Genomic DNA, 72,089 nt, shown 5'->3' with positions numbered 1-72,089 from the left:
CTTTCTGTCACTGCAGTTGTGACCCATTCCCTAAGGATGCTGTGCCCGGGGAGAACATATTACATTGGGGTTGGAAAAATTTGTTTAGACCATGGTCTTTAAATCATTTTAATTTACTACTAGTGGCCTTACCTGGTGTGTTGCTCAGGAGAATCATTAACCATGATTAAATAAATAACCTCTGTTTTTCCTTACCCGGAAGACACCTGACAGTTTCCCATGTGAGAAGCAGGTTTAAGCCCCAGTCAGTGCTTGGGATGCCAAGCACCTGCCCTTGTGAGTTTTGATATGTGGCTCATATTCAAAACTACTACTTGTTTTCTCTGTTCACAGGCCTGATTATATAGGGCACATCTCCCTTCTCTGCAAATTCACTGGCCTTTCATTGGCCCTCACTTGCAGTCACTCTGGAAGATGCCTGCCCCTCTCTCTTTGAAGTGAATTATTTTGGGCATGACATTTAATCTCTACAAACTCAGATAATGCTCTAAACTCTAAATATTTGCTCAACATTTATTCGACTATTTTCATGTGATGATAAAATTTTATTAATTTCTTACAGTTTAATTCATGATTATTTTACACATAGCAACATGGGCCGAGCCAGAAGCCCTGCCAACTCTCTATCCTTTCAAAATTAAAATGTGTCTCTTATTGATGAAAACATTACATATTCACCTTTTTTAAAAATTAATTTTTTTATTGGGGAGGGGGTATAGGACTTCACTGGGGGAACAGTGTGTACTTCCAGGACTTTTTTCCAAGTCAAGTTGTTGTCCTTTCAGTCTTAGTTGTGGAGGGTGCAGCTAAGCTCCAGGTCCAGTTGCCGTTGCTAGTTGCAGGGGGCGCTGCCCACCATCCCTTGCGGGACTGGAGGAATTGAACTGGTTGAGAGCCCACTGGCCCATATTCACCTTTTTAAAAAGTTAGAAGATACAGATAAGTAAAAAGAAGAAAATTTTTAAAAAATACACCAGTCCCATTCTCGCACTTAACCACTATTCACAACTTGATGTATATTCTTCCAAATCTTCTTTGTATGTACACATGAATGTGTATAAAAAGCACTCGCATTCCTATAAAACACAGGTAAAGCTATGTCCAGTTATCTCAATACCTGCATTATTCATTTCTAATATTTCTACTTGGTAAAACATTTGCCAGTTTTTATTTCATAACCCCCTATTCTTATTTATGATGTCTATTCATTCATTTAGTTCTCTGAAGTTTTATAAATACATTTTTATTTAAAATCGCCTTAAGATTGCCTACTATCTCTAATTCCTTACATGTACATTTTCTGGTTTGGAGGGCCTAAACACTGCCTTTAGATTTTGTAATTCCTTATAGATTTTGTAATTCTTGTCTATGAGCTCATCTTCCATGGAGTCATCTTTCTTGGGACTCCTTCCCCGTAGGCTAGTGGACCAGGACTGTTGATTTTATTTCCACCCATAGCTGGGCAGATGGCTTGAGTTCAGCCACCACCATTGGGCAACATGGTCCTGCCTCCTGGCCTGTGGCTCCCTACTGCATGTGAGGCTCATGACTTAATTGAAACCCCAACCTCAAGTCATACAGACTGAGTCCCTTGTGGATCTTGACGCTTCAGCTCCCATTTACATCTTTGTTCTGATTCTTTCCCTAGAGATTTCCCTTTCTTGTTTGGAGCTTGGAGATGTCATTTAAAAATATGTTTGTATATTTCATCAAGCTTTTCTATGTACTTGCAATAAGATGTGAGGGCAGTAGGGAAGTTTCTCCTGTGCTCATCATTTTCACCTGAAATTCAACACCAATTACCCTTATGTTGGATGATTTGTGTTTGTCCCCCATTACCAATATCTTCTTCATTGCTTTGTCATTTGCCCTCATGTTCACTGTAATTATCTCAACTTTTTCCTGTGAGCCAGAAAATTTGTTACTTTACTTGATGTTTCAAACTTATTTTTTTTTATAGGATTGCTGTGTTTTATTATTAATATTATTATTATTGGGGAAGGGGAACAGGACTTTATTGGGGAACAGTGTGTACTTCCAGGCCTTTTTTTTTTTTTTCCCCAAGTCAAGTTGTTGTCCTTTCAGTCTTAGTTGTGGAGGGCACAGCTCAGTTCCAGGTCCAGTTGCTGTTTTCTACTTGTAGGAGGCACAGCGCACCAACCCTTGCGGGAGTCGAGCCAGCAACCTTGTGGTTGAGAGGACGCATTCCAACCAACTGAGCCATCAGAGAGCTCAGCAGCCACTCAGCTCAAGGTGCCGTGTTCAATCCTAGTTGCAGGGGGCAGAGCCCACCATCCCTTGCGGGACTCTAGGAGTTGAACCGGCAACCTTGTGGTTGAGAGCCCATGTGGGAATCTAACTGTCAGCCTTCAGAGTTAGGAGCATGGAGCTCTAACCGCCTGAGCCACTGGGCCGGCCCTCAAATTTATCTAATAGTTCTGTAAATCTCTTGTTTTTATCCTTAATTTTTTCTCTTTACTCTGGATTTCCTTTTTGGTTTATTTAGTTGATTTCTCAACTCATTCTTGGGTTCTTTTATTAAATTTTATAAACGTATTAAATATGTTTAAATTAACTATGTACTGAATAGATACAATGTATTATATTTTATTTATTTGTTTATTTAATGATTTTTTAATTAGTTTCAGGTGTACAAAGCAACGTAATAAACATTCAAACCCCTCATAAAGTGATAACCCACCCTCCAAGCTACTACCCCTCTGACATCACATATAGCTGTTACAATACCATCGACAATTCCCCTTATGTTGTACTCCACATCCTGTGACTATATATACCTATATATTTACTTATAGTTGACATTCAATATTATTCTACTTCAGCTTCATGTATATAGTGCATTGGTCAGGCATCTACACAGTCTATGACGTGATCCCACTGGTAAGTATATTTTAAATTAATATAATTAACTATTAAATTGATGTAATTAATTAAATCTTAAATATTCTTATTGGTTCTTTTTTTTCCCTTATTGGTTCTATATTGTGAAGGACTCTTAGGAGTTTTCTTCTGTACTTGGGGCAGTGATTTCTTCCAGAATGGTTTTATCTTTTTCATGTGTTTCTTGCTTATTTTCCTTCTCTTCTTCTCCCCCCTCTGCCTTCTCTTTCTTGATCTTCTTTTTAAAATCTAATATGTTGGCTTAGCTTCCCTCCCATTTCTTTTAATTTTGCCTGGGTAACTCTGGCCAGACCATCCAATGCTCTGAAAGTGTGAGGGCAAGTTCTTCTTGACACCCTTTCTACCTACCTTTCATTCCCTTAATAACTAGAGTTTGGGGGTGGGTGTACTGCCTGCGTCACAGAGGACTGACTGTCACAGGATCAGGTGAAGGATAGATCTGGGCTCTGCTCTCTCTCCTGAAATCAATTAGACACCCCGCCCCAGGATCCTCTCCACCCAACAGGGGTGTGGCCTTCTCCTTTGGCTTTGACTTATTCCCCAAAGGCAGCACGGAGACCTACAAAAGCAAGTCCAGCTGCTCCTCCAGCCCCAGCCGGCCTCCTTGAGGGGGGTCCCGGGACTCCTCCCCATGATTTCTCCTTAATTTACCCAGGCTGCTTATTCAGCCTCTCAGCCCTCTCTGTGTCAAATTATGAGGTACTGGTGACACTGGTTGGGACCTTCTCTCATTCAGCTCCAGGTGTGTGTGTGGAGGGGAGAGACAACTAACATTCCATTCTCGGCTCCTCTGTTTCTTTCCTCTTGACACATTTTCAGTATTATGTTCTAAGATTGTACTATTTTCCATATTGGTTGTCTCTGGTTAACTTTTGGCGATTTAAAAAACAAACAACACTATTTTTTGATCACTTTAAGGTGTGTGGGATAGAAGGAAGCTGTATGATCTGGCCTCACTTATACCACCTTTACCTGAAGTCTAAGCAGATGCAACTGTCAAGAATTTCTCACAAGATCCCAGGGACTCCTGGGTTATTGCTACTGTCAGAGGCTAATGAGGGTGGTACATGCTCCTCCGATAGCAGACCCTCTCACAGTCTCTCTCTCTCTCTCTCTCTCTCTCTCTCCCTCTTTCCCTCCCACCCTCCCACCCTTGATTTCTTCATCTGTGAAATGAGTGTGCTGTATATGGCAGTAACCTATGTTGAAACTTCACAATTTCCAAAATGAAATTACACTTCCTTCCTACACCCAAACACAGAGCTCCACTCTCCAGGATTTCTGAGAGTTTCCGGAGCACAGCCTGCCATGAGCTCCAGTCTCTCCCACTTCAGCTTTCTCACCTTGCTGCCATGATTCTGCCTCTATAGCTCATGAGACTGGTGACTTGTAGACTCTGCCAGCCCACGCATGGGAAGAGGACACTGCCCTGCTCCAGCCCCCTCAGTCCATCTGAAGACAGGGTCCACTTAGCCAGGGGTAAAGAAAGCAGACTATAGAGGGTAATTTCCATGTGCTTCGGAAGAGAAGTGTCTGGTACCTACAGGCCTCCATGTGACAGGGGCACCTGAACCCCTACCACCAGCAATCTTTAGACCCACTTACTCCCCAGAGAGAAGAGGAAATCCTTTCCTCCCCCAGCCTAAGGCACTCTTCCTTGCCTGCCACAGGGTGACTGACAGTGAGAACCCCCTTCCTGTTAGGGACAACAGTCTCCCCGTCCTTATCCTTCTACCAAAAGGCGTGGCCTGACCCCTCGACTCAGACAAGATATAACAGTCTCCAGTCTTATTTTTTTTGTCTCAGAGCCACAGGCCAGTCTAACCAGCACTTTTCTATGCCCAGTGCATTGTCATAGCCTTTCCCCCAACCTGGGGTCAGAAGAGTGTCAGGTCTGCCATCATCTGGTCACCCCCATCTCTCATGAACAAATATTGGACAACCCAATATCCACATCTCCCAGGAACCAAAAATTATTTTCAGCCACAAGGAAGCCTCAAACCAAATGTAAGAAAAGGGAACCCCTAAAACATGTGTCTAACTTGTTTGGGGACAGTTCTGCCTGTATACCCAATTAATGTCCTCAAACAGGACCCATCACTTCTTGAATCAGAAGCATCATGTCTGGGCTTCTTCAAGAAAGATGCTGGCTGCGTCTCTCATACATATCTGATTGACTGCAAGTGCTGCTCACCATGGATTAAACTTGACAACACCGTGAGTGAACCCTAGTGTAAACTACAGACTTTTGGTAATTATGGTGAATCTATGCAGGTTTGCCAATTATAACAAATATGCCATTCTCGTGGGAGATATTGATAATTGGGGAGGCTGTACATAACTCGGGGCAGGAGGTGTATGAAAATTCTCTGTACTTTTTCATTTTTTCTGTGAATCTAAAACTGCTCTAAAAAATTTGTCTTAGATGAGGGTAAGGGGGATCGAATATATGGTGATGGAAGGAGAACTGACTCTGGGTGATGAACACACAATGGGATTTATAGATGATGTAATACAGAATTGTACACCTGAAATCTATGTAATTTTACTAACAATTATCACCCCAATAAATTTAATAAAATTAAATTTAAAATAAATAAATAAATAAATAAGAAAAAAAAATTGTCTTAATTTAAAGAAAAAAAAAATTTTGTTTGAGTGTCCTGGTGCCTGGTTTGACAGGAAAGGGTTTCATAGAATATGGCCAAGATAAGGCTGAGTTCTGGAGGCCTCTCTGCAGATAGGCACGAATCCCACCCAGCCTCACCCCTCCACTGGATAATAGGACTCAAGCTCCAGCACTCCCCTTCCCATCTTTTGTGAGCTGTGTCTGACTGGACGGCCACTTTTCTCACCTACCTGAAGTCTATGTCTGCAGAATATTCTAACCACTCAAGAAAGGCGGGAACAATGGGTGATTCAAGGCCAACTAAAGTTTCAACCCAGCTTCCTACCACCTTACCTGTTACCATATCTATAATTATCACCTGCTGGGACAGAGGTGGGCGGAAGGGGCTTGGCTAGGAGGATTATTTCCTGTTACTGCCTCAGAGAGGCTGCTATGGCTGTTGCTGACCGCTTTGCTTTGGGCAGAGAAGAAAGCCAAATATACGTGAGCCATGTATTAGTGAAATGACCCGGTGAGGATCTTCAGGCCACCTCGGGGCCCTGAGTTTGGAAACAAGAGGTACGCTTTGTGGAGTGAGGATTGGAAACTTCTTCATAGCCAGAAAAATTGCCACTCTAAAGGAAGACTGGAAATCACCTTTGGGCCTGAACCTCTCTTTGTTCCTGCCTTTCTTGAGGGGATGGAATGTTCTGCAGCACCGACCTCAGGTAGGTGAGAAAAGCGGCCATCTAGTCAGACACAGAGCTTGTGAAAGCCAGACAAGAAGGGGAGAACTGAAGCTCCTGAGTCTTATTATCCACCGAGGGATGGAGTGGGATTTGTGTCTACCTGCAGATTGTCCCTCCAAAAGTCAGCCTTATCTTAAGCATAGTCTCTGAAAACCCTTTCTGTGAACCAGACACCAGTGCACTCAACTTTCAACAAACATCATGACCTTTGCTTAATAAAGGCCCAGGGGAAAGCCAGGGCAAGTGTTCCCACTTTGAAGTACTTCATAAACGACGTGGCATGTTCCATACATGAGGGTGACATGAATAGCCCACTGTCACCTGAGTCATTTTTTCCAGGTGTGGTAAGGGGGAAAGCAGCCAGTTGGTGTCATGGAAAAAGCCCTGGATTTGAGTCTCGGTCAGGAGCTGGCTAACCACACCAACTGCCGCTGCTGGCAGCCCAACCTCCATGCATCACCGTTTCTCACCTGTGATGTGGGAGGAGAGGGGAGTGATCTATGCCTGGTATTTCTCACCCAGAATGCATGCACTCATAGATGTGAAAGCACTTGAAAAAACCACATGCGATTGATTTGACAGGAAGGCTGTATAGGAGTATATACACTGGACTTAGTGTTTAATAACTGAGGTTGGATCTGAGCTACTTCTTGGTCATGTAAATTTAGGCAAGTTACTTAATGTCTTAAGGCCTCAGTTTCCTCACCTGTGAAAATGGGTATGATCACTTGGACCTAACTACTCAAGAGGTGGATTAAATAAGATGGAAGTGCTGTTATTTGATACTGTCCAGAGTAAGGGCCTCTTATTTGGATTGATGGGTCAGGACACATCTTGGCCTCCATAAGCCCATCCTCTCTCAAGGCAAGAGAGCATCTGCTGGTTGCCCTGGAACTGGATCAACAGCTCACTTCCTACAGGGGCTTTTCTGCTTGTGAACAGTTTCAGTTTCCCCTCTCAAACTCACCCCAAGGCTGGAAGTGTGGGGGGAGTGCACAGCTTTCTCAAACAGGAGCCCTCTGGCATTGTTTGCCATACCTCTTCTTGTTTTGTGAAATAGAAAAGAGAGCCTGGTTACACAGCTCACTGATTTTTCTGCTTCCTTTCTATGACTCATTTTTGTGAGTATTTCAGTTGCCTGGGCTGTCTTCAGCCAGGACCTGAGGGGGTCTGGGCATCTCTGTAACAGTGGAATTCATTCACTGGGTGTCCTTCATGAAGAGTGGAGACCATCTGTCTCCCCTCTGCCTTTCCTTACAGGCAACTGGCACTGGCTGAAATTTCTCCACGGGTGATCTATGCCTCTGTATCTGGGTCCCATTTTCAATGCAAAAGACCTGGTTGTTGCCACAGTCTTCAGAAATAAAGTCAGGGACCAGCCTGGGAGGACTTTGTAACTTCCCAAGGATTGCTATTTTTACCATCCCATGTTTTCTGTAATCATTAACTATGAGACTCATAAAATAAAAATGGCCTGTGTATTTATCTATAGGGCAACCAAAACGGAGAAGTCTTGAACCCAATTCTCTCTATACATGCAGGTTTCCTTGAGAGATTGGTGGGGCAGCTAGTTGCCTGATGAGAAGGAGGTAGGCCTAGTCCTTGGGCGGCAAGGAAGCAGGAAGGCCTGGAGTCCTGATAGGGGACCAGGAGGGCCTCTAAGACTGACCAGTAGGGAAATATGTGGGTGAGTCCCTCACCTCTGCCAGTTAGGGACTTACAAAGAATAGGGAGCAACTACCATGCTTATGTAATTCTTGTAGGATTGGTCCCTAAGATTAGTTTGAGAGATTCTTTAGTGATCATAGAGCTATCAAAACTGATGCCTCACATTAAGTCTGGGAGGTGGTGCTGTTACATCATCCCTATTTGACAGGTAGGGAAACCAAGGATCAAGAACTTAGGTTAGGAATCTCAGATTCAGGTAACTTTTTTCTTTAATTGAAATGTAGTTGACATACAATATTATAAAACTTGCTGCATGCCAGGTGCCCTGCTAGGTGCTTTCCCAAGGACTGTCTCCTATAATTCTCACAAGATCTTGGTGGGGTAGGTTCTAGTATCTCCATTTCACAGATGAGGCTCATGAGGTCCTGTGATACTGTGATTTAGAATAAGAAATATGTATTTGATCTTAGTGTGGGTTTCTGGCACAGAGCTCCTAAATCCCTTGCAGTTTCCTGTGAACAGACCCATGCAGGTGTCTCTTGTTATGTTAAAAGGTGACTTTTGGACTGCCCTGAGGATGGGGGCTTGTTGCTATGAGAACCAAACAGGTGATTAGAGGGTTGGAAATTTCAGTCCCCTCCACCCCCCCAAACACAAACACACTTCTAGAAAAGGAAGAGGGGCTGGAGGTTGAATCAGTTGCCAAAATGGCCAATGATTTAATCAATTGTGCCTATGTAATGAAGCCATTTAAAAAAAAATTATGGGGTTCAGAGAGCTTCTGGGTTGGTGAACATGTGGAGCTTTGGGGAGAGTGGCATGTTTGGAGGGGCTCTCTGTGCCCTCTCTGTCCCCATACTTTGCCCTATGCATCTCTTCCATCTGGCTGTTCCTGAGTTATATTAGTATATAATAAACTGATGAACTAGTAAGTGAAATGTTTTTCAGAGTTCTGTGAGCCACTCTAGCAAATTAAACCCAATCTGGTGGGGGAGGGGAAGGGGAGTGATGTTGGAACCTCTAATCTATAGCCTGTTGGTGAGAAGCACAGGTTACAACCTGGATTTGCAGCTGGCATCTGAAGTGGGGGAAGGGTAAGTCTTGTGGGACCACCTGTGGGATACGACGCTATCTCCAGGTTGCTAATGTCAGAATTGAGTTGAATTGTAGGACATGGAGAATTGATGTTGATGTGGGGAAATCCCCCTCCTACGCACACTGGACTTGATGACCAGAATCATTTAGTTCCCTAGTGCCAGCCCAGGGGGTATGTGGCTAGTCTCAGCTGAAATGACATGCTTTCCTACCACTTCCTCTGGGAACTGCCAAGATCTTAGTGAAAAATAAACAGCATGGTGTAAGAACACTGGACAGGGAGTCAGAAGTCTTACTCCTCTCCCCCAACCCACAAAAAAAAGAAAAAAGAAAATAAAGATGTCTTTGAGTTCTGCCACTAAGCCTGTCACCTGAGATGAATCACTGAGCCACTCCAAGCCTCAGTTTCCTCACCTGTAAAATAAAGGTAAGAATCACGACCATCACACAGGGTTTTTTCAAGAGACCCAATGTGGTAATGTAATACAGAGCATTTTGTAAACTGTAAAGAATCATCATCATTCATTAAGCAAATTAGGCCTGGGAGTGGAATGAGGTGGTGGAAAATAGGACCCTATAGTCACTTGCAAATCTAATGTTTGGAGGCAAAATTTAGAGATAATAACAGTATCTCTCTGTTCTCCTGTCTCTTAACCACTCTGCTCCCCGCCCCCCCCAACCGTGGAACCTCAGTGTGTGGTATGGCTGCAGATGAAGGCTGCCCCTGTAGGCACAATACTCAGGGAGTCTCCTTCCTGATACCTTCTACCCTGGCTCAGTGGGCATGTGTGTTACAGGAAAGCCTTACTTATGTAAGATCAAATGGAAATGATTAAATACCTGGCAATTGTTTCTCTGCTGGCCCATCACTAATCCTTTAATTGAAAAGGAGGGGGTCCTTAATGAAATGGCTGTAATATCTTCTCAGTCTCTGCCATTGTGCTCAATGTAGATACTTCTTAGCTGATCTCTCTGGAAGAAGGGGGAGCTCCTCCCTCAAACAGGAGATGTGCTCCAGTCCTCAGGCCAAAGAAACACACCTTCCCTCTGCAGCTCCTCACCCCTATGGGGACTCCTAGATGGCAGGGCCCAAGGACTAAGGGATGTATAGCCAGGTTATCCCATGGAAGCTGTCTAGGGAAGCACTGGATCATGGATAGTTGGCACTACTGGCTGGTGAGTGATAGAGCACGTTTAAAATTGTGCTTACCTTTGATTAACTTCTTTTTGTGTCACTTGACCACTGATACATTTTTGTAACATGGCTTTCTCTTATCACAATTTATTAATTCATTGCAAAATTATATACATAAGAACATCTGTGAAAATATCTCTCAACCCGAGATATAAAATATTAATAACTTACATTTACCTATGTTTTTCCCCACCCCTTTACTTTCATTTTGTATTTACAATTTTCTTTCATTTTAAAATTAGTTTAATGCTATGCAGAATTACTGTTTAATTAATGTTAAATTATATTTAATGAATGTAATGTTTAATTAATATTTTAGCTGTTTTTAAACTTTATAAGAAAGGTACTAATTATATGTCTTTTATATCATTCAGCACATATAATAGAATTGTATTGTAGGAACTATGCTGCATGCAGTTGTAGTTCCTAGTTTTCATTACTGTGTAATCCCACTGTGTGAATATACCAGTTTATTTATCCATTTACTTGTCAGTGGGCATTTTGGATATTTTTGAATTTTTTAAAATCTATTTTTGTTATTATGTATGGAACTGCTAAGAATATTCTTCTATGTGTATCCTGATATACATGTCATATTATGAGAATGTGAACATATAATTTTATAATATAGTTAATATGGTCAAATTTATCAATCTTTCTTTCCTCTTTTTGGTTGGTGCTTCTTTGCACTGTAATAAAAAAACATTTTATTAAGGAAAAACCTTTCTCTAGTGCAAGAGAGATAGTCACCTATCTTTTCTACCAAATTAAACATAAGAGGACATGCTTTGATACTGTCCTTAATCCACTTAGAGTTGATTCATGTGTGTGGTGTTAGATCGGGATTCTGTTTCATTTTTACCCATATGTATGTTTTTCTAGCTCAGTTATTGAAAAGTTCCTCTTTTCCCCACTAATATAACATAGTTATTAATATTGTATTTCATGTTGTTTCAAAGGAGAAAAAAAATTTTCATTGTTTCAAAGGAGAAAAAAAATTTTCACTCATAGTATTAATAAAGCATTATGTTGACATATTACTGTTAAAACATTATGTCAGCATACTACCTTTAAAAAAAACTGTTGAAAAGTTATCACTTCTGGAAAATCGATTCCCTACTGGCTAGGCTTCCAATCCTATTCCTTCTCTGCTTCCCGCACAGCATTAGGCAAGCATCTGATTGGTCCATCAGAGGCTGGAGCCAGAGGGAGGTTCTGCTATTGGTCAGCAGGGGACTCACAGGTTCATCTAGACTAAAGTCAGAGATAACTTCAAGGGCCTGAGAGAACCAGGTCTGAGGATGCTAGTCTGGGGATGGGGTAGCTTAGAATCAATCTCAGCAAAAGGACACTGTTATGGGTTGAGTTGAATTGTGTTCCCCTAGCCTCTTAATCTGTGTATATGATCTTATTTGGAAATAGGGTCTTTGCAGATATAATCAAGTTAAGATGAGGTCATATTGGATTAAGGTGGGCCCTAATTCAATGTCTGATGTCCTTATAAGAAGAGGGAAATTTGAGCAAACACATAGGGGAGAAGGCCATGTGAAGATGAAGTTAGAGATTGGAGTGATGCATCTATATAAGAACTGCCAAAGATTGCTAGCAACCATGAAAATCTGGGAAGAGGTAAGAAAGGATCCTCCCCTAGAAGGTATGGCCCTGCTTCCTCCGTGATTTCTGACTTTTAGCCTCCAGAACTATGAGATAATACACTTCCGTTGTTATCATCATATAAAAACCTTATGCAACTAGAGAAGGACAGCAAACATTTTCAACCCCCAGAGCCCCTGGGGGAGGTAGAGAAACAGAATCTGGCTGCCTTTGGGGAACAAGGAGGAAACTTTTTTTCCCACTGCTGGAAATAAGCAAAGATCCATTGGTTCTGGGGTAGGAGTCAAAGTAAAATCCATCTTCCCCTGGGGAGGCAGGAGTAGGGGAACCTCTTGGGCTGAGGACCCTGCACCAATATACGGCAGAGGCCTGCTAAGCCTGAGAGAGGGGCTCTTTTATATCCAAATCTGTGTGGGGGAAGAAACTTTACCCCTCAATTTTCCCTCAGCTGGTCTAATAATTAAATCTACATGAAACAGATTAATAAGAGAAAATAACCAAATTTGATTGCATATGTACATGTGAGAACCGCACGTTAGCAAACCCAGGTTCAGTGCCACTTGCCACCCGAAGAGTCCAAAACATGAGAGTGACAAAGGTTGGTGAGGAGAAAAGGCATCTTTTATTCTCGATGGGATGCCAGCAGCTAGGGAAGGTGGCAGACTCTGTCTAAAAACCCACCTTCCCCGAGCCAAAATGATTAAGGAGTTTTATAGGTAGGTAAATGGGGAAGAACAAAGGACAGCAGCAGGCCTCAGGGCTGACAGCTGAGAAGTCTTCCCCTGGTGTCTTCTGAGGCCTCAGGTCTGTCTTAATGTTATGTTAAATCTTTCTGTCTACAGCACGTAAGATATCAGGACAAACTGCTGGGGAGTTGAGATCACAAGTCCTGATACCTGGGCCCTGAAGATTAGGATGTTAATTATTAAGGTATGGGTAGCCTTGAGAAAGGGAACAAACGGAGTTAATCAGTGAGGGGAGAAACAAAGAGAAAACAGCTGAATATCAGGATAAATCACACTGTAAACAAGCTAAGTTTAATTACATTGATCTACCGAGTTTCACCCTTACACATATACATGAGAAAGTCAGAGACATGAGTGGTTCAGAGACAGAAAGTTAAAACGAGGTATATGTGGCATTCTGAGCTAACAATGAGGCAAGTTACCTTAAGGCTTCAGATGGGATGGAAAGGCATTCACAGGACACTGAGAAGTGTAGATGTTCAGTAATTAGAAGTTTGGCCTGCCTTGTAGATAGGTCATAGAAAGTTATTTCTGGTGATAACTCTTATTATGGGCAAGGACCCTAATTTTTATATATATATATATAGTTTTATTTATTTATTTATTTATTTGTTTATTTTTAAAGATTTTATTGTGGAAGGGTAACAGGACTTTATTGGGGAACAGTGTGTACTTCTAGGACTTTTTTCCAAGTCAAGTTGTTGTCCTTTCAGTCTGAGTTGTGGAGGGTGCAGCACAGCTCCAGGTCCAGTTGCCGTTACTAGTTGCAGGGGGCACAGCCCACCATCCCACTATCCCTTGCGGGAGTTGAACCGGCAACCTTGTGGTTGAGAGGACGCGCTCAACCAACTGAGCCATCCGGGAGCTCAGTGGCATCTCAGCTCAAGGTGCCATGTTCAGTTTTAGTTGCAGGGGGCGCTGCCCACCATCCCTTGTGGGACTCGAGGAATTGAACCGGCAACCTTGTGGTTGAGAGCCCACTGGCCCATGTGGGAATCGAACCAGCAGCTTTCGGAGTTAGGAGCATGGAGCTCTAACTGCCTGAGCCACTGAGCCGGCCCCCTAATTTAAATTCTTTAAGAAAGATGTAAAAGTTTCTTGTGAGCTCACAGGGTCTTGATTGCCTGTAGCTCAGGATAATTCACATACAAAACAGCACATCTTTGGGAGGCCTAGACTCCTTCACCTGCGCAGATAAAAGGCAGAGTTTGGCTGCCATGGGGATGGGGGAAAGGAAGAAACTCTGAGAAGGCCTCACTCCCAAGGCTCAGGCTCACAGGTTCTGACTAAGACTGAGGCTGGACCAGAGGAACCAAGAATGCCCTCAGACTCTACCATGAGCCTAACATTGAGTAACAGAACAACAGCAGTTTACATCGGGGCAAAAGGCAAGAGCATGGAGAGAGACCCCCTCTATCAAGCAGGTGTTCAAAGCTTAGGAACACTGAGAAAGCATTTTAACACCTCCAGCACCTCAGCTCCCACACTAAGCACAAAATAATAGCAGCTTACCACTGAACGAATCAAAACCTGTGGCGCACTGAAGAAATAATAGCAATAGCAAGCTCTTTTCCATTGGAGGCCTACACTCCAGCCCTGGGGCTGCTGCCATGTCTGTAGTGATTCCTGAGAAGTTCCAGAACATTTTGTGAGTATTCAACACCAATATTGATGGGCGGCAGAAAATAGCCTTTGTCATCACTGCAATTAAGGGTGTGGGGAAAAGATATGCTCATGTGGTGTTGAGGAAAGCAGACATCACCCTCACCAAGAGGGCAGGAAAGCAGACATCGCCCTCACCAAGTGAACAAGAGGTGGAGCGTGTGATCACCATTACGCAGAATCCACGCCAGCACAAGATCCCAGACTGGTTCTTGAGCAGACAGAAAGACGTGAAGGGTGGAAAATATAACCACGTCCTGGTCAGTGGTCTGGACAACAAACTCCATGAAGACCTGGAGCAACTGAAGAAAAGTTGGGCCCACAGAGGGATGTGCCTTTTCTGGGGACTTTGTGTTGGGGCCAGCACACCAAGACCACCAACCACCAAGGCTGCAATGTGGGTATGTCCAAGGAGAAATAAATCTGTAGGTCTTGTCTGTTCATAATTAGTTTATACACCTTAAAAAATAAAAAATAAAAAAGAACGAATAGCAACAGCAAAACCTCAACTCAGAACACTCTGACCAGATTGATTTTTACCTCCCTTCTGGTCTCCCCCCAATAATGGCTTGACAGAAGAAAAGATGTACCTATTTCTGGGATTAAGTTATACTTACTATTGTTCTACACATGGTCTTCTGCATTCAATCAAAACTTAGAAGACATTAAAAAAAAAAAAGACGAAAGAAAAGAAGATCCATTGTCAAGAGATAATCAACAGAACAAAACTCAGTTATGGCCTAGATATTGGAACTGTCAGTACCTACAGTAAAATAAATTAAGATTAATATTTTCAAAGATCTAGTGGAAAGGTGGGCAACATATATAAACATGAGGCTTTTAGCAACGAAATGGAAAATATCAAAAAGAATCAAAAAGAAATGCTACAAATAAAACAGTATCAGAGATAATGAATTCCTTTGACAGGTTTATCAGTAGACCGGAGGCATCTGAGGACAAAATAGTGATCTTGAAGATAGATTAAATTATCCGCAATGAAACACAAAGAGAATAAAGAGTGAAAAAAACAGCATCATAGAGTTGCAGGACCATATCAAGCAGTTTAGTATATGCAAATTATTGGAATCCAGAGGAAAACAGATCATGGTTCCAGACTTTGTGAGTGGTTCTGGGAGACCTACTGTCCTCAGTCCTCAGGAGGTTTAATGGGAGAGCTGATTTCTTCTTACCTGTGAGGCTAGGAGAACACTAGCCTTTGTATTTGAAAAGAACAGGGATATAAAATCTATTTCTTAGTGCCCGCACCTGGTGCCTGGACGGAGGACACAACTTGCTGATGGGTATATTACTAAGCTTATGGGGAAGAGACTGTGGGTCTGTCACCACCTAAAGAAATTTAGCCAGCTGGACCTAAGGCCTAAAGGTGACTAGAGCCATGTAAACAAATGAAAGTATGACACATAGAGAGACCCAGCAATCAGGCAGAATGAAAACTAGAAGAACACTCTGAGTGAAGCATAACTGCTGGAGAATACATGTAATAATTTGAACAAAAATTAATATTAGCTATATTAGTAGGCTTTTGCTGTAATAACAACAATCCCAGTAGAATTTCAACGGCTTATGAAAACAAAGGTTTATGCTTCAATCATATTAGGTCTCCTTCATGAGTTGGCTTTGGCTCTGCTCCATGCCTTTTCCATTTTGAACTCAAGCTAAAAGAACAGCCCCCTATTTGGAATGTTTCAGCTCATGGAAGGGAAAAAAAAAAATGACAGAACCACATGAAGACTCTTAAAACGACTTTTCAGAAGTGACCTATGTGGCTTCTACTCACATTTCACTGGCTAAAGCAACTCACCTTCCAAGCACGATGTCAGTGGGGTAGAAATGTACAAGTATTCGGCAGAGAGGAGCAGTTAATAATTGGGAACAGTGATACAGTCTACCCCAAGAGCATTTAAGAAGACTTAACTTCATCATTAAAATGTTCTTTCTGGAACTAAACACATAATTTTCTAATTAAAAGCTCAGTAGATTAATTCAAAGAGTGCATGGGCAAAATGAAAAAATGAATTAACAGCTTGGAAGATCACGTTAAAGAAACTCTCAAACCTTGGCATAGTACTACAAAGAGATGAGGGAAAACAAAAACTGTGTTTCTATCAAAGTTTACATATATTAACATACTTAATTCTTACTAAAACCTGTATGTTAGCTACTATTATTTTCTAACTCATATTGCAGCTGAAGAAACTGAGGCCCAGGAAGGTTAAGGAAATATTCCAAGGTCACACAGCTATGGCAGAGCTGATATTCAGTCCCAGGTTGTCTGGTTTCAGTGGCTGTGCTGTTAAGTACTGTTTTTAACCACATTTTCTGCTTCTTAATGGACATGCTATTCTGCCACAATAAAAGATCCAGGACACCTAACCTGAAAAATAGGAATTCAAGAAGGAGAAAAGAAATTGTTGGAGGAGATGTAGGAATTAAATAAATGATAAAAGAAAATGCCTCTGAGTTTAAGAAAGACTTGCAATTTAAAAGAGCTCACTGAGGGAGATGGCTGGTAAGCTCAGTTGGTTAGAGCATGGTGCTAATAACACCAAGATTGCCAGTTCGATCCCCACCTGGGCCACTGTGAAAAAATATATAAACAAATAAAAGGGCTCACTGAATTTCAGGTTGGGATTGAGAAAAAAAGCACACTAGATTGTAATATCCTGTAAAATCCTTTAATTCCCAGGACAAAGAGAAATTTCTACAAGCTTCCAGACAAAAAGAACAAATAACTTATAAAGGCTGTCATCAGGCTTTTCATGTGCAGCACTGGAAGCTAGAAGACTGTGAATAACATCTAATGACAACTGAAGAAAAGGAACTTGACCTAAGAATTTTACAGCCCTGCCTGACAAGTCTTACCCATCATGTTACCCACGTACTGTGTTTTCCGGAAAATAAGACCTAACTGGGAAATAAACCCTAGCATGATTTTTCAGGATGACATCCCCTGAACATAAGCCCTAATGCATCTTTTGGAGCAAAACTTAATATAAGACCCGGTCTTATTTTCAGGAAACATGGTACTCTATTTGAGGAATTTATTCAGGAGAAGAGCCTCTTCCCAAGCAACAAATGAATCAAAGCAAAAATCTCAGGACAGGGGAAGACGGAGAATGGCGGAAAGAGTAATGGTAAGAAATAAGCCTAGTATACATTTATTTACCTAAATCTAATTGAATAATGATAGAGCAACTAAGAATTTATCCTGTAAGTTTGGATTTACAATTACGGTGGGAGATTCAAAAACACTCCTTTATAATCAGACAGATCTAGCAGGGGAAAAAAAAAAGTAAACTTCTAGAGGAATGGACTATTTCATTAACAAACTCAATTACAGTAATGTAATTGGGTACCCTATGAATAAAGAAAGTGAATGAGAATAGGACCAGTTCTTTGTGGGTAGAATGGGACCCCCACCATTTCAGGGACACCAAATGCCTCTGTCTGAAAACATTCTTCTCCTGTCTGCTCATTGACCTTTAAATCAAGATGAGAAACATCCTATGCAATATATCAAAGTTGAATTATGGTACCAGATAAAATTATAGATGGAAATGAAGCTTGTGTACCATTCATTATCATGTGTAATCAACAAATGATTTAATATCCTCTTGCAAAAAAAAAAAAAGCTAAGAAATTAGTCCTTTGTTTTGAAGCTTTGTTCTCTGCTCAAAGATCTCTTAGGTCTTAAAAACGTCTTTATTTTAAACCATGGCAATCACTTCTCCTCAGCAGAAGGTTGCTTATTAGATTCTATCATGAGAAGAGCTTTGATAAGGAATACATAGGGCAGAGCATGAATTCAAGGAAAGGGTGCAGGAGGGGTAAGAGATGTGGGAAAAGACCCAGAAGATATTCAGGGGTTATTTTTCACCTCAAGCCTGTCTGGTCTGCTTCACAGGGTGGGGTACCAACTTGCAGCCTTCTCTCCCCCTCCTCTTTTCCTGTTCTTTCCCCTCATCTCTCTACACCTACATTTAAATTATAGTATCATGGATGATGGGACAAAGCATTCGTTTTTTTTTTTCAGCCTAATTCCTGAGACAAGCAGCTACTACTCATGGAATTTCTCAAGCTCAGAGCATAGTGAAGTGGGACTTTTAGTCCTGAAAAAAAATCTGAGTTTTAATTGAGGAGCTCCCCCGGCAAGCAATCTCCTTGACTTTTGAAAATATGACCCTTATCTGGAGCAGCTCTTGGGAGACCTTGTTGAACTTGAGTCATTTCAGAACCCACTGTAGGGTTATTTCTCTTTTCTGTTTTTCAATTACACAGCAGAAGATTAATTTAGAATATAAGAGCTTTTATCCATTAGAGAACGCATTCGTTAAATGTAAGTGGCTATATTTTACAGAGAAAACCAAATATGGCATTGGTTTTCTTATGTTAGTTTCCTCTTGTTATTATTGATATGCAAGGAACATAAGCCTGAGGCCTCAGAGTTCTCTCAGGTGTCTCAAACCTCTGGCTCCAAATTTATCTTGTCCCATGGCTCCTCTGCTCTGCCGTAACATTAAATAGCTTCAGTTTTCAGGCAGCTATACCTATTTCTAGCTTCTTCCCCTACCACATTTGTATGTATTACAAGAATGACCTCACTATGGGTGTCAGAATTTTTCCATTATAAAAATTGCTCAATTTGGGTATGTCTACACACATACCTTTTTTTTCCAGATATCTACTATAAAATATAAAACCATTTTGTTAGGCATTTTGTATGCATTTTCTCTAGTCTTACATAACCATGTACAAATGAACTCAAAAAGAGTCTGAAGGCTTTGTCTAAAAATAAATGATAAATATTTGTTCAAGAATCTTAGGGTTTTCAAGCCAGAAACACAACTAGGCAATACTCAGAGTGTTCTGAAGAAGAGAAGCTAAGTAAAAAGATGTTCTTAAGAAGAATCAGTCCTATATTCTTAGTCCTAGGATTGGTCCAGGACGGTTATCAGTCAGATGTCAGGTGGTCTGGAGGATGCGAGCAAGGAGGCCTGGTCACACCCAGTGGCCTGGATAATGGATGTCAGGTGGATTTTAGATAGTCTGGGTATGTGAGTCCTTCAGGGATAATTAGAGGGTTATCTAGAGGGCTGGTATTCGTCTGGGTATTGATGCATAATGAACTGGGGTATATCTAGGCATTCACGCAGGACCGGAAAGTTAAAAAATTTAAGTTCCTAGTTAGAACAAGAATAGAATGATTTCCTCATGCCTCAACCTTCATAATGTTAATAATTTTAGTAGCTTGTTAAAGTGACTCCATTTTATATTTTCTCTATTTTCACTCTTTCCTCACACAGTATAAGCTTGGTTTTATTATTCCCATTTCTCAGATGACATTCTGGTTAGCTATAAAAATCACCCCACAAACTTTGGTGGATTAAAACAACTATTTATAATTATACGCTTAGACTTCTGTTGATTTGCTGGGTTCAGCTGGGTGGTTCTCCCTTGGACTCTCACACATGGTTGTGATCAGATGGCAACTAGGGCTGGAGTTATCAAGACTAGACCTCTAAGGTGGCTTCTTTATTCACCTATCTCATCAGATATCTCGGCTGAGGTGATAGGAACAGCTGGAGGCTGGCTGAACATCTCTATCTCCGCACAGTCTCTCCCAGTTGGGTTTCCTTCTGGCATCATAGTATCAGGGTTGTTGGAATACTTGGACTTCTTACATGACTACTGGCTTCCCCAGAGCTAGTGTTCCAAGAGACCAAAGCTGCTTATGACCCAGCATCACTTCTGCTTCATCCTGTTGGTCATTATACTCAGCTCAGTTCAATGTGGGAGGGAACTACAGAAAAATGTGAACACTGTGAGACAAGGTTCATTGTGGGGTAAAGGGCATCTCTGCAGACGAGCTACTGTAGGTGAAGAAATTGAGGCTCTGATGGGTTATGTAATATGTCCAAGATTATACTGCCAGTAAGTGGCTAAATTTGAAACTAAATTAGATTTGAAACTAAGAGGTCTGTCTGATCCCAAAACCTTTCTTCTGTATCATTCTCTTTCTTGTGATTGGTTATTTTGGTTCTCTAGTATAGCATCTCAAATACTGTCTCTAGGATGGCCTCTTTTAACTTTTACCAGATTGCTGACTGCATCAAGGGTGTTTTAGCTGAGTTTACAGGGAAGAAATCAGGTAAGATGAATAGTGCAACTACCCAAACTCCTTTTGGGGCTGTATTTGTAGGATGAAACCACCTATGTTCTTCAAAGCAAAGGATGTTTCATTAATAGCTGGTCAATTCTGCTGCCATCCCCAGAGGAGTCCAAAATGTCTCCTTTTTAGGAGTTACACCCTGGAGACTATGGCAGACAGCCTCTTGACCATTCCTACAGCCGAGCATTAGGACATTGAGGAGCAATCATCCATTTCCAGGGGTGTCCAAACTGCGGCCTGCGGGCCAACTGCGGCCCACAATCCATTTTTTATTGGCCCGCAGCAAATTCCAAAAATATATTTAGTTTACTTAAATAAACCAGGTGAGGCAATACGTACTTCACCTCGAGTGAGTGGCCCGGCTGTTTGTGTGTTTTACCTCATATGGCCCTTGGTGAAAAACGTTGGAAAAAGTTTGGACACCCCTGATTTAGACGAATATACATTGTCCCAATGTGAAGATTTTGGCAGCGTCAGGAAAAGCTGCAGAGGGAGTACAAATAGTTATCACAATGATCCCTTATATTTATAAGTGTCCTATAGTTTTTAAAGCATATCCATGTATTTTATCAGCCAGAAGAGAGATTGGGTTATGCTGCAAAAAAGAAAAACGACTCCCAGTACCTAAAAACAACAAAGGTTCATTTCTCACTCATAGTACATGTTCCTTACAGATGCAGTAAGTACTCTGTTCCCATGCCTTTGCTTGCTCACTGTGAGACCCAGGAGATTATTCAGAACATTGCTGGTGACCATGGCAATATCTTGGTAGGTCCCACTCAGAAATTAAGCATTTGGCCCCAAAATGACATGTATCACTTCTCAAAATTCATTAGCCAAAGAAAATCATTGGCTGAAACTGATCACATGGCTCTACCCAACCCCAAGGACACCAAGTATAATCCTAACATGTGCCTAGAAAGGGATAAAACTGAAATGATTATATGGCAAAAGCAGTAATGATTACCACATATAAATTATTTTCTAGGTTTTCTTAGCAATCCCATGATGAGGAGTTGTGGAATTATTTTCATTTTCCGTAAGTACAAAAGAGGCAGCAATAGCAGAAGGGTTTGTTATATAGTATGAATTATGTCTCTGTATAGCTGTTATAAAAAATAAAGATGGATGAAAGATGGGGGGTATATGACTATAGGGAAAACAAGCCCTCTCTTTCACAAGGCTCATTAATATATAGGCAGCCTAGGGTTCCTACCTCATTTATAGCCCTGCACTTGAGAGAGGCACAGTATAATGCAGGAGCTCTTAATTTGGGCTCCACAGAGTAGGATGGTTCAAAACTCACTCCAAAATTGTAAGCAGAATAATTGTGTGTCGATGTTCATTCTAGGAGAAGGAGGATCCATAGTTTGTATTAGCTTCCCAAGGAAGTCTATGACCCCTAAAGGTTAATGGACAGGATAATGGACCAGGAGTCAAGAAACCGAGTTCTAACTCAGCTCTAATTAGCTGAGTAAATGTGGACAAGACACTTTTCTTCATTTATAAAATGAGCAGCAGGACTCATTGATCTCCAAGCTCCCTTGCTGCTAGGTGTACAAGATGCACGATACTTCATGGCCGGACAGAACTGAGTTTACGTCCTGGTTCTACCTCTTACTAATGGCATGACTTATGCAGGTTCTAGAACCTGTGCACACCTCTGTGAATGGTGAATATCAATGCAGTGTTCTTGGGAAGGTTAGTAACCATGAGTGGAGAATACCTGGAGGCTGTTATTATCAAATGGTGATTCCTATGAGTCTACGTCTGATTTCAGTTCTGCTTAGCATTAAATATCTTCAGTGAATGGGCATGGTCTGCTGGGAACTCAAGGGGAGTTGTGTCAAATCCAGATGTCAGCAAGGCTTTGCCCTCGAGCAATTCCTACTCTAGAAAGGAAGTCTGGATGGAAGCCTTGGCAAGTCTCATCTGGGTACACAACCGTGCCTGACTCATACCCTGCCTGGGCTCCCCAGCAGAGCCAGCTCCTGTCACCGCTTGCTCCGCCGGCAGCCCTGGGGCTTGCTGAGTCATGATGAGCTGATGGCCTCCTCAAGAGGCTGAACCCACTAAAAGCACCAGTACTGATAGAATCACAAAACCATTCCCTCAGCCTCCCCAGCTTTCTTCACTGGCAGTTTCCCGGGTTATGGTTGCTACAGCAGTCATATTGGCTCACTGCTTCCTGCTATAGCTAGGGCAGGAATGATTGCTCCTCCTTGAGTCTCAAGGTGTCTGAAGCCCAGAAGTATCAGGTAACCTAACGTGGAGATACAGTGAGCTGGTGGCAACATTGAGTTGTGCCTCCTCTCCTGGTCCCTTGTCACTTCCTTGCACAATGTCATTGTATTAGTTTTCTATTGCTGCTATAACAAATTACCATAAATTTAATGGCTTTAAACAACACAAATTAATTAAAACAACAAGTTAAACAATGAGATACCACTACAAACCTATGAGAATGGCCAAAATCCGGCACACTGACAATACCAAATGCTGACAAGGATATGGAGCATTCATTGCTTGTGGAAATGCAAAATGTTATAGCCACTTTGGGAGATAGTTTGGCAGTTTCTTACAAGACTAAATGTACTCTTACCATTCAAACCAGTAATTGTGCTCCTTGGTACTTACCCAAAGGAGTTGAAAACTCATGTCCACACAAAAACTTGCACACAACCTTGGAAGCCCAACCTTGGAAGCAACCAAGATGCCCTTCAATAGATGAATGGATAAGTAAGCTGCGGTACATCTAGTCAATGGAATGTTATTCAGCACTAAAAAGAAATGAGCTTTCAAGCCATGAAAATTAACAAATGGACCTTAAATACATATTGCTAAGTGAAAAGAAGCCAATCAGAAAAGGTTCCATACTGTATGATTCCAGCTATATGATATTCTGAAAAAGGCAAAACTACGGAGACAGTAAAAAGATCAGTGGTTGCCAGGGGCTTGGGTGGGGGTGAATAAAAGGAGCACAGAGGATTTTTTTTTTTTTTTAAAGATTTTATTGGGGAAGGGGAACAGGACTTTATTGGGGAACAGTGTGCACTTTCAGGACTTTTCTCCAAGTCAAGTTGTCCTTTCAATCTTAGTTGTGGAGGGTTCTATTCAGCTTCAAGTTGTTGTTCTTTCAGTCTTAGTTGTGGAGGGCGCAGCTCAGCTCCAGGTCCAGTTGCCGTTGCTAGTTGTAGGGGGCACAGCCCATCATCCCTTGCGGGAGTCGAACTGGCAACCTTGTGGTTGAGAGGACATGCTCCAACCAACTGAGCCATCTGGGAGCTCAGTGGCAGCTCAGCTCAAGGTGCCGTGTTCAATTTTAGTTGCAGGGGGCGCTGCCCACCATCCCTTGCGGGAGTCGAGGAATTGAACTGGCAACCTTGTGATTGAGAGCCCGCGCTCCAACCAATAACTGAGCCATCCGGGAGGCAGCTCAGCTCAAGGTGCCGTGTTCAATCTTAGTTGCAGGGGGCAGAGCCCACCATCCCTTGCGGGACTCAAGGAATTGAACTGGCAACCTTGTGGTTGAGAGCCCACTGGCCCATGTGGGAATCGAACCGGCAGCCTTCGGAGTTAGGAGCACGGAGCTCTAACCACCCGAGCCACCAGGCCGGCCCCACAGAGGATTTTTAAGGCAGTGAAAGTACTCTGTATGATACTATAATGATGGACACAGGTCATGTTGTGTATTGGTTTGTTACAATTTCAAATCCACTTGTTTATGACTTAGGTGAAGTTCTGTGTTTCCCCGAAAATAAGACCTGGTTGGACCATCAGCTCTAATGCGTCTTTTGGAGCAAAAATTAGTATAAGACCCGGTCTTTTTTTACTATAATACAAGACCAGGTCTTATATAATATAAGATCAGTCTTATTTTACTATAAGACCGGGTCTTATATAATATATGATATAATATGATATAATAATACCAGATATAATATAATATAATATAATAATATAATATAATATAATATAATATAATATAATATAATATAATATAATATAATACTGGATATAATGTAATATAACATAAGACCAGGTCTTATATTAATTTTTGCTCCAAAAGACACATTAGAGCTGATGGTCCAACCAGGTCTTATTTTCTGGGAAACATGTTTGTTCTGGTCTAAGGGTGAATTTGTTTACATTGAGGGAGTAGTGCCAGGATGTTATCATCCACACTTGTTGTCAGTAAGCATTCAGTAGCTCAGCTGTTGACGGGCACTGTTGGGGACTTATTGATAAAAACACATAGAAAAGTGACTATGACATAATGGACATTTAACTTTAAGTACCAAGAGCCAGTGAGGATTTCCCGCGAGTGTTTGGTCTGGGGAAGGCAACGTTTTGCTGATCTAAATACGCTCGTAGCTCTCGGAAGACCTTGAGATGCTTGTTCCTGCCTGGGGCAGGCCACTCTTGGTTAGCAGTGGCGTTATACCGTGCAGCAGTCTCAGGAAGAGAAGGGACATCTGTTCCTGCCTTGACAAGGCTACTCCTCATAGGCAGTGATAAGCCGTGTGATGGACCCTGCAATAATAATCTTTAGATCCAGCCACCTTGCCCGCTAGCTACACGCCCCGGCAGCAAAGGACCTACGCTGGCAGCTGATACCCAGCTTTTAAGTGGAAGGATTGACTCCACCGAGAACCAACTTGTAGAAATATACAGCTCAACTAAATCTGGACTTGATTTCATCTCCCCTTTGCCTGGAACAATAGTGTAATTAATCTATCATTGGTTTTAAGTATGTTATTTCTTTATTGGCTTAAGAGACACTATTCTGTATGCTACTGTCTTGTGAAATATTGTGATTATAAATTATAATTATTGGCAAAGACAATCTCAGTCTCTAAGCATAATTTTGCCATGAGTGAAACATGTCATTATACATTTGTCCAAACGCATTGAAGCTTCAACACCAAGAGTGAACCCTAATGTAAACTGTGGACTTTGGGTGATTATGATGTTGTCAGTATAGGTTCATCAGTTGTAACAAATGTACCACTCTGATGGGAGTTGTTGATTATGAGGGAGACTATTTCTGTGTGAGAGCAGAGGGTGTATGGGAAATGTTTGTACCTTCCTGTGAGTTTTGCTGTGAACCTAAAACTGCTCTAAAAAAAGAAAAGTCTTAAAAAAACAAAACGAATTTATTATCTAACAGTTCCGGAGGTCAGAACCTCACTGGACTAAAATCAAAGTGTCAGCAGGGAGGCATTCCTTTCTGGAAGCTCCAGGGAAACTACATTCTCTTGCCTTTTACAGCTTCTAGTGGCTGCCTGCATTCTTTGGCTCGCGGCCACCTTCTGTCTTCAGAGTTAGCAATGCCTGGTTGAGTTTTTTTCATATCACATCACTTTGAGACTCACTCTTCTGCCACTCTCTTCCACGTTTAAAGACTCTTGTGATTGCTTGGGTTTAGCTGGATAATCCAGGATAATCTCCCTATTTTAAGATCATCAGATAAGCAGCCCCCCTCCCCCTTTTTTAAGGCATACACCACCCTAAACATAACCCAGCCCCAGCTGGGCCCACTTATCCCAGTGGCCCCAGCTCCACAGAAAGGAAGACAGTCCGTTGTTTTCTTTAGAGAGAACAGCTTGAACTGGCCTTCTGCCCACACTCTCCCTTCATTCTCCCACTCCCTGGCATCCTCTCCTCCCTCCATTTTGCGTGCTTCTTCCCTGGATAATGCTTGCTCTTCCATTCACCACGAGCCTGGTTGTTTTTGTTTTTGTTTTCAATTGGAAAAATGAGTGCTTTTTCTTGATCTTAAGGAAAACAATTTTCCCAGCATTGTATGTTTTTTTTTAATCTCTCTCTCTCTATATTTCTATTCCCATCCCTCCAAATCCTCACTTTTGGCAACCATCAGCTTATTCTTTATATCTATGGGTCTGTTTCTGTTTTGTTTTGTTTAATTATTTGTTTATTTATTTATTTATTTATTTAGATTCCACATATAAGTGAGATCGTAGTGTTTGTCTTTCTCTGTCTGACTTATTTCATTAAGCATTATACCCTCTGGGTCCATTTATGTTGTTGCAAATGGCAAAATTTCATTCTTTTTTTTATTGCTGAATAATATTTCATTGCCTATGTATACCACGTCTTTATCCATTCATCTACTGATGGATATCTAACTTACTTCATATCATGGCTATTACTAGTAATGCTACAATGAACATAGGGGCGCATATATCTTTTCAAATTACTGTTTCTGTTTTCTTTGGATAAATACCCAGAAGTGGAATTGCTGGATTGTATGACAGCTCTTTTTTCAATCTTTTGAGGTATCTCCATATTGTTTCCCATGGTGACTGTGCCAATTTACAATCCTACCAAAAGTGTATGAGGGTTCCCTTTTTTCTCATCTTCACTAACACTTGTTTGTTGATTTATTGATGATGGCCATTCTGACAGGTGTGCGGTGATATCTCATTGTGGTTTTAATTTGCATTTCTCTGATGATTAGTGATATTGAACATCTTTTTATGTCTGTTGATCATCTCTATGTTCTCTTGGGAGAAATGTCTGTTCAGGTCCTCTACCCATGTTTTAAATTGGATTACTTCCTCTTTTTTGGTGTTAAATTGTGTGAGTTCTTTATATATATGGATATTAACCCCTTAGCAGATGTATGTGAATATCTCCTCCCATCCAGTAGGCTCTTTTCATTTTCTTGATGGTTTCCTTCACTACATAAAAACTTTTTAGTTTGATATATTCCCGTTTATGTTTTCTTTTGTTTTCCTTGCTTGAGGAGATACATCCAAAAATATATTGCTAAGAATGATGTCAAAGAGTATACTGCCTGTGTTTTCTTCTAGTTTTATAGTTTAGTTACCAGAGAGCAGACCCTTCTCAGCCCGGTGTCCAGGCTCTTGGCATCTCCAGCATAGAATTGAACAAGACACAGAAATATACTGGTGAATGAGCAGTTTATTAGAAGGGAAAGTACACGCCAAAGAGATAGGAGCAGGCCTGAACAACAAAGTGGCTCAAAAGGCACTGATTGGCGAGGACTTGGAGTTTTTATTTCCTTCTCTTCTAGAATGGGCTACTCCTCTCTAATTGTGGGGCTGTTTGATTGATACCTGTGATTAATCATGCCTAATGGTTATGGTAAACAAGGGCAAGTTCAGGCGGAGAGGGGAGGTCTTTTGGGTGGTTATTTCCTGTAGAATGTGTGGGACGTGCAGGAATGTTACCTGATGTATCTAGGCCTCTCGGAAACCCAATTCCTGTCTCTAACTGCCTGCCTTATGTCCCCCTTGAGAGACGTGACCCCCATGAATCTCTATGAGGGACAGGAAATCTCTTCTGTATCTGCTTCCTGCTGAATGTGGCCATTGTCCCTACCTATTGGGGATTCATGGGACTCTCGCCCTATTTGATCTTAGATGAGGGGACGGGGTCTCGAGATCTGCCGGAGGGACCATGTTGACCTCTGTGGTCGGGATGTACTGGAAGTCTTACTGGGGTATCACTTGTATCCCCACAGCCCCTAGATGAGGAGAGATAGAGTTTAGTTAATAAAGTTAAAAGTTTTGGCCCAAGAAGCAGGATTCAAAGCGACTGACACAGGGTGACTGTATGATGAAAAATTATTCAGCTTCATGGAGCCTGGTCTTTCTTCTGGTTTAACCGGTCATTCAGTTATTGTTCACCTGGGACCTAGGCCTGGAAAGAACTCGGTGCTACCATGACTATAATCAACAAGCATAAATCACAAGCTTTAGGGTAGTTATCTAAAGCAGGGGGTAGGAGAATTCTATGATTAAGCTTAAAAACAATCTATTATTTATGATTAGAAAACTGATTTGAAACACGATTATAACCAGGGGCTACAGAGCCAAAACACTAGGGAAAAGAAAACTTAGATTTTCTATAGTGAGAAGTCCTTTTGTTTGGCCTGTATCAGTTTCAAGTCTAAAATTTAAGTCTTTAATCCATTTTGTGTTTATTTTTGTATATTGTAGGAAAGTAGTCCAATGTCATTTTTTTTGCATGTGTTTGTCCAGTTTTGCCAATACCATTTATTAAAAAGACTGTTTTTAACTCCATTGTATATCGTTGCCTTCTTTGTCATAGATTAATTGACCATTAATTGAGGATTTATTTCTGGTGGGCTCTCTATTCTATTACATTGGCCTATGTATCTGTTTTTATGTCAGAATTGAAGCAGGGTCCAGTTGGGACCCCTGTAATAGAGGTCTTGCAATGTCCTGGTCTCACCTTTCCTTGACCTATACCTTAGGATAGATCATCCATCCCCCTGCGGCTTGAGCTCATAAGGTCCCCTGTCCCATCCAGTTCCCTGTTTTAGAAAATTACCCTAAAACTTATGATTAATACCCTTAGGCTTAATGATCACAATCTCAATGGTCTAGCATTCCTTCCAGGCTACTCCCATCATTGTTCCTGGGTTGCTGACTCCACCAGAGAATCACATTGCCAGAGGGAGGGCTCCATGCAGACTTCTGAACCATCACATAGCCTCTAGAGAAATGCCCAGATTTTCCCTTAAGTACCCCAAGCCAGTCTGAGAATGTTAAGGCAGTTTTTTGGCAATGTTAACCTGCTGCCTTCTCAGTCCACTGGTGCTCTGATAATAAACGCGTATTCTATAGCCCAAGTCCTGTGTCGGTCTATTGGCTGAGCGGCGCAGGCAGCACTGTTGCAGAAAAACGGCAAGGACCGGGAAACTCAAACGGCACGCAGAGATCAGGGAGAACACAGCTTTATTACGCTGGCGGGATCAGCGGGATCCTTCCCAAAAGACTGAGCCCCCAGCAAAGTTTTGAGTAGGTTTTTACAGGTTGGGGACTTCCTTGAGTCGGGGAAGGGGTAGGTGTCATCTGGTGATTGGCTCAAGGTGTGGCTTACAGGGGGTTATGCAGAAGTGGGCTGGGGCTTAGGCTGGGGACTTTTCTCTCTGCTGGGGCCACCATTTTAGCTCAGTTCCACGTGGCAGGGAACCATTTTAAGGTCAGTCCCCCCAACAGCACGAGTCTCAGTTGGCCTCCGATTTCAGTACCATGCTGTGATTGTTGTAGATTTGTAGTATCATTTGATATCAGGGAGCGTGATACCTTGCACTTTGTTCTTTCTCTAGATTTCTTTAGCTACTGGGGTCTTTTGTGGTTCCATATAAATTTTAGGATCAGTTGTTCTAATTATTAGCAATTCCACCTGCAACCTTAATTTCCCCTTGCTGTATACCTTAACATATTTACAGGTTCTGGAGATTAGGATACAGACATTCTTGAGGGACCATTATTCTGCCTACCAGCAGTCTGAGACTGTGCCCTGTGTTAGGAGATGGTGGTAATAACCATAATAATAGGAGTGATGATCACAGTAAAGCTGAGCTTTGCTTGAGGCTACAGGTCAGTACCTTTCTAATTTTCAGCTGTGTTTGAGCCTCATCAGGTATTAATATGGTTGTCATTCCTATATTTTCCAGCCTTCCAGAAATCCCCTTTACTTAAATATTCAAAGTAAATAACTCATGCTCTGAGGACAGAGGAATTCCAGTCCCCTTCCAAATATTGCGCAGGATTCCCTGATGTATGTCCACTCGTGTGGTCTGTCTTCTCTCACTCCATACTGCTCCTGACTTCCTCTGGATCCTTCCAGCACCCCTATCACAGGCTTTACACACCACCTGTTCCCTCTGAGGCACTTTGCTCCCAAACAAGGACTTGCTCATCATTCCTGAGGCAGAACTTGTCTGGAGAGAACCAGGTTAGGATGCTTAATCAATTCCACTGAAGGCTTGAAGACCATGTGTGAGCTTAATGATGCAGGTGAGGAGAACTTCACCCAATACTTTGTACAGAGAGCCTCTGAATTCTCTGGTCACACTGTGCCGAGAGGCCTTTACTTAGGGTCTCCCTGGGCCCCAACCCAAACCCTCTTCTCTGAGAGGTCAGACCCCAAACTGCTTCTTGTAGGACTACCAAAGAAAAAAGATACCCTTGAATATTGACTTTACAATGCAGAGCAGTTTAGCCATAGTTCCTTTAACCTGGCCTCAGGGCTCTACCTTTGCATAACCAAACCTCCTGTTAAAGTGTTTCCCCAAACAAAAGATAAATTCTTTCCCAAGATGAATTCTTCTCCCACATTTGGAATGTGGAAATACTGCAGTTAAAAAGCATAACAAAGCACAAACAGCTCCCTTTATTTCTAGTTATATTATTTGCCACAGGAATAAAAAGTGTTAGTATGTGTGCTGTGATGTAAAAGACATAGATTTTTTTTACTAATACACAGCACATACTATTTAAATAAAAGAAACAATACCTAGTCTTATCACTTGAGATGCAGGTTGATATTTTCTACCTATTCAATCTTAAGATAAGTACTCTATTTGTGTAATACTTTAATGCTCACAAAGCAGGTTTTAAAGCATGAATTATCCCATTTAATTCTCACATAACCCGAAAATAGGAACAATAATAGCTCCCTTTTTACAGAGGGGAAACTGAGGTCTAAACTGTTAAAGCAGCTTGCCCAAAGTTGTACAGCCAGAAAGAGAAGAGTTTGGATGTCTATCTCTGAATCTAAACCCAGTGATATTTTTACGAATACCAGACTCCTAGTCCCACTTTAAGTAACACCCTCAAGTCTTATGATATAGTTTAGGTTAAACTAAACAATGTAAGCTCTTTTTTGCATTTGCTGGTGTGGACCTTAAACAAATAGCCAGCTATTTCTCAAGTAAATGTGTTTATTTGGGAACAACAAAGAATTACACTTCAGGATATGAGGTTTAATGGCAAACCAGTTTAATGGCAAACCATTTTAATGGAAAACCTCAAGCAAGTCCAGAAAAATGAGAGGAACTCTTTTATGGACATGGGAGGGCCGTTGTAAACTAGGAGTCCATTGGAGGAAAGTGCAAGTTAAAAGTATAGTGACTTTTCATTGGCTGAATGTCCCATTGGCTGAGCTGTAACTGGACAAGAACAAATCTTCCTCCTGCTGAGGAAATAAAGTAGTATGACTTCATGCCAGAGGTGCAAGGTATGTCTCTTCCTGTTGGGGTCCCTGCCCTGGTGTAGGCTGATGCACCAGGCTATGGGTACCTGACCCAAGGTCCTTTTGCCCATAGGCCAGCCAACACCTAGGATTAAGACCTAATCAGGAAGATAAAGAAATTTGGACTTGGAAATCTGAAGAACTGAGGACGTGCTCTAAGTACAGGGGGCCTGACCTGGCTATTCATGTTCTCTTGGGTTCATGTGCATTGAAATAATTTTAATAAACTCTCCCTTTTATTTATTTACTTTTGGGCGAGGCAAAGGAGTTAACTTTAGTACATCACTGGCTCTTCTAGCTAAAAGGCCCCTGACTGAGGTAGGGAGAGTGACCTAAAAGGTGTTTTAGAGGCTGCGTTGATGGGGAAACTGACCTTAAAATGGTTCCCTGCCACGTGGAACTGAGCTAAAATGGTGACCCCAGCGGAGAGAAAAGCCCCCAGCCTAAGCCCCAGCCCACTTCCGCATAACCCCCTCCAAGCCACACCTTGAGCCAATCACCAGATGACACCTACCCCTTCCCGGACTCAAGGAAGTCCCCAACCCATAAAAACCTGCTCAAAACCTTGCTGGGGGCTCAGTCTTTTGGGAAGGATCCTGCTGATCCCGCCAGCATAATAAAGCTGTGTTCTCCCTGATCTCTGCGTGCCGCTTGAGTTTCTCGGTCCTTGCCATTTTTCTGCAACAGCGTGACTGTCCTAGGTACTGCTGATGTAGGATCTGCTGGTAATTTCTGGGTTTGGGCCGGGATCGTGTCTCGTGAAGCCGAAGAATGGACATACGGACCAGGGAGGGACAAGGAGTTGGTAAAGGAAGATAGTTTATTAAAAGCAGTTCCCAAGCGGGAGGGGGTACCAGTGACTGAGGCAAAAGCTCCTACTTTTATACCTTCCCCTGCCTGCTTAGGGAAGGGAACTGGAACCTTCTGATGGAATTTGTCTATCAGGTTTGTCCTGTTTGTCCATTTTGAAGGGATTAACAAAATAACCCATTCCTATCTATCAGATCTGCTCCTTTGTCCAGCCAAAGGGATTTGAGATAATTTATTAACCTTAAGGCGTGTTCTCATATCTTTGTCCTGGAGTGAAGGAGACATTCCAGAACGTGGAGTTTCAGGATATGGCTGCTTTTTGTTTATTCCACTAGGGACCTCCCCTGTGACTAGCAACATGCTAACTAACCTGTCTCACTGCCAAGAGGGGACCAGCAACACTTACTAGCAAGTCTGTGTGCTCAGGGGACAAGTGCTCCTCAGGTTCAGATTCATAAATGAAACAGAAGTAACATGAGTTCCATCCAATGTAATTAGCAGGATGACATGAATTATTCCTTAAACAATGGCCAAGAGAATAGCAATTTCTGTTTTGTGTACTAAATAACTACTTAAAGTTGTGTTTGTTTCCAAGCTCCTTTCATGTTTTCTTCTTTCTCCTCCCCTTCTCCAATGTCAGGAAACTTTTTGAGGGAGGAATTATGTTCTCTTTCTCATGTTTGCCCCTCACAGGGCCCAGCATAGGTGCTCATTCTCCTGTAAGCACAAGGACGGAGCGTAGTTCTTTGTGTGCTGCTAACACTGAGCACAGTCATGGCACCTAGTGAATGACTGCTGAACTGAGATGAGTGTAGACTCAACAATAAATACCTGAGGTATGGAGGGAGTTCATCATCTATTCACTGAATGCTTAATGAACTCCTATTACATGGCACGCACCACACTAGGCCTTGAGTATTTAGTGATGAATTAGATAGGTACTGTCCCTGCCTCCACACAGCTTACATTCCAATAGAAGTTCAGACAAAAACCTAGTAAGCAAACAAATAAATAAAGTTGTAATTAGTTATGATAAATGCTATGGGAAACAAAAAGGGGGAAGAGGCCAAACTGAGATAGAATGGTTAGGGAAAACCCCTCCGAGATAGTGACAACCATCAACAAAGGAAACCATCAACAAAATGAAAAGGCAACCCACCTTTTGATGGGTTGAATGAGAGATGTTTTCAAATGATATATCCAATAAGGGGTTAATATCCAAAATATATAAAGAATTCATACAACTCAGGATCAGCACCAATCTGGAGAACTGGTGAGCTTGTGCTCCTAAATACCTAGCTCCTCGATGGCTTCCAGACAAGAGGCTTTACAGAACAAAGATTATAAGTCATCATGAGTAAGGGGCTGGGAGTCTTGGGTGTTGTTGATTAGTTAAGAGTGAGATAAAGACAATAAATCATGATTTCAGGTCTTCAGGGCAGCTTCAGATTTCCTCAGTCTGGTTTAATGGGGCCACAGCCAAGGGGTCATTCTGCTTTAGGGCTCAGGAGCTGAAACGAAACTTAGGCCATGATGTTATCTTTAGCTTAATAGAGCCCGTACCTTGTGACCATTAGTCAGGGCCTGGCTATCATTTCTTGCTGTCTCAGGGAGTTAATAATTGTAAGGGAAAGAGCTGAGCAAGACTTATGGGGCATGCTGTGAAGAAAACGAATTGAGTGCTGGGACTACATGTTAAATAAAAATCATACATTAAATCAGGACCCTCAGTTTCAATATATACACCTTATGTTCATTGTAACATTATTTACAGTAACCAAGATATGAAACAACCTAACTGTCCATCAATAGATGAATGGATAAAGAAAATGTGGTATATGTATATGTAAAATAAATGTAATATATATTATATGAGGTCGGACAATTATGTTTGCCAACTCATCCTAGAAAAAGTGCTACATACCTCATTACTGAATATCACTACAGTCACCTTCGAAGTACCCCCCTTGGGAAGCTATACACTAACACCAGCTCCTAGTCCACCCTTCAAAGCAATTTTGGAACTCTTTTTCTGGAATGGCCATCAGAGCTGTCATCGTATTACACTTGATGTCCTGAATGTCATCAAAATGTCTTCCTTTCAACATTTCCTTTATCTTTGGGTTAAGAAAGAAGTCACTGGGGGACCAGATCTGGTGAGTAGGGAGGGTGTTCCAATACAGTTATTTGTTTACTGGCTAAAAACTCCCTCACAGACAGTGCCGTGTGAGCTGGTGCTTTGTCATGATGCAAGAGCCATGAATTGTTGGTGAAAAGTTGAGGTGGTTTTCATCTAACTTTTTCACACAACCTTTTCAGCCCTTCTAAATAGTAAACTTGGCTAACTGTTTGTCCAGTTGGTACAAATTTATAATAAACAATCCCTCTGATATCAAAAGAAGGTTAGCAACATGTTGCAACAAGATCACAAACTTAATTACCAGACCTCGTATATATATTTTATATATATATAAAATATTACTCAGCCATAAAAAGTGAAGTCTTGCAATATGGGACAACATGGACAGACCTAGAGGGTATTATGCTAACTGAAATAAGTGAGACAGAGAAAAACAAAGGCCATCAAATTTCACTTATATGTGGAATCTAAAAAAAACAAAACAAAACAAATGAAGAAAAAACAAAACAGAAACAAACTCATAGATACAGAGAACAAACATGGTTGCCAGAGGGGAGGGTGTTAGGGGAATGGGTGAAAAAGGTGAAGGGAATTAAGAGGTCCAAACTTATAGTTATAAAATAAGTGACAGGGATGTAATGTACAAGACAAGGAATATAGTCAATAATATCATAATAACTTTTTACAGTGACAGATAATTACTGGTACTGGATTTATGGTGATCACTTTGTAAGGTATACAAATGTTATATCACTGTTGTACAATTGAGACTAATATTGTATGTCAATTATACCTTTTTTTTTTTACTGGTCAATAGATTGTTTTAATTCTCTCACTATATGAAACTCAAGCATTTCATTTTTCGGTAGGGTAAACTGTAACCTCAGTAGACTGCAATACAAAAGATTTTGTCATATAGACTAGTTTCCATTTAGTCAGTCAACTGTTTCCAGCTGTCTCAATTGGGATAGATGCATTTACAGAACTGGCTGTGCTTGGGCCTCCTTTGCAAGCAGCATTAGGTCTACAATGTACTTGACAATTGTCTCCTTTTCCTGCTGTACAAAAATGCTCTGTGCCACGTGCTTCTCCCCCATTTATCATGTGCCCTTGTTCCTTCCAACGCATCATATTCTGCACAGAGATATGATAATCCAGGTGATACTTTACCTCCTTGTATACTCTATGCAGCCGTTCTCGGTAAGTAACCTCCAAGGCCATAGCAATGTTATTTCTCTGGACATCAAAAATGTAATGGCACTTTGAATCAGTGTCTGCTGTGACTTTTCCAGATCAGTTGCATTCTGGACGTATTTGTGGAAGCTTGTTTCACCTATACTAGATTGGCAATTATTTGCTCATTGAGTTTATCAGCAAATTCCCCAATAGAGGCTCCATAATTTTCAATTATGTAGACAATCAACCTTATTGTTGACATGACAGAAATGGTCTCTGGAGAAATCACATGTATTTCCTTGGATAGGAAATATAAGATAAGCCCAGTTCCGAGCACATAGGCTCCTATTGTACTGGTTTTAGGATAAAGGAACCAGAAGAATTCCTCAAGGATCAGCCCACAATGAACTTTTCCTCCATATTCAGGAAGAAGTGGTACAGGGGCAAGACTTGGCTGTCCAGTGTGAAAAATCCTTGTTGCCTGCAATACCCCTGGACTAAGGAAGGCCGCATTCTTCAGAGAGGGGGCTGCTGTGATGGCAGCAGAAAGAACCACCAGGGACAACATGTTCAGTGAGGGCCCACCTGGCTGTCTGGGAGTCCCAGTGACCTGGATGGGATAGTCTGTCAGAGGCAGTGTTGCAGAAAAGCGGTGAGGACCGAGAAACTCAAGCGACTCCCAGAGGGCAAGGAGAACACAGCTTTATTACGCTAATAGGCCCAATGGGATTGTTCCCAAAGAACTGAGCACTGACCGGGGTCAGACGCTTTGTTTTATATGTTTAGGCCTCTGGGTTGGGGGAGAAATCTGGCCGGGGTGCCAGGGAGATCCATCCCTAGCAGCTGTGATCCCTCAACTTTGTTTTGACAGGGAGGCCTCTAACTATGGTGCCTGCGGGAGACAGCTCCAATAAGGAGGGAGGAGGAGGGGGATTGAGCTCTTAGGGGGGGCCTGCAGGAAAAACCATCCCAACAACAGGAGCAAGATGGTCGCTCTACGTGTCAAATATAATTTAAGTTAAAAAGCTAGCAAGAGAAAAGACAGAATTTTATTCACATATGTGTGTAGTTCACAGAAAAATGGGACTTGAAGAGGCTGTTAGAATTTGGGAATTAGATACCATCTTACTAGGGGAAGGAGAGGGGAGAAAGGCACTTACTAGAAAACAAAAGACTTTTAGGAGAGATAAATGGACCCCTAGGAGAATAGATGGGACAGGTGATAGTTTTGTGAAATGTGTGTTTAGGTGACTTCATATCCACTTGAGACTTCTCTGGGAACCAATCTTCTTCCCTAGTTGTAAAAGTCTCAGGGAAGACATTTATGAACTTTGAATTCTTTTGGGAGGCTCTGCTTTTAGTCAGATAAGGGGAGTTCTAGAAAACCAATTCACAATGATATATTCTGGATCTCTTCCCTAGAAAGGTGGTACCTTAAACGCTGAGGAGGAGCTAGCCACACACTCCCAAGAGTAAGAAGGTGTTCCAGTCAGAGGGACTGCATGAGCAGAGTCCCTGGAGTGGGAAGGGCTTTCTTACTGGAATATAAGGAAAGGAAGAGAAGAGAAACAGGAAGAGAAGGCAGGGCTAGACCATGAGCTCTGTTTCGAATATGGAGGAAAAAGTGTTCTTTGGAAAGTAACCTCCCAGGGTGATCTGATCCTAAATTCCTAACTGGGCAGGTCCTGGTGGGTAGTTATGCCCCAGGCATCTAACTTCTTTAGTAAAAGGCTTATCTTTGCCTTAAGCAAGCCCTGTTCATTGTATCTGTACATCTAAGTTAACACACCTTTGAAATGCCAGAATACCCCTCAAAGGCATGACCATCCTCAAGAGAGCAGTAATCTTAACCTGTAATCTAATCCCCACCTTGCTTTCTCCCATGCCATGTAATCTCCTTTACTACCCTCCTTAATCTCAAATGCATAAAAGAAACCACAAAACTGTTATTGTCAAGAGCATTTGGGATCTTGCTCCCCAGCACATGTCCTCAGTTTGGCTCAAATAAACTCTTATAAGAATTCTCTACAGATTTGGACATTCTTATGTCCACAGGGGGATCCTGGCAGGGATTTGTGATCTCTGGTATTTGTGACGAGGTTTCTAGAAACCTTGAGGCTCAGGGCTTCTCCATGGCCTCTACTCCCAGATGAGGAAGCCCAAGGCAGCTTCTCTGTGGGATCACAAATCTTTACAGCTGAAAGGAATCCAAGCCTTGAAAGGCTCCATCTTTATTTCACAGCTGTGCCACCAAGGCCCAAGAGGTGACTGGTCGAAGATCACTGAGTGTGTGGATGGGGCTCAGCCTCTGCCTGTGGGCTCTCCAATTGTGAGCGTCCTCCACAAATGCATACTTGGACACGGAAGCAAAGGCCAGCACCAACCTTCACCCATCGAGCGGAGTGTCTAGACTGTCAGACTGTGTTGGGCATAAACAGCATGTATCTGGTGAATTCATGAGCAGTCCCAGGGTGCCTTGACTCCAGGAATGAACTGTTAGAGATACCAATACCTCGTGTTTACCCAGGGGTCTGTGCTTCTCAGGTGATTTCATACAAATTAAATCATGTGGGTAATGAGGTAAAAGAGCTTAGGCCTTGGGGTGGGGAGAGCATCTCCACTCTTCCTGAGCAGCGTGATCTTGAATGATGTTACCTCTCTTCTCTGATCCATAGTTTTGTTCAGTTGTAGAAGGAATCCTGGTCTCTGTAAGGCTTGGAGAACGTGTGTGGAGAATACCATGTAAGGTATCCGGCACATGGCAGGTTCTGTTATAAGATGACATTATTCTTCCTGTTGATGGAGTGGGTCAGCAGGGCAGGTCCCATTTGACAAAGAAACAGGTAAATTGTCTACGTTCTTTCACTGACTGTTCACCACACCTCAATGAGGTAGCGATTCCTATCTCCACTAAAAATCAGCTGAGGTTGAGCAAAGTCAGGCAGCTTGCCCAGGGTCACTGAGGGCACAAGTGGCAGAGCTGGGATTCAGAACCATGACTGATTGTTTGGGTGCTGCGTTGCGGCAAGCTTCACCATTCCTAGCAAGGAAGGGTCTAGAGAAGTGAAAGATACACGTTCTCTCCTTTCTAAATGGGCAAAGAAAATTACTAGACTCACTTGACAGGACCAAAGAGGGTTGGGTGGGGAGTGCAGAAGGTGCCAGCTGGAGTCATTGCTATCGCCCAGCTCTGAATCTCCTAAGGGGAAGGGTGGCAGGATTACCTAATACTTCCACTGACTTCACTGGCTGGATCACTAAGGCTTCCTTCCAGTCACTTCCATCTCAGACACTCCCTCAGGTTGCCTGCCAGGCCTGGGGTAGGGGTCCTCCCATGGACATCCCACATTTGATTTAAGGAGGGCAATAGTACCCGCTTACTTTCTTCTTGGCTCCTTTAACCCCCTCAGCACATGCTGAACTTGCCTGAGCATCCCTGCTTCTCCAGCGAAGGCATGAGCGAATCAGGGGGCCAGGAGCAGGAGCTCAGAGCCAGAGGCTGGTGGTGGCCTGATAAATATGTGTAGGAATGAATTCTGAGCCAAGGTGGCTTTTTTTCTCTCTTAAAATCTTTCTATGTTATATGTCTCTCAAGAAAGTTTTTAATTGACATGTACTCACTGCAACCAATGAAACCATTCAAAGGAAAAAATAATAATAAACACCCTCACCTGGCCCACAGTCCCTCAGGTGACCAATGCTAACTGTGGGTCACCTTCCATAACTTTCTCTATACTCATTATTACAGACTGAATTGTGTCCTCCCCAAATTCAGATGTTGAAATCCTAACTCCCAGTGTGATTGTAATTTGGAGATAATGAAGGTTACGTGATGTCATAAGGATGGGGCCTTACAGAAAAGAGGCCATGTGAGGACAGAGCGAGAAGGCAGTGGTCTACAAACCAAGTAGAGAAGCTCGCCAGAAACAACCCTGTCAGCATCTTCATCTTAGACGTCTGGCCTCTGGCCTCCAGAATTGTGAGAAAATACATTTCTGTTGTTTAAGCCACCAGTCTGTAGTATTTTGTTATGGCAACCCTAGGAGCTGCCATATAACCCCTATACAAAGATCCATGCACAAGGAGGAGAGAGTGTTTTATTTGTTATTTGAACAAAAATGGGATCGTGCTAAGCTCATATTACTCTGAAAGTAGCTGCTCTCATTAACATTACTTAATGGTCACCTGGCTTCTTGCTCACACCCCACCTCTAGGACATCCTGTAGGCCCTCCCCTCAAAACTTATGTGGAATCGCACCACTTCTCCCCACCTTGGTGTTAGCTCCATATTCTCTCTGTCTCTCTGTCTCTCTGTCTCTGTCTCTGTCTCTCTCTCTCTCCAGCAGACTCTTCACTCTTCTCTGCTTCCACCCTGTGCTCTGTCAGTCTGTTCTCCTCACAGCAGGCGGAGGGTTCCTAAACCTAAGTCAGGTCATATTGTTCCTCAGCCCAAAACCCTCCAGTGGCTTCCCATCCTACACAGAGTAAAACCCAAAATCCTCACCAGCGGCTACAAGGTCTTACATGATCTGCAACACACACACACACACACACACACACACACACACACACACCAACTCTACTGCTCTCCTCTCTGACTTCACCTCCTACCTTTATTCCCCTGCCACCCTGGCCTCCTTGATGTTTTCTAGATCCTACCAAGCATACTCCCAAGTCAGGACCTTTGTACTGTTTCTTCAGTCTAGACTGCCCTTCTTCCTGGTAGCCACAAATTTCCTTCCCTGACTTCCTTCCAGACTGTTATCTCCTCACTCTCCTCACCCACATTCATTACTCTTAATAGCACCTACTTACCACCATCTGACATACTCCGTATTTATTTTTTTATGGTCTGTCTTTCTTCATTAAGATGTAAATTCCATGAACATCAAACTTTGTCTTGCTGCTGTATTCTTAGTACTGAGAACAGTGCTGGATTCATAGCTGATGCTTGGAAATGTTTAATGAATGAAAGAATGAATAAATCTCTCCAAGTCAATAGATATAACAACCTTTTCAACAGTTGCCATAGCATTAGCTAATGTGAATGAACCATGATTCATTTAACCACCTCCCTATTAATGATTAAGTTGCTTCTACTTTTTCCTACTTCAAACAATGTTTGTGAAAAACATTTTTGTACAGCTACTCTAATATATTGGTCCTTTTATTTCTATAGGCTAGTTTCCCTAAAGCTGGATTGATATGTCAAGAGATTGGCATATTTAAATTTTTAATAGCCATTACCAACTTTCCTTAGTCACAGTTCACAGGCAAATCCTGAAAAAGGGCCTTAACTATTTTCCCAAACTGGGGCCAAGGTAATATTGCCCTTTAATCAAATAATGGACTTCTGTCCTGGGCCCCCACACTTTAGAGGGCCTTGCATGTCACAAACACAAAAAAATAAATTTATTTATTTATTTATTTATTTATTTTAAATTAAAGTTTATTGGGGTGACAATTGTTAGTAAAGTTACACAGATTTCAGGTGTACAATTCTGTAATACATCATTTGTATATCACATTGTGTTCACCACCCAGAGTCAGTTATCTTTCCATCACCATATATTGGAAAAAATAAATTTGTTAATGGCCGCATGGAAGCTTTTCTCCCCTGGGATCTTGCATTCAGCGCTGGGCTGGTACAGTATGACCTGCAACCTTAAATGTGAATGCTCGTGATTAATACTCCACATTTTCTCTTATATTCTCAAAACAAAAGACTGCTGAGTACCAATGCTGTGAAGGTTTGTGGGTTGTTCCCTGCTGACCTTGGAGAGAGTGACTGCTTTAGAGGGAAAAATAATTTAATTGGCTGATTTGTGTAGATAACAGAAAAGAAAAATGAATTTGTCATGTCTCTCTTCTCAGAGAGCATGAATTCAATAGGTTCTGGCATAACCAAATATTGTTTCTCAGTAGTGCCAAGGGTCCATTCTCTTCTTCCTTTCTCTCCCTCTCTCCCCCTCACTCCCTCTCTCCCTCTCTCCCTCTCTCCCTCCCTCCCTCCCTCCCTCCCTCCCTCCCTCCCTCCCTCCCTCCCTCCCTCCCTCCCTTTCTTCCTTTCTTTTTTGTTCTAATTTGTGATTCTGGAGGCATTCATGAATTAGCTCAGTATTCACAACAGTTGCACACAGTATCTATTGCTATATAACAAACCATACTGAAACTTGGTGGCTTAAAACAATTTATTTGCTCACAATTCTGGGCTGGGCACAGCTACAGCAGGGTGATTTTTCTGCCAATCTCTCTTGGGGTCACTTATGGGGCTGCAATCAGCCAGCAGCTCAACTGGGACTGGATGGTCCAGGATGGCTTCATTCACATATTTGGCAGTGACGCTGGCTGTTGGCTGGGCTGCCTCAGGTCTCCTCCAAACAGCCTTTCATCTTCTAGGCTAAAATGGGCTTTTTGACATAATGGCAGAAATGTCCCCAGAGGTCAAAAGCAAAAGCTACAAGGCTTTTTAAGGCCTGGCCTTGGTAGTTGCTCAGTGTTACTTCTGTCTTATTCTATTGACCAGTGAAGCCTTAAGGGACCCAGATGCAAGGGGTGGGGGAGGTAGGGGGAGAGGGATAGACTCTATCTCTTGATGGGAGGCATGGCAAAAATCATATTGCAAAGGAGCTAGGCACAGGGAGGTGTGATGTGTTGGGGACCATTTTTAATGATATACTGCAGTGTCCGAGGAACATTTTGCCATATTAAAGAATTCATATTTTTCATGCATTTGCATATATGTAATTGTAAGGTATGTGAAGTATAATACAGATTCTTTGCTTATTTCTTTTTACTTTCCCCCAGTATTTATTGAGATATAATTGAGATATAACATTGTGTGAGTTTTAAGGGTACAGTGTGTTGATTTGATACACTTATATATTGTAAAGTGATCACCACTGTAAAGTTAGCTATTACCTCCATCACCTCACATAATTACCATTTCTCTTTTGTGGTGAAAACATTTAAGATCTACTCCCAGCATCTTTCAAGTATATAATATAGCATTATTAACTATAATTACCATGTGAACATTAGATCCCCAGAACTTATGCATCTATAACTGGAAGTTTGTATCCTTTGACCAACATCTCCCCATTTCCCCCATGTTCCTGCCCCTGGTAACCACCACGCTACTCTACATGAGTTCAGTTTCTTTAGATTCCACATATATAAGTGATATCATACAGTATTTGTCTTTCTGTCTGATTTATTTCACTTAGTGTGATGCCCTCAAGGGCCATTCTAAAGGTTCATCTCTGTTGTAGCATCTGTCAGAATCTCCTTTTTTAAGGCTGATTAACACTCCATTGTATGGATGAACCATTTTTATGTATCCATTTAGCCATAGATGGACACTTGGGTTGCTTCCATCTCTTAGCTATTGTGAATAATGCTGCTGTGAACCTGGGTGTACAAAGATCTCTTTGGGATCCTGCTTTCAATTCTCTTGGATATATACACAGGGAAGCTGCCTCTTGGCTGTTCCACCACCATCACTGCCTTATTATTTAACTCAGAAGAAATGTCCTGGACATTTTGTTTGTTTGTTTGTTTTTGAGCATAGGGCCATTTGCAGTAATGGATTTACACATCTCCTCCTCCTGGGGTGGTTCCAGGGCCAGTTTTGGATCTGGGCACAAAGCTCCTCCTCGCACTGCAGGTGGTTCCGCACCTGTTCCAGGATTATGTTTCACCCTGTCAACATTTTGTTGGATTCCACTGGGTGGGGACTGACCTGTTCTCCTGCATTGTCATCCTTCAATTATGTTGAGGACTCATGGGGGTTTCTTAGGTGCCAGTAACTGTACGCAGTAAAGGTCTCCTGTCTCCTCTGCGTAGGCAAACGCTCACTGTTGTCCTCATACAAGTCAATGTGAATTGTAAGCCCAGGGATCCCTTTCTTTTCCTGAGCGGGAAGTGTCAGTCCCAAAGTTAGGCACTCACATGGTTTGAGTTTTGGAGCAAATGTCCTGGTGGCCATTTCTAGGTTTCCTGGGTCCTACAACTCCCATGACCAGTGCCAATCTCAGCACGACAGACCCTGTGGCAGAGCCACCAGGGACCCTAAAGACAGGTGACACACGATCCTCATTCCCCCTACAGTCTCTTTGCTTATTAAGTGGACATTAAAACCCCAGAATTGTGAAGTTTTATTTTTATAATAATATTTAAATATTTCATTAAAAAGTCTAAAAATTTAAACTAAAAATTTAGCTTTATTTAAACAAATTTAGTTTTTTTGTATTTATTAATTTTTTTTTTGTATTTTGCTTAGTAATATTACTAATTTTGAATGTTTTAGAAAAACTTTATTTTGTGAACTATTTGCTCATCGAGTATGAGTATAAGTCTAGTTGGGATAGATTTAGAAAATATGGCAGTGGAGCTCAGAGAAAGAAAATAGCCAAAAAAAGAAAAGGTATTCAAAAAGATGATCTGCTTAAATTTTTAAAAGAACTTCACAAATTCTTTATTCAATGAACTTTTAATTGCTAATAAAAACTGTGAAAAAGAACAAGAAAATGACTCTCATCCAATTCATGACTTGAATAGGTTGAATGAAATCTCTGCAAATTCATATTTTTACTAAATAAAGATTTAATTACAGGCCCAAAGAATAAGAATGTATGTGGCCTCCATTTGCTCTTGTCAGGGTTAGGGGCTGTGGAAATGTGTTTACAGCCTCTTTCTCCTAGAGTATGTTTTCAGAGTAGGGAGGAGAACAGGACAGAGTCATTTTTGGGAAACTGGTGCCTTGTGAGATTCTTCAGAAGTGATGGGCCTCCTGGGACACTCTGGACCCTTGGCAGGACAGGAGAAAGAGCCAAACAGAGTGCTCAGTCATGACCGTCTCTCTGAGTCCTGCCAGAGTGACCCCATGGGTCCACAATTAGAATATAGTGAAAAGCTTCCCTGCCACTTTGCCTCCCTAGATCACCTTCCTGCAGGCAACCAGCATGACCTATTTCTTCTGTAAACTTTTAAAGATATTTTATGCACACAGAAGCATTTACATGTGTAGTTAAAAAAAAACACCAAACAAACATAAGTAGAAGCGTATTAAAAATCACTGTCCAGCATCTTGCTTTTTTCACTTAATATGTTCATTTATTCAGTAAATATTTACTGAGCACCTACTATGAGCCAAGCATTTTTTTAGGCACTTGGAATTTGGTGGTAAACAAAACAGATACATTCCTTGCCCTCATGGAGCTTACATTTTTATGGGAAATAAACAAGTAAAAATATAGTGATAAGTGGCAAATGCCTGGAGAAAAGCAGGATAAGGGGATAAGAAGCGTATGTTGGTGTGTGTGGGTGGGGCTTGTTGCTATTTTATATAAGATGGTCAGCAAAAGCCTTGCTGATTAAGTGATATTTGAGCCAAGGCCTGAATAAAGTGAGGGAGTGAGCCATGCAAATATCTGGAGTTGAACATTCAAAGCAGAGAAAACATCCCACGCTAACGCCCCGAGGGAGGAGAGTACTCCATGTAAGAAGCAACAAGGCGGCTATTGTAGCTGGAATTGAGTGAAAGTATCTCAGAGATATTCTGTATCATGAGAATGTTCTTTTTTTTTCACATCTGCATCTTGTTCTATAATATGTGTGTACCTTAGTTTAAGCAGTCTCTGACTGTTGGAAATTTAAGAGACTTTTGGTCTCTTATGGTTGCAATGAATAACTTTTATCAGGTGGCCTTTTGCATATAACTTGCCTCCCCAAAAGCCCCAAATCCCTATTCCTTTATTTAGCTTAAGATGGTATATAAACCTCAAATCAAATGACTGCCTCCTTGAGTCTTATATCTTTGTGAAACTCCAATGTATTGAATCCAGGAGGGTAAAGGGAAAAGATTTTTTTCTCCCCTATAATTACATTACTTTTGGAATTTATTGAAGTTTCTTTGTGACCTAATTATATGAGAGTTAATTAATATTGAAAATGTTCCGTAAATACAGGATAACAAAATTTTAGTTATAAATTATAAGTTCGATATATAAATATAAATATTGATATATATACATATAATATAAATATTGATATATAAATATAAAAACTGTGTTATTTAGGTTTTACCTTATGACTATGGCCTAAAAGGAATGTAAATTAATCTCCCTTATACTGATGTTTCTATTTCTCCTTGTATTTTCCCTAGCTTTTTCTTTATTAGTGTAAGTTATTTATTACATAGATATTAATAAGAGTTATATCTTTTTGTGAATGTCACAACCTTATGATAACCTTATCACATTTAATGATTTTTGGCAAGAATTCACCCATGTCTAGTATTAAGATCATGATCTCTGCTAAACTATTATACTTGCTTGGTAAAAACACATTTTCCCATCCTTTTGTTTTCAGTTTTTCTTAATCATTTTGTTTTTATCATTACTTTGTGGTCTATTATGAGAGTGTCTTAACAGGTGAATTTGGCCTAGTAACACTTATTGATATGACAATTACATTTGAGTCTATTGTCTTTATGATTGTGTCTGTGGTTTTAGTGATAAGTTAGAAGGTTTGTATTTTTGTTCTAGTAGTTACCTTTGTAGTGTTAGAGAACAAAATTCAATTGAGTAAGTTTGAAGGTTTAATTGGCTTTATTAAGTGATTCATGAATCGGGCAGCATCCCATCTAGCAAGGAGAAAGGCACTCCTAGGGGTTGTACAAAATGGAAGGTTTTTACACGAAGAAAGAGGGTGGGACTAAGAAGTTAAAGAGTGGATTATTTCAGGCAAGGATATCTAACCTTCCCTTAGCGGAGGCTAGGGATCTTATCTGGCAAATTACCTCACTAATATTGATCAGGAAATTCCAGAGTGATTGGTTTAAAATTTCACTCCTAGGAAAGACTGAAACTGCAATTAGGTTAGTAATTTAAGTTTTGGTTTGGTGACATGGCTTAGCAAAAGGGACTTTGACCTGTGGTTTGTTTCTTTTTTTCAACAGCAGCCTTATTAAAAAATAATTTTCAGTACTTGCTTCAGCAGCACATATACTAGAACTGGACCAATACAAAGAAGATGAGCATGGCCCCTGCGGAAGGATGACACACAAATTAGTGAAACTTTTTTTTTTTTTTTCAGAGAAAAGTAAAATCATGACTATCACTAGAACAGATACAAGAATGAACACGTGTTAAAGATTTTATTTTATTCCTTACTTAGCGAGGTGACTAGACAGGTGTTATAACCAGTTCAGAGGAAAAGTCAAAGAAACACAAATTTAAATGGAATAAAGGGATTGAATTACAAATGGGGGCAAAACTGGCAAAAAAAGGGGAAGTCAAAGTCTACCAAACAATACAGATTTGCATATCTGTCATTCACCTACAAAGAGGTGCAAAATAGGTTAAAGACAACGAACAGGGCTAGAATTGGGCAGCTTGGAGGGTGTGCTATAGATGATGCATAGTTTTTAATTGAAGTATGAAATTTCTTTCTATAAGTCTTAATATTATGTGGTACCCTTTTACTCCTCTATTTCTTTAGACATATCTACCAATTTTCTTTATAGGGTGAGCATTCATCCTGGCTTCAGCACTGAAAGTTCCATGTCCTAGAAAACCCCTCAGTCCCTAGAAAACCAGAACAGTAGGTCACCCTAACTTTCTGTTATAAGCATTGATGGACTTATTATTAAATTTCCTTTTCCTTCTACTTCTTTTCTGAGGAAGCTCTTTATATACCGGTGCTCTGCAACCTTGGCTATACCTTATGAAGCTTTAAAAAATCCTGACGCCCAGACCCCACCCCATGGATTTTAATTTAATTGGTCTGGGGTGTGGCTTGGGCATCTGGGATTTTAATAAAATTGTGCATATAATTCTAATGTTCAGCTAAACTTGAGAACCATTGGTACGTAAAGATATGGAACTATCTCCAAGATATATTGACTGAAGTACAGTGTATATAATACATACAGTGTGTAGCTATATCATTATATACATATAATGTCACCACTATGTAGAAAATGGAAAAGAAAAAAGTATGTATTTGCACATATATGTGTATACATATATATGTATACACACACACGATGCCAAAAAAATTTATATACATTTTAAGAAAGGAAAACTGTATTAAAATTGTAATACTCAATATATACTGACAACAAAAGATTAATACAAGTGGTTACCATCAGTGTCCATACACTTCTGATTATGGCGAACTACTGGATGAGCAACATTGACCAAATTGTCCCCTTGTATAAATTATTTTGGCACCCCCGGTATATACACATACATACATATACATAAACTATCTTTGGAAGGACATAGAAGGAACTGTTAACATTGTTTATGGCCAGGGATGTAAACCGGGGAGTGGGAGAGAGACTTTTCACTGTGTACTTTTTTGACCTCGCGAATCTATTGTCAATTTTTAAAAGTTATTTTTAAATTCTACATCTTTAAACTAGAAAAAAACGTTTTGCATACTGAAAAAAGAGATATAGAATTGAACAGACAGTATGATCTTTTATTTTTTAAAATGTCCCCAGACTGACAAATTAAAAAAAACAAAACTATGCGTAGAAAACATTTTCTGAGAAAGAAAATTGAAAAACACACACACACGCACACACATACACACACACACATACACACAACAAAGGGAGTTTCAGTGGTGGGACTATTACTCTTTCCTTTTTTATTTTTATTGTTTAAAATAAACCTATTTATTATTTTTATACTAGAATAAAATGAAAAATAGAACAAAACCTAATAATCATATTTTTATCTAAAGGCAGAGCTTTTGCTCTACTGGAAGGAGTCAGCTTTCCCTTGCTGATGCGGGGGGCTTTTGCTCTTCTCATTTCCTTGCCATGTGAGATCCTCTCTACCTGCTCAAGAGGAAGCCCAACCACTGAGGATTCAAAATCAGCCGAGTTGCCTCATGGCTGAGGCTGAGGGAGGGCCACCACTGGAGCTGGGCAGCTGCTGGACGATTTACTTTACTAACTACCCAGGCAAACTTTACTAACTACCTCTCATATGATAGACACTGTGCTAGGTTGTACCAGGGGCAAAAGTTCAGCAGACAAGACTCTGCCCACAGGCCCTGCCTGTCTGAGGTGGCAGCCACCACACATGCACAGAAGCAGGCCTGTCCTAACATTTATGGGGCCCGGATGAGAGTATCAGTAGAGGCCACATGCCATATATCTAAATATTTAAAAGCTGTAACTCAAGCTAACACATCATTGACTAAAATATTATCTATTCTTCTCCCTTAGTAATTACAACTTCAAATGGCCTGAGAAGGCCAGGTTTGAATGTAGAACTTGGAGTTCTGTGCTTGGATGTAGCTGTCGCAGTTGGCTTCTAAGATGGCCCCCAGTGATCCCCACCCGTTGACATTTACACGTTTGTATAATCTCTTCAGTGTGGGTGAGACCCATGACTTGCTTCAACCAACAGAATATGTTAAATGGGATGGGATGTCACTTCCATAGTTGGTTACATAAGATAGTGACTTCTCTTTTGCTCACAGACTCTCTCCCTTCCTGGCTTTGATGAAGCAAGTTGCCATGTTGCAGAGGCCTACATGACAAGTAAAGGAGGGTGACCTCTGGCCAACAGCCAGCAAGGAACTGAGGCCTTCCATCCAATGATCTTTGAGGAGCAGCTTCTTTCCCACTCAAGCCTTCAGATGAGACTCTAGCCTTGGGCAATACCTTGTGAGTGACCCTGACACAGCAGACCCAGCTAAGCCCTACCGAGATGCCTAATCCACAGAAACCGTGAGATAGTAAATATATGCGGTTTTAAGTCACTAAGTTTCCAGTAATTTGTTACATAACTTCCAGCATTACTGTAAGTGTTGGCTTTCATCCCTGGCCCTCAGTTAGTGGCTAGTCATCTCTTCCCACCCTCTCTTCATCTTGAATCTTGAGGGGCTTGTGTTCATCTCTATAGATACCCCAGCTTTCATGTCAGTTCTGCCACTTCCACTCCCTGCTCCGACACATCCCTGAGTCCTGACAGGTACACGTATCCAGCTTGTGCTACCCATGGGAGCAATGTTGTCCATGGGAGGACAGGCCTGAGGACAATTCCAAGCAATCCCTGGGAATAGTTCAGGGTCATCTATGAAGGGAATTCCAAGGTCCTGGGTACTGAGGACATTCTAGAAGAGGGGCTTCTGGTCCTTGACTCCTACCCCCCGCCCCCAACTTTCCACTGCATTGGAAAGGACATGGCTAGAGAAGCGGCAGAGCAAGGCCCTCTAAAGCATAGGGCCAAGGTCAGGGGTCCCTCCTGCTCACTCTAAGGCTAGCGCTGCACTCATGAGAAGCATTGGCTGAGGGCCACGTGGCTTAGATCAGACCTGGAGAGCTGCCTGAGGAGCATAAAGGAGCAGAGCTGCCGTACTTCTGAGGGGAATCTTCAAAGGGAGTTGTGGGTTGAGTTGGACCATAAAAGCAGGAGGGCTTAGAGAGTAGTGGAACGGGAAGGACTCCAGCAAGGCAGCCAGAACTGAGTCAGTGTTTCCCAGTGATACAGTTTCCTGAGGGCAGAGTGGTGAGGAGTTTGGGCTATGCAGTCGGAGTGTGTCTGTTCAAATCCTGCCTCTGCACTCTTGTTGTGTGACTTCAGTGAAATTACCTAAACTCTCTGTGTATCAGTTTCCTCATCTGTAAAATGGGGATAATAATAGTATCTACTCCATAGGTTCATGGAGAGGATCAATGCATGTAAAATGCCTGGTACGTATCATTAATGAAACTGAGGTAAAAAGTGATCTTTTGGCTCCCATGTGCTACTTGCCTTGCCTTATAGGTCAAGAGGGAAAATGAGGACAGGTTTATTCAGTTGCCAGAATACTCAATTGCTCAACAAGCATTAATGGGAACTTTCAGAGTATGGTCCTAACTCATACCCTCCTTCCTCAGACTCTGTGAGAACCATAAAATGGGGCAATGGAATGGTGCTGTTGGAGTGCGGAGATCTGGTAGTCTCTGTTGCCTCTTCTGTGAAGAGAAGAGGTTACCAGTGTCTCCACAAGTGCAGACCACAGACCTATGTAGCCTTGGGAGCACCTAGATCATTTTAGAAGTGCAAAATCTCAAGCCCCACCTCAGAGTCAGAATTTTTGGGGCTACCCCTGAGAATCTGCATGTCTAACACAGGCTCTAGGTGATCTGTTGCTCACTAAAGTTTGAGGATCACTGGGCTGGACTGTTAGAGGTCTTCACACACCTGGTGCCACAGACCCCCTCAAGCACTGATGCGAAAAGCCTGTGGGCTGGGCTTCCTGGGTCCCCACCCTGGACCAATGCTGGCCCCACCAGAGCAGTTCCACTTTTATAGGCACCTGTGGGGTTCTGAGGAAACAGATGTTCCCTTCTACCCATTAGATTTTAGAAACTGCTATGGTCTGAATGTTTGTGTCTCCCCACATTCGTGTTGAAATCCTAAACCCCAAAGATGATGGTATTAGAAGATTGGGCTTTTGGGAGGTGCTTAAGTCTTGAGGGTGGAGCCCTCTTGAATGGGACTTGTGCTCTTGTAAAAGAAGCTCCAGAGAGCTCCCTACCCCCTTCTCCCTGAGAGGATACAATGAGAAGTCTGTGGGCTGCAAGAGGGCCCTCACTTGACCATGAGCGCACCCTGATCTTTGAAACCTAGCCTCCAAAACTATGAGATATAAACTTCTTAAGCCACCCAGTATGTGCTATTTTGTTATAGCAGCCGACACGGACTAAGATACAGCTGAGCTGTGGGGCCCAGTGCAAAAAAATGCTGGACCCCTTGTTCAAAAGTAGGAGAAAAGATTTTTTCTTTCTTCTGTGGGCTCCGTCTTGACTCATTATGTGTTTTAAAATTTGCTATTTAATGTCATGCTCTCTCAGGTATGGTGACACTTGCAGGGTGAATACAGATGTCACTCTCCCTGTGTTTGCACCAGGCTCCTGCTGAGGGCGCTGCAGCTTACCTGGCGACCTCCGAGCTCTAGTTGGAGCAAAAGTGATTGCAGCTGGAAGAAAGTGCTGCCAGCAGCAACCTGGTACTTAGGATGATTAATGAATGTATTTGGAAATTTCCTCCTGCATTGGCCTCAGCTAGCACCTGAACTGTGGTCGATACAGCAGTACATTTCTGTATAATCTCTGTTGACAGCTGGGATGAGGGCAAACCCAAAAGACTAACCCAATTACAGTAAAGGAGAGATCTGGCTGCTCCCTGTTGACAAGGTGAACACAAGGGCATCCCAATTCGGGGATACTGCTTTAGGATCGGCAAGCTGCCGGCACAGAAAGTTCTTTCCTGTGCAGCTCCTTGGCATATTTTTACTTCGTGAAAAATGGTGGATGTCACTCCTGGGCTATGTCAAGTAGGGTGATGTGAAGGGAGCCAAAGTGATTGGGCTCCATGTACCCCCATGGCCAGGCCTGTGATAGGTTTGCCCAGCAGGAGATGTAAGATGCCTGATCAGGGACTCGGAAAAGCTGGGGTCTCCTCTGATTCTCTCTCTCATGGGGTGGCCTTGGGTAGATATTCAACCTCCCTGAGCCCCATTATTGTCATCTGTAACATAAAGATATTAAATTATTCACCCGCTCCACTTCTCCTTTATTTCATATGGTTAAGGATTTAAAAGAGATGTGTCAGCCTGTGCAGTTAGTTTTATAGGAGGAGCATTAAGAACCCAGGGCAGAGTGGGATATAAACCAGAAGGTGGGTTGGAGTTACACCATGAACGGCTACAATGTCATTAGAGTTTTATGCTTCTTTCATAGGCAATGGGGAGCCATTGAAAGCATCCAAAGAGGAAAGGGCTGTGTTCAGAGCTGAGCCTGTGAAAAATGTAGTGGGATGCCAAGTTTCAGAAGAATTGAGGATGAAAGAATCCAGGTAAGGGGCTATGCATACATACATGTCTTCACCTTTACCAGATAGCACCAAACTGCCTTCCTAAGGCTGTCCCAATCCACGCTCCCCCCAGCAGGCTACGAGAGTTCTCATTTCTTTATGTTCTCACTATCACTTGGCATTATCAGACCTCTACATTTTGGCCAACCAGATGGGTGTGAATTGGCATTTCATTGTAATTTTAACTTGCATTTCCCTGGCGAGTACTGCATTTGAACATCTTTTGTATATTTATTGGATATTTATGTTTCCTCTTCTGTGAGTTTCCTGTTCAGTCTTTTGTCTGTTTTTCTTTGTTATTTTAAAAGTCCCCCCCCCCCATAGAATCTATACACTAATATTTTGTCAGTTATACGCAATGCAGCTGTTTTTCCTCCATTTGTACTTGGTCATTTAACTATGTTTATGGTGACTTTAGAAAAGCAATCAGATAATTTTAACAGTTGAATTTATCAACATTGAAATTTATGGTTTGTTCTTTGGTGTCTTTTTGAGAAATCCTTCTCTACCCTCAAATCATAAAGCTATTTTTTATTTCTCCTATATTTGAAGAAGTTTTAATATTTTTCTTTCATCTGTAGGCCTTTGCACATTATGTTTATTGTTGTATATGGTGTAGGGTAAGATAAAGTGGGAATCCGAGGCTATCTTTTCCCACATGGTACCCAGTTGTCCCAGTATCACATATTGAATGGTTCATGGCTTGGCTCTGCTGCCAGGGCCAGGAAGAGGGTGAGACAAGTGAGGTGCCCACTCTCAGGGTCTTGAGGGTCTGCATATGAAAGTGAGGGCCTTTTTCAATTTTGTACCCTCAGTGCCTTTCTGTCACTCTTCCCTTCCAGGGGAAGGCAGGAAGTCTTGTCCTGACACTAACACACACAAGACTTTGGGTCTCCTGCCCAGGAATGTTGGTTCCTGAGACAGAAGTGTCTTTGTGAAAAAGGAGCCCTGGAATCTCCTGTTGGCTCTAGGCTGAGGAAGGAGGGAGCCTGGGACTGGAGGGGAGGGCAGGATCCGGTTTGGTACCTCTGAGGTGTGTGAGAGACTTTATAATTTTCTGAGGCTTCTGGGGCAAGGGATTGGTGCATTCAGGGCCTTTCCCCTCCATGCTATCTTAAGGGGACCCTGCAAGATCTACTCTCTTCTCCATAGGATGTGGGAGGTGCTTGAAGGTACCCCAGAAAGTTTAGGCTCCTGCATAGATGTGGAAAGGATAGATTTTTCTTTTAATTCTCTTTCAGTCCTTCTAGCTGTATCTGGGAGAAAGTCTCCCTTTGATCTAACCTGTCAAGCCTCTCTAATTCCCTTTTTTTCAAACTCCTGGAAACTGGGACTCAGGGTTTGGAGCTTTGGGAGCTATAATATCTGACTATATATTTAATTACATTATTTTGTTTGCATTGTATTTGTTTGCTGGGGGTTGTCTTCTATTCTGACAAGTGATGGCAGTGTGCTATTAGTGATGCTAATGGGAAGTTTCCTTTTTAATGCATGAATTTGAGCAAAGAAGTTTGCTTTATGTATGTAAAATCACATTTGTGTGTACATTTTGACAAAGATATGTAGGAAAGGAGGGTCAGCAAAATGATGATGTTTATCTCGGTGATTTTTGTCTTCCTTATATGTTTTTTGTATTTGCATTTTTTACAATGAGCATACATTATTTACATAATCAGAAAACACCTATTTTTGTTATGGAGAAAGGTATATATGTTTAAAGGAACGTATTAAGTACATAACAATACTAGGAATATATGGCTTTGGCAACATGGTTGACTTAGCTTGCTTGAGTTCATGCTGGGAGACTGAGGGACGGGGCCCGGGCAAAGAGCAAGGGCAGTCTTCCTGTCATGGGACATTCAGACACCTACTGTAGAGGGCTGAGCTTTATCTTTCCAGCACTGTTCAAAGGATTTCATTTCAGAGTCTCAGTTTCAATTTTTGAATCAGGAAATCATTGATCACTTGGAGAAATGGGGCCAAGTTTCTGCAATGTGTTAGACCTTTGCCTCACTGGCATTTAGACGCTCCAGGTTGGGGTAGACAAAGGTGATCTGGCCAGAGTCTAGATGAGTCTTATTGAAAATGCTGTCCTGTGACTAGTCTGTTGTACCAGAGCTGATCAGTGACAGCCTTCTCCCTGCTGCGCTGTTCCCTGTCTGCAGGGTGACCACTATCTGGCTCTCTTCCCAAAGATTGTTGGCAGCTGGTGCCAGTTTATGGTGCTGGCTGTTACCCAAACGTAGGGCATCATTTAACAGGAGCCCCTGGGGTGGATGATTCCTGCTGTGCAGCCGTAGGAATCCTTGGTTCACTGCCCTCAGGAGAAGGCCTTTTCAGATCACACCCTGAGTTACTGTTCAATCTTTAATTGAGCCAACACAGTCCAGACACAACAAGGAGCAGACAGTGAATCCCAGCTCTTCCTTGGGGATTTACCTGGCTTCATGGTCTGAGTTCTGGGCGTCTGATTATGGGAAAGATGGGATCTGCCATCATGAGCTAAAACAGACCATGTAGTCTCTACTCAGTAAGCACTGTAATCAGTAGGACAAGACTGTCACATGTCACAGGCTCTGCCCTCCTGGGGGTGGCAGTCTGATGGAGAAGGCAGACAAATAATGGCAGGTGTGAAGCGGGTTTGCAGGAGAGGGGAGGTGCTACTGCAGCACAGAGCAGTGATCTCTGAAAGGGGAGCCAGGAAGTGTGTCTGAGCGGAGACATTTAGACTAAGACACTATAGGAGAGGAGAAATTTTCCCCTCTTTTCCTTCTTAGTTATTCTGGCTGCTCTAATAATCAAATTGACATGAGACTGATTAACAGAATTTAATTATATATGTGCATACGGGGTTTTGTAAGAATATGGGACTAAAGACAAATCAGGCAGTTGAGGCTTAGTGCCATCTTGAGCTAAGGAGAAAGGAGGGGGTAGTGGTTTATACTTCAAAGGAAGGTGGGCAATTCACAGGTAGATGAGAAGGAACACATATTTGCCAGGCCACCCAGAAATTATGGGACAGAGAGGGGAGTCTAAGAAAGAGATTTTCTAGGTTCCTCCTTGTCTACCATACTTAGTTTATATTAAAATATAGTTTTCTATGGTGATAGCTCCCTTCCTGGAGCAGGTTCTCTGTCTAAATTATTTTAGGCAGTTTTGGGGAAGATCAAATGTTTTTCCTGAGTCTTAAAAATGATCAGCTTAAAATAATCACCCCCAAAAGGCGTATTTTGGGGTGGCAAAACTCTGCTCCCCTTCAACACAAAGAAAGAATTTGCCAGATGAGAAAATGTCAGGAGGAGTGATCCAGGAAGAGGGAACAGTGTATGCAGAGATCCAGAGGCCTGAAGGGACCCTACTGTGTTTAGCTGGGAGATGCTCTTTAGGTAGTTAAAGAAGAGAGAACAGAGTGGGGAGATGGGCGGGTCCTTTAGGACCTCCTAGGACAGGAGTTATCAACTGAGGGCGATTTTGTCCCTCAGGGACATTCGGCTAGATGGTCACAACTTGGTTGTCACAAATGTATGTATGGGGGGGTGTGAGGGTGCTACTGGCATCTAGTAGGTAGAGGCCCTTCGTGGATGCTGCTAAACATCCTGCAATGCACAGGATAGTCCCTGGAAACAAAGAATCACCTGGCCAAACATGTGAATAGTGCTGCTGTTGAGAAACTGGGACCATTTTAAGGACTTGGTTCCTCATTCTAAAGCCAAGGGGAAGCTCTAACCAGGTTTAACACAGGAAAGGGACATGATCAGATTTATGTTTTAAAGTGATCAGTCCAGCTGCTCTGAGGAAATTTTGAGATCTAACCATTCTAGTTTAGGGCCACTCTTTTAGTAGTTCTGGACCCTTTTCTGCAGCTTGGGAATTTCCAGCTTCTGTGATTTTTTTTCCCTACTGGGGCTTACCTTTGACTGCTTTGTGGCCATCTAGGTTTCTAGAAAAACCCATCCAGGTCAGGGAAACCAATTCAGATACTCAGTAAGAGCTAAATAGAACAGGGGTTTTCCACTTGGGCATTATAGGCACAGCACTAGGGCCTACAAAATGTTTAAGGCCCACATGGCAGGCAGAGAATGGCCTGCAAAAGATGTCCATGTCCTAATCCCCAAAACCTGTGACTATGTTACCATACATTGCAAAGGGATTTTGCAGATGTGACTAAGTTATGGAACTTGAAATGGGAAAATTATCCTGGATTATCTAAATGGGCCAATGTAAGCACAAGAGTCCTTATAAGAGAGACAGAAGGGTCAAATTCAGAGGAGATGTGGTAATAGAAACAGGAGAGAAAGAGATTTGAAGATGCTATGTTGCTGGCTTTTGAAAATGAGCTTGGGGCCAATACCATAAGATAATAAATATGTGTGCCACTAAATCTCTGGCAATTTGCTAAAATAGTAACAGGAAACTAATACAGCCTGGACAATATTTTAATCAACTCTGAAGTAAAAAAGGAAAACTGCAAAATAGAAATTAATAAATGTCATTTATTTTTAATTGTTTTATAATATTTAACATATATGCAAAAGATATAAAGACTAATATGAGGTGTGATAAAAAATATGGTGAATGTTTAAATAAAAAAAATTTATTACAGTAAAAGACACATTGCCATTGATCCCCCTCATAATACTCCTCCTGTTTTCGAACACACTTATCCCATCGTTCTTGCCACTTTCTGAAGCAGTTCTAGAAGTCCTCTTTCATGAGCATCTTTAGTTGCACTGTCATGGCTGCCTCTATATCCAGAATAGATTCAAAACGTTTATCTTTTGTGGTCATTTTGACTTTGGGGAAGAGCCAGAAGTCTCACCATGCCCAATTCGGTAAATAAAGTGGATGAGGACTAACCATGTTTTAATTTGACAGATATTGCCATATACCAGAAGTGATGTGTGACATGGAGCGTTGTCACGATGGAGGATGAAACCATTTGCCCATTTCATGTTAATGCATTGTTTGTGCTCCATTATATATGGCACACTTTAAAACACAACTCCTCTCAACCATAGCTTACACCCGACTGACTGCACTGAACCAGTTGAAACTTGTTACTAAGATTCAATGTGCCACTTCCTGTATTAAAGATCCCTGACTTTCCGTTGGATGGCACTCGGCAGCAGCATTCACTGTATTTTGTGATCACAACAGAAAGGCTCTGTGTCACACATTGTTTCTGGTACAGCAATTTCTGTCAAATAAAAACATCACAGTGTGTCCTCACCCATCTTATTTACCAGATCAGGCACCGTGCAACTTCTGACTCTTCCCCAAAGTCAAAATGATTCAGGACATTGAGGCAACTAGGACAGCGCAACTAAAGACACTCATGAAAGAGGAATTCTAGAACTGCTTCAGAAAGTGGCAAGAATGATGGGATAAGTAAGTGTGTTCGAAGCGAGAGGGAGTATTTTGAGGGAGATTAATGCCAATGTATCTTTTACTGTAATAATTTATTTTATTTTATTTATACACTCACCATATTGTTGGATCACACTTTGTACAACACATATTCAGGTAATACCCAGCCAACTCAAGAAACAAAGCAGTTCTATTGTAGTGAAGCCCCTTACAGACCCATCCTCTATCTCATTTACATACATATGTTATACTTGTATTCCTGAACAATAGTAGTCGTGCTTTGCCTGCTGTTTTATGTACATGACATATGTGTTTTCTTAAGCAACTTGCTTTTTGTATCTAGCATGTTTTGAGAATCATTCTTGTTGGTTGATATAGTGACTGCATGTTACTCTTTTGTAAGAATATGTCATATTTAATTTATTTATTTTGCTGATAAACATTTACATTATTATCAGTTTGGACTATTACAAATAAAGGGATTCAGAACAGGCCTCTCCAAGACGTGCCATTTTGGCATGTGGATCATGTTTGAGCTGAAGGCAATCAAGACTCCGTGAGTTCATGAGAAACTTTTACCGCTCCCTTAAAGAAATTTTTTTTAAATAAATTTTATTGGGGAATATTGGGGAACAGTATGTTTCTCCAGGGCCCAAGTTGGTCCAAGTCATTGTCCTTCAGTCTAGTTGTGGAGGGCGCAGCTCAGCTCCAAGTCCAGTTGCCGTATTCAATCTTTAATTGCAGGGGGAGCAGTCCACCATCCCATGCAGGAATTGAACTGGCAACCTTGTTGTTGAGAGCTCACACTCTAACCAACTGAACCATCCAGCCACCCCTCTGGCAGCTCAGTGGCAGCTCATTGTCTTCAATCTAGTTGTGGAGGGCGCAGCTCACTGGCCCATGTGGGAATCAAACCAGCAACCCTGTTGTTCAGAGCTCATGCTCTAACCAACTGAGCCATCCGGCCACCTTCCCTTAAATAATTTAAAGTAGGGGCCTTGCCCATGATGAGAGTTATCATTGTAAATAACTCTTTATGACCTATATACAGGACAGAGCAAGCTTCTAATTAGTGAACACTTGCTTTTCTTATCATTCCGCAAATGACCATCGTCCCCTCTGAAGCCTTAAGGTACCTTACCTCATCCTTAGCTCAGAATGTCACATATGCCTGAGCTATTTAACTGCATACATACACATGGGGACCCCACATACATGAGAGATAAACAGACATATTCCCTTTCTGTCTGTTTACCTCTCATGTATGTGGGGTCCCCATGTGTATGTATGCAGTTAAATTTGGTTATTTTCTCTTGTTAATCTAATCTATCTCATGTCAATTTAATTATTAGACTGGCCGAAAGAACCTAGCAGGATAGAGGAAAGTTTCTTCCTCTTCTACACAATGGGGCCACAAACATTTTTGTTCCTATGTCCTGGTGCAGCTCTGCAAGAGTTTGATTCTCTAGGGTTGATTCCTTGGATAAACAGCTTTTCCGGAGAGTTCTAAACTGCCCTTCAAAGAGTTTAGGCCAATCTACATTCAACCAGCAATGCATAGACCTGGTTGGTGATATTGTTAGACTGTAACATTTTTGCTGATATGATGGGTATGGAAGGATATTTTATTGTGGTCTTAACTTTCATTTTCTGGATTACTATGGAATTGAACATCTTTTCCCATATTTGTAGGTCATCGCTATTTCTTCCTCTGGAAACTGCTTGTTTATTTCTTTGTCCATTTTTTTCTATACAGCTGGTTGTCTTTTTCTTATTAGTTTGTAGAAATTCTTTACATTATTTTGGATACTAATCCCCTGCAGCTCTATGTGTTGCAAATATCTTCTCCCATTTTATGGTTTGTCTTTTCATGAAGACATGCTGTCTGTTGAGGCAGAGATATCATCTTATTCCAAGGGAACATTTGGTCAGAAATAGTTTCACTATCCACCCAAGATTCTGGTCTGTTAACTTAGTGTCAAGGCCGGGCTGGTGCAGATTGTTAAGGGGTGTCCATAAAATGATCTTTGAAGGTGAGGAATATCTTCTGGACATGCTCAGTTTTGTTAATAATTCCTTATGAAATGACATCCAAATATTTATTTAAATCAGAGATCACAAACTCAGTGTCTACTGGGGGCCAGGTGGGTAACATACAAGACTAAAGTGGGTTGGGTGGGACATGCACTTGTTTGAAGCTGCCCTAAGTGTTTTAATCCTACATCAACCCTATGAAGTAAAATACCAGTATTACTCTCATCTTACAGATAAGGAAACTTAGGCTTAGAAAGGTTAAACAACTTGCCCAAAGTCACATAACAAGAAAGTAAAAACAAAAAACAGGATTCAAAACCAGGCTGTCTGCCTCTAGGGCCCACATTCCTAACTATGATGCAAAAATAATGCTGCAGGCACAAGAAATAGTTCATTTCTCTTAACTGTACTACAAGAAATACGGCAGTCCAGGTGCGATTATAAATGGCACCATTGGGCCTGAGTGTCGGGAATTATTAGGGCACCGTGAGAACTGTGCAAACTGGAGAGGAAATGCCTGTTACATGTGTCCTTGATTCCAGCTGCCTGATGTCAGCAGGCAATGCAGACCTAGTGTTGCCAGAACTGATTTTTTTCAAAAGAAGCTAGCAATCCAGATTTTTATGAGAATGGCAGCTGATTTTTAAGTAATAGCAATCAAATTCAATAATTTTACAATATTGCTCAGGCCGAATAAAAGATTTCTGTGGACTGTTACTTTATGACCTTTGATTTTTGCCCAGAATGAATTATTTGTTTACAGTCTGAACTACCCGTGGGGGTAACCAGGTCCATAAGAACCAGGAAATAATATTTCCTTCTACTTGTGCTACAATAACCTCTTTTCAAGTAACAAGTATCTCCCTGTATTATAATGCTTAGGAATTTGGAGTCCTCAACACAATCTCACAGACTTTAATCATATCTCACATTATTAGGTTGGAGCAAAAGTAATCGAGGTTTAAAAGATTAAAAAATAATTGCACGGCCAGCCCGGTGGCTCAGGCAGTTCGAGCTCCATTCTCCTAACTCCGAAGACTGCCGGTTCGATTCCCACATGGGCCAGTGGGCTCTCAACCACAAGGTTGCCAGCTCGATTCCTCATCTCCCACAAGGAATGGTGGGCTGCGCCCCCTGCAATTAGCAATGGCAACTGGACCTGGAGCTGAGCTGCGCCCTCTACAACTAAGACTGAAAGGACAACAACTTGAAGCTGAATGGCACCCTCCACAACTAAGATTGAAAGGACAACAACTTGACTTGGACAAAAGTCCTGGAAGTACACACTATTCCCCAATAAAGTCCTGTTCCCCTTCCCCAATAAAATCTTTAAAAAAAAAGAATTGCAAAAACCTCAATTACTTTTGCACCAAGTTAATATCTTTCTAGACAGAAGTTGCGACTGATGAAATAGTCACAGAACCTAGGACTGATGTTGCTGACATCAACTAGCTTTCCACTGAACCTTGTGAAAATGATTGTTTTTTCTCTCAGGCCAAAGCAAGTATCTTGATAGCTGTACTCTACTTGAAAATACTGCAGCATTGATATGAAATGCTGTGTCCTTGCTAGTTAGATTAGGCTTCAATTCCAGGGGCAATCTGCATCCAAAGGTGTCAGCCAGCATTTTATCAGAAAGACCACCTGCCAAGGTGGCCCCTACAAGTGCCTGAGTAATCTACATTTTGATCCACAGCAGATACTACTGATCAACACAATGATTCTATTACCCCAGGCAGAAAGAACAGGGCTGCTGGGAGAGAGGGGGAGGAAGGAAAGGAGGAGGTAAGGGGAGACAAAAAAGGGAGGAGATGAGATTATCCTTAAGAAAAAGTGCAGCTACTAGACTGGCCAGAACTAGCTTTTGGTGACTGAGAGCAGATCCGGGCGCCATCTTTCCCCTCAAGGTGAACTTTTGCTAATTATAATGGATTATAATATTATTAGCCTTGAGTTAGGGAAAATCTGCACCCTCTGTGTTGCTATGACAGTTCTGACCAAGCCAAATAAGGACAAAAATCCCTCCTCCCGACAGGAAACAGTGGTCATTGAGGGCCGCCTGTAACAGTAACACCACCCCTAAATCTTGATTATTTTTTCCCCCCCTTCTTTTTCATTCCCCCCCTTCAAGCCATGGTTTCTCAGTCTAGTTGTGTAGGACACAGCTCCCTGGCCCATGGTGGTGTTATGAGTCTTGTGCTCTCTCTCCGCTCCCCCCCACCCCATTTTTAGTGAAATAAATTCCAAAGTCTCATTGTTCTTCAGGGCAGCTGCTCTTCTCCTGGCTTGCCCACTCTCACCTTGAGAGTGTACTGTTCTTTAATAAATCCATCACTTGCTTGGTTTATTCTGTGCGTCCTTGAATTCTTTCCTGTGGCATACACCAAGAACCCATTTTCTGACAATATCATAAATTGATTTGATTTGATGAAATTAGTGGCTTGGTAATTAGCATGAGGAATGATAGAAAAGGGCTCTTCCTAATGAAATTAAAGATAGTCAAGGTATGTGAATAAGCTAAAATATTTTAGAGGCACTCCTTATGTTTGCCTGAATAGGATTTAGCAAGGCCTTTAGCATTAACCTGTAAGAATGGTGTCAGGTACTTGATCCTGAACTACTCCTGTCTCCACACATAGCTTTAGGAGGGTTTCTGGTTGCCGATGCTGACCACAAGGATAATGAAATGCCTCTGAAATGTCTGCCTCCAGTGGACCATTCATGCCAGCATGTAGTTGGAGCACTTAAAAGGACAAGAACGGGGAAGCTACAAAGCACACACACTGCATGAAATGTTCTGTGCCTAATTGCTCTTGAATATTTGTTTAACAAATGTACGTATAAAGGGGTAATTTCTGGTCTGAGATTTACTTTCATTATAACTTAATAACAAGGTTATGAGTGAGCATTTGACTTTCACCCACTTCAAAATATCTTGGGCTACCTATAGACTAAAATTAACTTATGCTAGTTCCCCCAAAATAAGAAAATGGAGCGCCAGACCTCAGAGATGAGAGGTGGTAACTGAAGGTCCCAGGAGTATCTGATCATCTTTGTTTCCTGTGCCTTCCATGCTGCAAATGGGCCATTGGAACCAGACTGGAGCCACTTCTCTTCCTTCCTCCAGCCTTGCGAGGCCTGTGAGGTCCGTTGAGAATCTGAGTCTGTATGAGCCCTATAGAATCAAACAGCTCCTGGAAATCTGGCTCCTTCCACAATACGAAGAAAGCAGAAAAGCTGGGCTGCAGGGAACCAGCTCTATAGAATGCTCACCAGTAAACATTTTAATCTGAAGTCGAGATTAGAGAAGTGGTTTCTCAGTATGCATTTTTTTTTTTTTTTAAAAAGCAATATCCTCCATAGCTCACTGTTAGATCACGAAAGCTTGTAGACAGCTTCCTTGCTCTTGAAAGGTTAACAGAATATTTTTGTTTTAATAAATAGATTGAGAAATATGTTAAATCTCCTTCAGGGATTGCCACAGCACAAACGCGTTCTTCTGTCAGAGAAACTCCTGTTTTTAAGTTCATTACTTTCTCTGTGAAATCTTGACTTTGTAAATCCTTCTCTTTCCTCTATTTTCCCTGCTATGGTCCCTGAAAAGATTTCTGTGGTCCCCCTTCAAACTTCAGCATTCATTTTCCCTTAAGTTTCATTTATGCTTTTTGGTGTGAATCTTAACCTTTAAAATTATACTCACTGCAGGTACTCTCCCTATTCTCGAGTGTCACAAGATTTTCAGAGCATTTCTCTGTTTCATGTATAGAATATCTTTTCTCCCCAACTACATTTTAGACCTATCAAGGACAGGGTCTGTTTTTAACTTCTTTTGTTTCTCACTGCCCTGTAGCACCTGTGTTACAAATAAATTCTCTGTAATCACTTCTCACCCCATCTAGAAGATTTACAATCCATAAATATTTAATGGAAGTGGAAAATTCCATATTGAGGGTGGGGTCACTATTTTATACCTAACATTTTTTAACATTTATTAATCCAGTGTTTCACTTAACCTTCATAAAATAATCCTATGACGTAGGTATTTTTATTATCCTCAGTAACCAATGAAGAAAATTGAGAAACAAAGAAGTTTAATAATTTGTCTAATGTCATGAGGATTCCCTACCCTGGAGGAGTTTCAAACACTGAAATGAGCTGGTAGAAGAAGAGGGGAGTTGCACAGGAGAGAGAAATTTGCTTCTCAGCAAGACTATAAAGTATGGCCTCTTTACTAGATTGGCAGTTTCAACAGGCATCCACAAATCTTTGATGGTTCTCCCTTCAAAATGTGGAGCTTAATTACCTGCTCTTGAGTATGAGCTGTCTTGCTTTGAATAGCATGTGGCAGGAATGACAATGTATGGCTCCCGAGATTATGTTATAAAAGGCATTGTGGCTTCCTTCTTGCTCTTTCTCTTGGTCACTCATTCAGCAGTTGACATTCATTCAGAGGACACTGAAGCAGCCCAATAGAGAGGTCCATGTGGCAAGGAATGGAGGCCTCTTGCCAATAGCCAGTAAGGAACTGAGGCTTTCTGCCGGCAGCTACTTGAGCAGATTCTCTAGCCCCAGTCAAGCCTTAGGGCAGCGACCCTAACTGACTTTGTGACTGCAACATCACAAGAGACCCTGAGTCACCCAGCTACACCACACCTCAATTTCTGACCCAACAACCTGTGAGATAATAAATGCTAGTTTTAGTACACTGCTAAGTTTTGGGGTGATTTATTATATAGCAAAGATAACCAATACAACTAAATTAACCTATAAGTGAGTAGTTCTTACCCTTTGGGATGTTAAGGACCCCTTTGAGAATCTATAAAAGCTATGGACTCTTTCCTCAGAAAAATGCAGATACAAAAACACAGAGCTCATGGTTTCTAGAGGATCATATATTCTGATAGAGCCCATTCATAGTTATCAGGTTAAAAACTCCTTCTCTAAATACTAGAATAGTCCAAGTGTGAACTCTTTTCCTGCAACATCCTTTTCCTGTGGATGTCGATTTAAACCTTTTTATTCAATCCTTTCCTTCAGTTTACTTTTCCTTGAGATAGAAGAACCAGTTGAAGTGGGACTCCCCCAATCCTTACCACGTTCTCCTAGGCTTTTTCCACCAGTGCATTTCAGAGAGCAAAGAGGTCAAATTAATTTTTCTCTTGGTTTTATTTTTGTGACTCAATTTTTTTTGGAAGAGACAGGGTGACTGGTAGGATTTCCAAAAATGCCAGAATCAGTAATTCCTAGAATTACAGGAAGCAAGTATGTTTTTCAAAGATTAAAACTCCATGGTTCTGAGCTAAATGAGTTGGCTTGGTTTGTATTCTCAGGACACGTTAGAGCATTTGGGAGAATTCTACTGAGCTCTCTCTTCCTCCACTTGAGCCCCTCCGTTCTTGTTTTCAAAACATATACCCATCTCTAGGCTGACATCACTATTACAGGGAGAAGCATAGTTATTCCTCCCCATCTTCTACCTGGGAAGATAAGTACCTCTAAGGGGGCGTAGATACAAGAGAAAGAGGATTGAATTTCCTCTCTGAGGTTAGTATGTGCTAAATCCCTCGAGGCCATGATTTCTGATCAAACCAAGGATACTAATTGCAACTCTCAGAGTTACTTCCACTTTGGGGACTCCAGAACGGTTCTCATTTCTATTCATGAGCACATTTCCCTGGACTGCAGAAATGTAATGTAATGCAGACAATGTAACCCAGGAAGAGAGACAGGGTTTGGGGGCATGATGGTGTGTTACCTGGGTCAAATTAAGACATCTTAACAGGAGCTGGATATATGAGACTGGAACTCTGAGGAGATCTTGGTTTGGACATATTTGGTGGCTAAAACATAAAGATAAAAGAGCCTGTTCACTGAGAGTGAACCCTTCAAAACTTCTGGGCAAAGGAGGAAGAGCAGCTCATTGAAGAGTAAGAAGAATGATTAGAGAGCTTGCAAGAACTGGGAGAGCAAGATGGAAGAGAAATCAGTGGAAAAGGGAGTTTAAGGATGGAGGGAATATTAAATAGTTTTACATATGAACAGAGAGTTTAGGCAAATGAGAGTTGAAACATATTTTTTTTGACAAATGAGAGTCAATCATATTTAGCATGAGTCGGGGCTCACGGGTAGTCTCGGAAAGAGCTTGTCAGTGGCGTAGAGGAGGCAGAAGCCTATTTGTAGCAGGCTAAGGAATGAATGAGCTGAAGCAGCACACATAAAAATGGCTAAACACAGCCACCCAAGATTCGAAGTTGCATAAGGCAGAGATTTCTGTCAGCCCCTATTGTGGACAGTAGTCCAAGAGGAAGCTGGAAGGCTGTGGTGAAAGAACCATATTTATGTTGCTGTTTGCTCATAGTCTACTTTCACTGAATGAGTAAAATTATATAATAATGTAAAAATTATAATAAACAGAGGTAGCTCTCTAGAGATGTAAACTCTGGTGTGGAAAAGATGCAACTAAGTGAACATACATAAGTAGATCAAAATCCATTTTCTCAAACTAGGAAAAAAAGCCTTGCCAGGCACAATGACACATAAGAAGCTGATCATGAATCAAAGAACTGAAAGATAAAGGGTTATGAGGGGAGACACAGGTAATTCAAAAGTCAGGGTTGGGGGGTGATGAGATGACTCTGCTGCCTTGTCTAAATGGGTATAACCTGAGACATTCAGCCTCTGAATAATTAGCACCAGTCTTAAATGTAGCTAGAGAGCAAAGAGGAGATGGACAAATTGTGACAGATAATTCTATGACTTAGATTCAAAACACAGAGAGCATAAGACTTGCATTATTTTATTTGAAATAAATTGATTTCCTACACATTTTAACATAATTTTCTGTGTGCTTAATAACAAACTTTCTGATTAAAAAGAAAAACGAGTATAGACAACATTTTCCAAGAAGCTTTCCCAGGCTGCTGGCAGGTTCTGCCTTCGTGTCTCCTGCTGTGTTTGTGCTCAACCTTCACTGAAGGCCTACCACCTGCCTCTAGGACTATGGTTACTATGACAACCTCTCTAGCGATTCTGTCCCTTGGAGACACTGGTTACATGTAATCCCCAGCCCTTTGGCAGAGCTCAATATGTGGGTCATATGGGCCACACTTCCTTAGGCCTGCGTTTAGGTTTAGATAACATCTCAGGCCTCATAGAAAGTGCTTTCCCAGGCCCGGACCCTATTCCCAATGCAAACTTCCCTGCCCCCCTGCTTGTCCCCACACCCGTTGCTGCTGAGCTGGTGTGTCCTGTTGGGACACCTGTTATGTTACGTAGGCTAGAAAGGCTGAATGAGAGGGCCAGCACCAGCTTTTAGGAAGCAAGGCGGAAAGGCCACAACTCTTTGTGATGTGCTTAGCCTCACAAAACCCCAGCTGCCTGCATGCTGTATCCACAGAAACCACCACCATTTCTATTACAACACAGGAAGCAAAGTAATAAAAGATAAATTTCCTGCTAAACATTTGGTGACAACCAGATAGAAGAAGAGGAACAGGAAAATATGGATATGATGATGACCGTTATGCACCCAGATGCCTTTCCTGTTGAAAAAGTCTGGTTTGGAGGGTGGGGTGGGGAACTTGGTTGGTCACACAGCTGTGAGCTCAGGACAGTCACACAGGCAGCTTTCTTGCTTGGGGGTTGAAAAGATCAGAGCCAGCCTCCAGGTTGGTTTCTGGGAGCACGGACTTCTTTGATGTCACCATAAATCAAATGTTGGACACTTTGAAAAGTTAGAAGGCAGTTCTGACTCATTTTGCTGAACTTAGAGGCCATGTGGCTTCTTTGGGGGCTGGTTCTGACTGTGGAAAGTACTTAGTACATGTGGTGGCATTTACAGTTGACTTTTCTGCCATAGCAGCTGTGAAACAGGACCCCCAGTTGTGATAATCCACTGACCTTGTGTCAGCTGCCACAGCACTCAGATCCCACCTTCTGCCTCCTGGACCCATCTCTTCCTAGGACCTGAAGTTGAGTCCTACCTCCAACGCCTACAAAGAAAGCTTTTGGGAAAATGTGAAATAATGACTTTATTTTTATTGTTTCAAATTAACTTCATTATAAAAATTGAAGTAATATAGAAAAGCACCAAAAAAAAGTTTAAAAAAAATCCTTACTATGAATCCTACCGTCTAGAGACAACCATTCCCAACATCTATAGAACATTAGTAGAGACTCTATAGGTATGTGGATAAACAGATGGAATGACCAATAACATTTTATAAAAATAGGCTCATACTCTGCATACTATTTTAGATGAAAAAATTTTAATATTTTACTTGAATTGAATGGTAGAAAAATTGAAGCAAAACTTAGAAATGACTAAATTGCTTGTTTCTTTACCACAAGTTCTTAAAAGATTAATTCTTTTAGAATTAAAAAAAAAATGAGAATACTGAATTTGCTATGCTTTTAAAAAAAAGACAAGTTTCAATTTTAAGTAGTATTTATTGACTTCCTGCTATGAATGAAGAGGAATTACTTTCATCCCGCTGAAGGCAGTTCATACTTGAATCTGTCTCTTGATTTTTATTATATTCCATTGTCAATGTTTACCTCATTTCATCTTGTTCTCTAACCATTCTTCTTGCTGTCACTTAGTTTTAGCACCATATTTGATAGACTCAGTGCTCACCCCTCATGTTACCCCAGTGTTACAGGTTCAATCGTATGTTCCCCCTAAAAGGTATGTAGAAGTCCTAACTCTCAGTACCTCAGAATGTGACATTATTTGGAAGTAGACTATTTACAGGGGTAATCGAGTTAAAATGAGGTCATTAGAGTGGACCCTAATCCAATATGACTTGTGTCCTTATAAAAAGGGAAATTTGGACACAGACATGCACAGAGGGAAGACTATATAAAGGGACACAGGGAACATACGACGTTCACTACAAGGCAATGAACATCCAGGGCTACAAGACACTGGAAGAGGTAAGGAAGGATCCTTCCCTTGTTCCTTCAGCGGTGCTCCTGCTGACACCTTGATTTCAGACTTCTAGACTGCAGAACTGTGAGACAATAAATTTCTATTTTTCTAAGTCATCCAGTTTGTGGTATTTTGTTATGGCAACCCTAGGAATCTAATTCACCTAGATTCTCTATTCTGGAATTTATTTCAACTCATTCTTTGGTTGGATGGATTTCATTCAAAAGTTGTTTTTCAAGAAGGGTTCCTGAGTGCTTTATTCTCTAAGGTTCCGCATGCCTGAGAATGCCTGCCTATTGTCTTTATACTTGAAGGATAACTTGGTATACGAGTATACACATCGTTGAATCACGTTTTCTTTTCTTTAGACCTTTTTAAATGTTGGACCTCTGTCTTTTGGCATTGTGAAGAAGCCCAAAGAAACTTAATTTTTCTTTCTGTACATGGTTTACTAACTACATAGCCATCCATGTGAGATTTTCTTTATCCTTGGTGTTTCATAACTTCAGTGGGATATATCTTGATGTTGAACAGTCTGTGTCCATTTTTCTTGGAATATACATGCTCTTTTGATTTGTAGACTCAAATCGTCCTTATTTCAAGAAAGTTCTCTTGAATTTTATTTTTGAAAATGATTTATATTTAATTCCTTTTATTCTCCTCCTTTGGAAATGCCTATTCTTCTTGAAAAATGCCAGGGATCCCTATTATTGATCTTTCTTTGATAACACAAGAAATTTGCTCTAGAATAATGAACAAATCTTGGGCTTTGTTGTTGTTCATTTCATGTGCTATCCCAAAATCTTTCTACTATGGTTCAAACTATAAAGTCAATTGTTTGTATCTTATTTTCTGTTGCTTCTAATGTAGATTCCATGTCTATCATGGTTTACTTTTTCATTTTTATCCTGAATCTATTAGCTTGTCTTTTATCTTCTTTTACTTTTTTAAATTGCTTCTTTGAATTCTTATGTCTTTCCTCTGAGGTCTTTTTCTGGAAGGATAGTGTTGTCTGAAATTTCTTTGAGAATATAGACAATTTATCTGAACATCTTTTCTGTTTCCTTGGGTAATTTCTCTTTTGGTATTTATTATTATTTTTTTATCAGCCTTTTGTGTGTATTCCCTTCCTCTACAACTTCTATGCATAAATCCCATTATGGTTTCTATTTGATTATTACTTATCATTGAATGGGGTCCACTACTGGCTAAGTAACAGTATGACAAGTGGAGAAGTTGGGATTGAAGAGCATCTAGGATCCTTCAACTTTAATAAGTTTTGTTGTCTCAAACACCCTTTCAGTTATTTCTTTTTTCTTGGGGGAGAATCTCCTCTCAGATTTTGGTATTCTGGAAATCTATGTGGCTTAGACTCATGGGCTCCCTGCAGTTCAATCTAGTGGTATTGCCACTTCCTCTTTTGCCTCCATCCCACGAGTCATCCTTGCATGTCTCCCTTTCTGGAGGTGAGGTCAGCAACGTAGTTCCTGTAGCTCTACCTCTATGTATCCCACTCTCTACAGGACAATCCCCAGTCTCTGGAGGCAGCCCGTGCTACCACTTCTCGTAGATGGATTAAACCTTCCACAATGGACCTTTTGAAAGATCTGGGTCCTACTGTGGGTTCAAGGAGGTACCTGGCATCTCTTTCCTGTTCTGGTTCTGATCCCACAGTAACTAGCAGGTTTGCTTCATGGTTTCTGGTTTGGTGCTTCCTTGTCTCATTAAAAATGGAGGCTTCCTTCCTTATTTTTTAATTTTAATTTTAATTTTTTTTGCTATGTTCAGTGGGTTATATAAAAGGAGAGTATAATAAATATAAACAGGAAGTTTCTTATTTTGAAATGCTAATTGATATAATAAATCTATTTATAGCTTGGGAAGATTTATCTTTATTATATTTATGTGTGAATATACTATAAATTCTAAAGAGGAACATGATTTATTTTTATATTTGTCTATATTCTATCTTAATTTTAAAAATGTCCTTGTTTATATCATAAATAGCACTCATTTCATTCTGTTTGTTTCTTTTCAAAATGAAGATACCTTTTTTCCTTTTTATTATAAAAACAGCACATGCTCACTATAAAACATCAAACAATTCTAAAAAGAGAAATCACAATGAAAAATCATCTAAAATCCCATCATGTATACATAACCGCTATTAAGTTTGTGTGATCATTTTTTAAGACATTTTCTAAATATACATAAATGTATCTATCTGTAACTTGACAAAATGGGGTCAGATATGCTGTTTTATAAAGTTTTAAAAATTGTATAAGTTTCATGGCTCTCTCCTAACAAGTAATTTGCTGGCAATCTCTGGCATTCCTTGGCTTGTAGATCTTTGCCTTCATCTATATGTGACATTCTTCCTTTTTGCATATCTGTGTCCAAATTTCTGCTTGTTAGAAGGACAATAGTCATATTGGATTAGAGGCCCACCCTACTCCAGTGTGACCTCATCTTAACTAATTACCTCTGCAATGACCCTATTTCCAAGGAACCTCATATTCTTAGGTACTGGGAGTTAGGACTCCAACATATGAATTTCTGGAGGCCACAACTCAACTCATTACAGGTTTCCTATCAGTAGCTCATAGGATCAGCAGTAGGATCAGGGTACTGGGCTTGAGTGGGAGCCAAGGATAAAAGACCCAGCCAGAATGATACTTCAGGAGCAGACAGCCTAGGACTCGGGCTCACCAACAGGGCACATCTGCCATGACTACTGCTGGTACCACCGCAGCTGGTCATTATGGCTGCCCTGCTGGGACTGGTCCCCAGGATCTCTCCTGCTGGGGCCTGACCCCTACAGCCACTCACAATGCATCCATGTTGTATTGTGTGTCCATATTTTATTCCTTTTTTATAGATGAGTAGTGTTCCATTATGTGTACATACACAATTTGCTTATCTATTAACCTGTTTATGGACATATGGATTGTTTCCAATTTGGGACTAGTTAAATAAAACTGTTAGGAACACTCATGTGCAAGTCTTTGTATGGATATATGCTGTCATTGCACTTGGGTAAATACTTAGAAGTGGAATGATCGGATAATATGGTGTAGTTTGTCTTAAAAAAAAAAAAACCACACAAAAAACTACCGTGTGGCCGGTGGCTCAGTTGGTTAGAGTACAAGCTCTCAACAACAAGGTTGCCAGTTCAATTCCTACTTGGGATAGTTCATGTTCCCACTGGTCAGTACATGAGCTTCTAGTTCCTTCACATCCTTG

At 41.4% G+C, this 72,089-nt stretch overlaps 1 non-coding gene and 2 pseudogenes across 1 annotated transcript; 2 read left to right on the top strand and 1 right to left on the bottom strand.

Moving 5' to 3' along the window:
* Positions 1 to 14,207: 14,207 nt before the first annotated feature.
* LOC109437713 (small ribosomal subunit protein uS13 pseudogene) lies at positions 14,208 to 14,680 on the top strand (annotated as a pseudogene).
* A 20,751-nt stretch (positions 14,681 to 35,431) lies between these two features.
* Positions 35,432 to 36,198, bottom strand: LOC109437706 (ATP synthase peripheral stalk subunit b, mitochondrial pseudogene; annotated as a pseudogene).
* A 10,417-nt stretch (positions 36,199 to 46,615) lies between these two features.
* Positions 46,616 to 46,722, top strand: LOC141571935 (U6 spliceosomal RNA). The gene has a single exon (XR_012496977.2). It is a non-coding gene; the product is annotated as a U6 spliceosomal RNA (small nuclear RNA).
* The last annotated feature ends 25,367 nt before the right edge of the window (positions 46,723 to 72,089 follow it).

This window comes from Rhinolophus sinicus, chromosome 2 (genome assembly GCF_057876585.1).
Source record: "Rhinolophus sinicus isolate RSI-liver-muscle chromosome 2, RSI-T2T, whole genome shotgun sequence".
NCBI lineage: Eukaryota > Metazoa > Chordata > Mammalia > Chiroptera > Rhinolophidae > Rhinolophus > Rhinolophus sinicus.
This window is presented reverse-complemented; position numbering and strand designations above follow the sequence as displayed.